The sequence below is a fragment of the Pithys albifrons genome, chromosome 1, assembly GCF_047495875.1.
Source record: "Pithys albifrons albifrons isolate INPA30051 chromosome 1, PitAlb_v1, whole genome shotgun sequence".
Classification (NCBI taxonomy): Eukaryota; Metazoa; Chordata; class Aves; order Passeriformes; family Thamnophilidae; genus Pithys; species Pithys albifrons.
The window spans coordinates 119,802,777-119,870,874 of record NC_092458.1 but is presented as its reverse complement, the minus strand read 5'-3'; the positions used below and the strand labels follow the sequence as shown (position 1 = coordinate 119,870,874).

At 41.8% G+C, this 68,098-nt stretch overlaps 1 protein-coding gene across 1 annotated transcript; it reads right to left on the bottom strand.

The window, feature by feature from the left end:
- Window positions 1-7,391: 7,391 nt before the first annotated feature.
- On the bottom strand, window positions 7,392-45,907 carry LOC139676602 (amine oxidase [flavin-containing] A-like). Its single transcript, XM_071565740.1, has 15 exons — window positions 45,774-45,907; window positions 34,324-34,418; window positions 32,184-32,321; window positions 24,571-24,675; window positions 23,252-23,343; window positions 19,585-19,726; window positions 17,638-17,787; window positions 16,243-16,402; window positions 14,935-15,031; window positions 13,376-13,429; window positions 12,388-12,445; window positions 11,863-11,960; window positions 10,575-10,686; window positions 9,214-9,276; window positions 7,392-8,736 (listed from the first exon to the last, which is right to left on the bottom strand). Exons 1-15 carry the CDS (start codon window positions 45,817-45,819, stop codon window positions 8,581-8,583), a joined length of 1,566 nt encoding a protein of 521 aa, XP_071421841.1. The 5' UTR covers window positions 45,820-45,907; the 3' UTR covers window positions 7,392-8,580.
- Window positions 45,908-68,098: the final 22,191 nt, after the last annotated feature.

The following is a 68,098-nucleotide window of genomic DNA, read 5'->3' as shown; positions in this document are numbered from 1 at the left end:
CCAAACTAGGCAGCTTCTGCCTCCCACCAACTGCTCATGGCAATTAGGTACTTTGGGGGATATTTAGCTTTGAAGAAATGCAAGCAGGGATGATGCAAGCTCTGTGTTGCAAGTTAGTAAGTTGTGTGTTAATAGATTAACATATAATATGTTAATACACAGCTGTCCCTTATGCAGGGAGACTATAGAGTGATTTTGTTTGGCATGATATTCTAGTCATAGTAGAATAGTGTTTGCTGGAAAAGCCTTAGCAGTTGAGTGCCAAGTTAAGCTGTAAAAAAATACACCTGAGTATTGTAAGTTGATTTTAGAGTGCATGACTTGTACAGTCAGTAGCAATAAGCTTTTCTGAAGCTGGGCTAGAAAATTCTAAAGTTATTTTTAAAAGGAATCACAGAATCACAGAATAGTTTTGGTTGGAGGGGATGTTTCTAGGTTATCAGTCCAATCACCCTGACATGGGCAGGGTCGTCTTCAACTCAATCAGGTTTCTGAGAGACCCATCCAACCTGAACTCGAATGTTTCTGGAGGTGGGGCATCTACAACTTTTCTGGGCAGCCTTTTCCAGTGTTCCACCATCCTCACTGTAAAAAATTTCTTCCTTATATCTACTCTAAATCTATCTTTTTTTTTAGTTTTAAACCCTTTGTTCTATTGCAACAGGCCCTGCAAAAAAGTCTTCTTGTAAGCCCCTTTTTGGTACTCGAAGGTGCTCTAAGGTCTTTCTAGAACTATCTTTTGTTCAGGCTGAACAGCCCCAGCTCTCTCAATCTGTCTTCAAAGGAGAGGTGCTCCCGTCCTGTTATCAACTTAGTGCCCTCCTCTGGACCCCTCCAACAGGCCCATGTGTCTCCTGTTAGCTGTCATAATAGTTGTGTAACACATATTCACTGGGTCTTTACCCACTGCCATGCTGGCTTATCCCAGTATTCCATTCTTCCTGGTATTGCTGAAAGAGGCAAACCAAGTTGTTCTGAGTCCAAGACAGTCTCATTCTGTGTTTTGACAGAATGTAAGATACCATTTTTAATTTACAAGCAAAGGGTATTAGCTTTCATCAAGGATTTTTTTTTCTGATGTGCACAGTGAATTTTCTATTAGCAATGTTTCTAATCCTTTCTTAGCAGAACACACCTAACAAAATAATCCACATCTCTCCAGCTCCATTTACTCTGGCATCTACAGCCTCTGTAGTCTCCCTCCCAATATCCCTGCAACTTTGAGTGGGGGAAAAAGCCTCATCCAAATCTAAGTGGTCTGTTCATCTGACCTACAGCAGGAAGGATCTGATCAAACATGGACCAGCCTCACCTGCCCAAGGGCATAACATCATTGAACATCAGTGGTAACTTTGGGGACAGGGGTGTCTCATCAAGTGCCATTTTCCTGAGGCAGCAGAGTCTTGAAGAAGCACTTGAGGAAGGGCTACCGAGCAGAAAAACCAGCCTTTGGCTGATTGGGTTTGTCAAGTGGCTCAGTTTGCTCCTGCACTGCTGTCTAATGGGATTCAACACTGCACTCAAATATGCTCTGGTGCTTGGATGGGAAGGAGGGGAGAAGAAGAAGCATATTAATAATGCACCCAGGCACCCTTGTCAGCTCTCAGGCTGTTCACTCCCCATTTGCATACTCTCCAAGTTGTAAGAAAACACTTTGCACAGCAGTGCTGCATTTAGCAGAAATTACATTATAATTTCAGATGTGGAAACTTCTACTCCAGGTCTGAGGCAGTGAGATGTCCCACTGGGCTGTGCAGTCATTAACTTAAACAATTGAAATGCATTCTTGTACTTAATCAAAATCAAGGGAAGATGTTACTCCAGCTTCCACTTGCCAATTCAGCCCAAAGTGGAACAGGAATGTTTAACTAAATTAGAAACTATATTATTTCCCAATGATTTTTTTATGAGATGGAGTTTGACCAGAGTAATTTTAGACCATGCATATTTGGTCCAACACCTCTATCTAGCTCTGTAAAGCAAACTGCCTCCAAAGAAATCCTCTTCTCAGGGGAGGGGAATGTACAGGTGCATCTAGGATCGGTGCTCACACTCTTCTTGCAGCTCCTCCATGCTGCCAAGCAGCAGAAACGATCACAGCTGCTCTTGTGGAGCTGGCAGAGGGGTGGTGCCACAGCCATTTCACTGCTCTCATTTCTGTCAGGGACTGGCAAGAGACAGGAAGGAGAGACTGCATGGATAGAGCCTGCCTTTCTCTGCTTCCTTCAGTGTGGCTTATCAGAGCTTGGAGATGGGTGAGAACTGGTGCTCGAAGCTGTGGACTTGCATCTGTTTCCACTCCAGAATTTGATATTTTGAGTATCTGACAGGAACATTAAGCCCCAGTGCAGAAATATTCACTGAGACCTTTCTACAAATCACAGTGTTAACCTTCTGCCACCTTTTTGTTTTTGAGGTGATAAAATGCTGCTATTAGATAGCCAGAGGGTGGCAGCCTTTTTTTCAGCCTTGAGCCCTGCTGTGCCACGCTGCTGAGCAGGAGGAGGGAGGCCAGCCCTGCTTCAGCAAAGCTCTCTGCAGCTGCTGTCTGCTAAAAGTAGTCCCCACTCAAACTCTGGGCTCTGCCTTTTGAAATTCAGCCACATGTCCTGGATTTTCCTGGATTTAACCAATATTTTGATGAAAATGATGGTGCTCAGGCTATAATCCAAGGAGTTTTCAAGTGAATGATCTGGCCATGGAAGTCCAGTTGCCAACACAGGCAGTAATTCCACCCTTTGCTTCATTTTAAACCTCATCTTGAGTGGCAGCTGCCTTCCTGCACTGAGAGTGGCAGCAGAGCTCACAGGTACATTTCATAAAGATGAACAGTGGCAAGAAAGAGATGGCAAAGGACATTTGACTTATATTTTCCTGTGTTTGGTAAGGTCATAGGCAATGCAGTTCATGGTTTTAGTCCAGGGCATATCACATCCCTGGGACCCTGGGAGTGGGGATGGGCAGCTTGAAGACACTGCTAACCTCTTCTTGCACCCAGCAAGGTGCCAGCACTGCTCTTCTAAAGCTCCCCTGTCCTCTCATAAGTAATGCACTCTCTCTCAGGAACCTTTTTCCCTGCTCCTTCTATGTGTCCTTAGTTATTCTGTCTTTGTTACATAAGATGAAGCAATAAAAACACAAAAGAAAAACAGCCAGAAACAGGGAACAGAAACTGGAAAGCCAAGTGCTACAAATAAAGAGCAGAATAGGAATGGCAATTGGAGCCGGATGTTCATTGCCAAGTGCAGGAGCACAGTGGGAAAAGAAGAAGTTACAGTTCACTCACAAAAAGCACATTTGATTAGCCCTCCTGGATTTTCACCAAGATGAAATTTGCTTTCTCTGTGTGTATGTGAAAGGCAACTATTGCATGGAGCATTTACAAAGCAAAATTGTTTGTTTCCAACTGCTTAGTGGAAGAGAAAAAGCCCACAGGAAAAGAAGAAAAGTCACTATGACCATGTTTCCCCAGAACAGGACTCTCTGGATTTGTCTATTTTTCTATTTCCTAATGCTGCTTTCAGGAGTTGGGCATAAATCTTTGTGCAGAGAGCATAAAACCAGTCCCCAGCTTGACCCCAGCATGTTTCTGGCCAGGCAAAGCCCTTCCTGTCAGGTGTCTCAACCTGGTCAATGGGACATGGGAAGCAACATGGGAGAAATGTGGATGTTTAGACCTGCCAGACTGCACAATGTTGGCAAATCACCCTGCGTGGTATTCAAACATATAATACTAATTCTTGCCAGTAGTTCGGGGTATGTTTGACCTTGGAAAGAAGATCAAATGTGAAAACAGAGGCTGGATCAAATGTTGATGGAAAAGGATTACTAATGAATGATCAGCAAAGAGACTAAGGGAAGACAGCAACCTCTTGCTTCCCCAGAGTGGATTTTCATAGACTCATAGAATGCTTTGGGTTGGAATTGTTCCAACCTCTTTGCTGTGGGCAGTGACACTTTTCACTAAACCATCAGAGCTCCCTCTAGCCTGGCCTTGAACACTTCCAGTGATGGAGCATGCACAAGCTTCTCTGAGCAATTTGTTCCAATGCCTCAGTTTTTTAAGGCTGGATGTTGTGTTGGTTTAAAGGTAAACTGGCAGGAGTTTACCCAACACAAAAGAGATTATAAGTCAGAGTTACAATTTAATAACAATATTACAACGGCACAAAGAAATTGGTTTTAACACACAAAACCCAGAGGTATAACTGAGCACCCTGAGACATGAACACAATGGTGTTTGTTGGCCCCTGTGCTGAGACCCGCATGGTTCCCCCAAGTCAAAAGTAAAAGGGATTGAAAAACCTGTTGGTGCAGCTGACGGTTGCCATCTGGTGAAGAATGGTGGGTGCAGGCTGGTTGGAAATGGTGGCCTTCTCCTGTCAAGGTTCTGGTCCTTCTCTCAATCCGACAAGTGGTTCCTGAGGTCTTCAAACCCCAAGATTATGCACCCTCAGGTCCAGGTGGGAGCACCCAGTCCCTCCCCCAGGGCTGAAAGTTACACAATGGGTGATCTGACTCTGTGAGTCATGGGGTATTTTGGATTTGTTACTGGCCCATTAGTAGACTCGCCCCCTCAGGCTGGGTGTGGAGGTGCTAACGACTCTCTGGAGGGGAGTTATCACAGCTCTTATCTCACAGGTGCCTTTCACACCCAGCTCACATCCTAAGGATTCAGATGTGCCCTTGGGCAGCTGCTGCAAATGGCCTATTGTTCTTGGGAAATGAATAGAGGGGGTAGAATACATAGGTTTTGGTCACCCCCACACAGTGGTAAACTGGTCTCACCTGCTGAACTAGGACAATGTACCTTTTAGAAACACAGATGAATCTTGTCAGACCTTCCTTTTGATCCACATGAGGACCATGACAACTTCCTGACCTGGGGGACATCCACCTTCAGTGCTCCAAAGCATACAATCCCTGCAACCTGGCATTTGATCCTGGTGCTGGTGGCCCCTTCCCAGACCTCTCATATGGTGGGTTTCCAGCCAGAGGTGTTTGGGTTGTAAGTTCCCATGCCAGGCATTTTGGATGTTGTGTGCCAGGCAGCTGGTGAGGGAAGGAAAGCCTTGCTGGGCTGATGGTGCTAAATAGCCAAGCAGCGGCTCTCCTCCTGCACCTTCTGCTCATCCAGCTCCTGCTGAGCCAGCAGCTCACCCTGTTTCAGGGTGTCAATCCCCATGAGGCTGGTTGGTGGCAGCCAGGGAGGAAACAGCCATGTCACCCTGCACAGGCAGGAGCTGCAGCCAAAGGGACCAGGGCAGAAAGGAGGTGGGAAGCAGGAGTGTTTTTCCATCCTTGGGGGCTGGAGAAAACTGGTATAATGTCTCTAAGTTAAACCAGCAATTTAATTAAAAAGCAGGTTTTCTCATATTTATCATCTCAGCTTGCTTATTTTTGACCACTTGATCTATCTGTTGCATGGTGCTTCTTATTCCACTGCTAGTATGGAAGATTAGTCTTTCTTTTCCTCACTTTTCTCTCTGTTGTTCCTTCCACCAGTGCTTGCTCTGTTTGTTTTACTTTCAAGCATCAAACAGCAGCCTTTTCATCTAAGGTTTTCCCATTTCCCATCTCTCATGTCAATGCAATTTATTTCCCACCCTGGTGCTGATGGTTACTTGATGTGGACCTTGGCCACTCCCTTTTCACCCTTTACATATAAAGGAGAGAGCATCTCTGACATCTGCCAAGAGAGTGCAGGGTTCTTCCTCCAAAACCTGGAGAACTGAGTACCCCTGGTTAGGGAAGGTGACCAAAAGCTTTCCCACTCCACGGCCTGAATGAGTACTCCACTTGGACCCCAGAAGAAAGAGGTGTTTCCCTTGTGCTTCATCTTCACAGCTTTAATATGAGCAGCAGCTTGCTTGGAAATTGTCAGCAGTGATAAACTCCGTCCCATTCTGTTTCAAAATTGGTTTAAGAAAGATGCCTGACTGTTTAATATTTAAGCAAAATGTTTAATGTTTAAACAGGGAAATTGGTCTGATTGTCAGAAAGGGCATTAAAGCAGGATGGGAGCTGGTCTATAATCTCTGGCAGGCTCTGCCCTTTCCCTGCAGCAGCGTGGTGCCTGGGAGCTGCAGGAGTTTCAGAAATGCCAATTTTAATCAAGCTCTTTCATTTCACTTGCCGCTTGCCAGGCCCACAGCAGTGAGATGTGCTTTCCCTTGTGTGTGGGGGAAACTGTACCTGTTCAACAGCTTCAGAGGAGTTCAGCTGAATTGAACTTGTACTTCAAACCCCAAACTAATCACAACAAAAATGTGCATGGATAAGGTGAAAAGTAAAGCTGGATGGCGTTGGCTTATGAGGGTATTCCAGATGATTTGGGGTCCTTCTGCACGTGCACAGAAGAGCCGTGAAATTCTGATGTCAAGTTTAAAGTAAGCCTGAAAATTAACGGTTGTAATTGCTACAAATACACATACAGATATTGGTTTTGAACAGATATGGGCAGTGTTTTTCAGGTGGTAGAAATATCTTCCTGGGGGAAGGGTGTAATGCTATAGAACTGTTTCACACCAGAAAAGGTTCATCAGGATGAAGCCTGTGCTCCCTCCCCAAGGAGGCACTGTGGCTGCACCAGGCTGCATGCACAGACTAGTCTTTGTTCACAGGAATCCCTGCTTGTAAATGGTTGGCTCTGGGAAGAGAATATATTCAGCAGGGAGCCCTCGAGTCAATCAGCAATTCATGTAAGTCCTTTTCTTCCCTTTAAAATATTCTTGAGGTGGATACTAAACCAACCTGTCAAAAATCCTTTAAACAAGCATTTAATGTTACACTTACTGTGTTCAAAATCCAACATTGCTGCTTCCTACTGAGACTGTTCTCTCTTTGCCAGTGAGAATAATTTGTAGTATGTGTGTAAGTTCGAGGTAGATGGGAAAGTCGAAGATAAAAATATAGATAGTCTTCTTATAGATAATCCATCCAGGCATTTTTTACCCTAGAGAAACCAGCAGTGACTGGCTGATCCTCACACAGAATGGTTACAACAGTGAACAAAGTAGCTCAGGAGAACTGTACTGTCTGTATAACCTTTTCTATGTGGTGCTGAATGCTGGCACTGTGAGCCCTGCTCAGATTTGACAAGGGGCCACCTGAAATAGCCCTTCCCTCTGGAAAAAGCTTCTGGTGTGGAGCCCACCAGCACCTAGACTGAGTTTGGTCTACTCTTAGGGTGTCTACAAGGGGTTTTACATAAAAGTGAGAGGACATATGAAAGTGGTTGAGGCAGAGGCCAGGAGCAAAGTCATCTTGGGCAGGTAGGTATTTCTATAGGCATTCACATATGGATTATACTGAGCAGAGCAAGGGTTTGGTGGCTTCACCCACTAAAGAAGAACCACCTTTCACAAACTTCCAAAAAACAAAGCAAGAAAGAATCTGAAGAAAAGTTTATAAGAAGATCAAGGTTTCAGGACTATTGAAAGGCACATTTTACCCATGTTGAATGACAGTTGAGTTCATGGACACATACAATGCTCAAAATTCATGGCGAAAAGACCACACAATGATGGTACATTGTGAAACGTACATTCCAGACTTCAGTTAAACACTAAAGTGATTATTTTAAGTGTATCATGTACATAATAAGAGCAGGATAGGCAGATGCATCCAATTACTGTAATTTACAAGGCAGTAATTCAAGCCTCAAATACATTTCTCCTTATTGGAAGAAGGTGGTATGGATTATGAGCAAAATGAGGGCCAGTGAGTTGACAGGGGCCAGGAAGCTGCTGCCATTTGGAAAATGACAGCCAGCACCTGCTGCAAGTCAGAGGGGATTTAACTTTGTTATTTGTTTCACTGTGCTATACCAGCACATGGCTGGGATGGATTGGATGCTCTCGGTGCAGGAACTAACCAAGAGCTGTGCCGTGGCTGTGCCACACTGGGGCAGGCACCTCACAGGACAGAGCAGTGCAATGTTTGCTTGGCAGTGGGCAGAATAAAGTCTATCCATGCTTCCTCCCTTGCCATTCAGTGATGTGCTTCATGCTCATTACCTCCTTTCATCCAGCTCAGGGTAAAGTTTCACATTGCGATGATTAATAATTAATCAAATGCATTTGGAAATTAATTTGGCAATTCTACCTCTGATTGGCATGCTAATCTCTTCTGTGCAGTGGGGATGTTATAGGAATAACCTCACATATTCTGAGTTGCTAACTGAGGTGAATGCAAAAGGGCATTTATTATCTTGTGTGGTGAAAAATAAAGCGTTGAGTGGAAACAAAAGCTTTCTCCAAGATCTCTTTGTAATTTGGAAAAGGTGTGATCTGCATTTTGCCTTGGCTGTATAAGGACTTGTTATTGTCATGTCCAACCAAAACAAATGGATAAGAAAAAGGCAGCTTTGAAAATAATCCCCACAGTTGATTTATTTCTGTTTAGCTGGTAGTAACTTCAGTAGATTAGATGCATTGATTATGGAACTAAAAAGAAAAATCACAAGAATAACTTTTGCCCTTTTCAGCTGTCCATGCCACTCTTCTCCAAAATAACACTCGTCTGGTAAAAGGGAAGAAGAGGAAGTGTGGAACTTCCACTGGGTGTGTGTGGTCCCTGCTAGTTGCGATTTAGTAGTCCCCTTTTACAGGCAAAGAGCCCTGCGGCAGCCACAGAGGTGAGACATACAGTACAGCTGAGCAGGCACAGCAGGCCTGGAGCCGAGGGCAGGTTCCTCTCCCAGAAGCTGGTGGTGAATGGTCGGGCTGGAACATCCTGGGGAGAAAAGAGACGGTAAGAATGCAGGGTCGCCCTCACCATGTGAGCAGGGAGGTGGCAAACGCCCCCGAGGCTGGGCAGATCACAGGTTTTTCACAAGGAGACAGTTGTGGGGTAAAGAAGGGTCATGGCTGTGAAAAATGTATTTTCTGTCATCCTGAACAGAAACAGGACAGTGAAGATGGAATTCCTAGTGACTGGAGGGAGATTATATTTGGCTTAAAACCATGGTCTGGGACAGGGCAGAACTAGGATGATTTCCTGCATTTTTCAGTCCCCCAGGCTCTGAGATCATTGTCCTTGGCTCTTGACCATCTACCCCTCAGACATGGGTAATAAAATTTCTTGGACAAGTCACAAAAATTAATACCATCAGCATGTGAGGTGACCAAAACCTTGCCAGGGGACAGGGCCCATAGCATCATTGAAACAGGGATGTGCCTGACTGGGTAACAATGAGAAAGTCTAGCTTACCTTTGACTCTGGCTCTGGCATCCAAATTTCACTCTTTGAGATCTTCCCCATACTGTACAATATCTAGAAGAAAAAATTATTTGTACCACATGAGAAAAAGTTATAACCCATGCTACTTCCAGTTTTGGAAAAGCGGAGGAAGTCAGAGCAAGGTGACACGGATAAAAGGCATTAACTGCAACTGGCTGAAAGTGTTTTGAACCAGAAGATGTACAGTGATTTCTATTACAGATTCTCTATATTTTTTTTTTGTTTGGGGTTTTTCCTGTTTGGTTGGTTTGGGGGGTTTTTTGCCTTTTTTTTCTGAGTACAAGTGAAAATGTTTTTTCTCAAGACAGTTTGAGAAGTAGCCAGGTGAGGTTCCTGTCATATGCTGAGGCCACAAAGCCTGTTAGAAGTGATGGTGCAAATTAGAAAAAGGTGAGATGCAACCCTGAGGCTCTCACAGCATAGAATTATGAAGCCATTTCTTGGTTATTCAGGCAGTAGAAACCTCACCAAGGATTTTTCTTGAGAACAAACTGATGTTAACAATCACGGACGTTCCTGGGAGCAAATCAATGTTTCCAGAAGAGACAGCTCACCATCTTTGTAACTACTGCTCACAGGCATGAAGAAAAGAAAAGAGAAATTAGGTGCCTTGAAACAGAACAAGTAATGAGGATTATAAGGTGAATATGACAGTCTGTCAAACAAAAGCAAAGGGCCAATCTTCCCTTAAATAACAGCTCCGTGGCTTTGCCATGCAGCAGGTGTGACTGTAATGCACACCCTTTAATTCTTTTTTCCCTTCCCTCCAGATTGTTGTAAAGGGATTTCACTGTGACAGGGAACCCAGCCCAATGTGTGTCATTCTGAGGACATTTAGACATTATCAGAGCTGCACATTACGAATTCATAAAGCAGAGTTAACAGTACTCTTTTGTAAAAGGAGAGTCAAGAGGCATAGATCAAAAATGAGAACAATGTTCAGATTTTCAGATTCCCACATAGGAAATATCTGTGAGTATTTGTAATGACTTAGATTACTTTTAAAACATGCAGTGTTTAATTTGTTAGAAACTGAGGGCAACATCAGGTTGGAGGATTTTTTCCTCTAGACATGCATGAGCTTCATTTTGAGTCTCCAGTGCAGTAACATTCTGATTTGGGTGAGACTCTTGGCTTCACTTTTTTCAGTAACTAAGTTAAAAAAAAAACCCCAAAAAACAAAGAAAAAACTACCTTTGGTTCACACTGTTTTCTGGGATCCCTCCCTGTCAATTCTAGGAGCCTTTGCATGAAATTAGACCCTCCAAGCTGTACTTAATCCTTTTTTAGCCTTTTAATAGAGATGTTGAAAGCAAAGCAATGGTCTGTACCTCTCTGGCTGCTCTCTCTCCCGCCTGCACAGCTCCCTCCATGTATCCACTCCATTGGGTAGCTGTCTCTGTGCCAGCAAAGTAGAGTCTGTCAACAGGCTGGCGAATGATCCTTCAAAGCAAATGGAGAATGTCAGATGACAAGCAACAGGAAGGCGATGATCTTTCCCAAAGCAATTTATGGCTTTGGTGGAGCGCTTGACTTCAGTTCTCCAGAATCCCTGCAGACCTGGGCTGGGGAGCACAGTGCAATGAACTGGGCCTGCAGGACCACCTACTTGCTTCCGTACACAAAACTCTAGATGTGAGACAAAGAAAATCTAAGGCATAAATCAGCATGTCCCACTTCCAAGCTAAGTAATACGGGCCTTATTTTAGTGCTGGGATAAGGGATAATCCTAATAGCCTCCAGAAATTCAGTGCAGCTGATAGATTTATGTCTTCTGCATGGCAGCTTTGTTGTTCTCCTGCCATTACAGTGGAACATGAATGACGTTTTTGCAGAGACAGGTCACTAATATCAGCTTCTATTTGGAGGCTGGATTTGCCTGGCTGTAAGTTCTGCCAAAAGGGAATGGCAGCTGAAGGCCTTGGTATTCAGGGAAGTACATTCACCCTGTAGGGTCATATAAGCCAGTTCCTCAGCCATGTGAAGCTGCACAAGCATCCTGCCCGACTGAGCTGCAGGTAATGAGCTCCCTTTCTCATTGAGGATGTGCTTGCTATAAGGGCTCCCATCTAACCCCCAGTTAGGTTTTCCTTGTTTTCCAGACACCTGCTTCCCCAGGCCAAAGGGCATCACTACCAGGTGTTCAGAGAAATGACAACAGTAGAGTCTGTGCAGGAAATTACTTCTTCCCACACCCATCTTGGGCTCAGAGACAAGGAGTAACCCCATGCTGGACAGGTTAAGGAGCTCCTGGACTTCACCTGACTGTGATGTTCCACCTACACAGTCAGTGGACACTCCTCACATGTTCCCTCAAGGTCTTAGGGCGTTTTAAAGGGATCCATTGCAAATACTGCATAGGACAAAATACTGTAAGTTATCCAGTGGGGAATGGCTTGGTGTCTCTAGGAGGTCCCTTTGTGATTATGTTTTGTTTCCTTGAAAGCCACACAAGAAACTCTGCTCTCATTAAAGTGAATAACAAGATCCTCGTTAGCTGAGGCTTAGGGGAGCCAAAAGAGGCATATTCTACATATGCCATAATTGCATTGCATAAGGTATTTCACTGCATATGAGCTAAGAAATGTGAATTAGAAAGCAAAGCAATCTCTGTTTTACCTTCCATAGGAATGCATTATGCCTGGTGGGAAGTAGGCTGTGTAGCAACCCCCTGAATATTGCTCCATGGTCCAGTTCTTTTCTTCATAATGCACAGGCTGTAAGTATCAGCAGACATTACAGAGTGAAACACTGGTAGAGAAATTGGAAATAAAAAACAGATTTCTTTTGAAGAGGGATAAAAACAGCCTAAGAATACCTGTGAAAGGAGTGACTTGTCATCTGGCTAATGCTATCCATCTGCACAATTTTTTTTGCTTTTACAGAAACAGTAGCCTCCCAGGGGGAAGTGACAGGACAAATTAAAACATGCCCTGCCTTCTCTTTTCTTGTACAGAGTGAGACTGGCAGTTCTTTTCTTCCTGTACTAGATGCTGCTGCCCTCCCTCTGGGAGTACAGATTGCATGCTACAACATGCAATTTTAGGTACACATTTTAGGTGCCAGGAACTTTGGCTTCATCATCCAGAACAAAGGAGCAACATTATTGTACAACAGAAGTGAAAACAAGCATTCATTTCTTACTTGTAAAGCCTCTTTCATTCCCAATGCCTTGGCATATGCCTCACAGATCTTCTTTTTCCTATATGAAAATGAAATCAGAGTCAGAAAAAAAAAAAAGGGGGGGGGGGACCTCTCAGCTCTTGCTCTCCTTATAAAAAAACTAAATTAATTTATTGCAACACATTGGAAAGAGAGTCATATTTGGCTTTGTTTTTAAGTCTGATTTCAAGTTCTAATCTCAGCATACATATTTCAAATGCTGATGCCTAAAACTTACATCCAAAATGGATCCAGGGAATGGGAAACGAAGGTTGATTTTGGCAATGAGCTCTAAAAAAATAAATCTTTGTACAGTTATTTTGGGTTGCAGAGCCAATTCATTCTCATGTTCACTGGTGTAAAACCAGAAGAAAAACACTATAAATCAATGAAATCCCTACAGATTTACTATAGCTTAGAATAAAATACAAGCTGGGGAATGCTACTCACATTCCTAAACAGAACTCCTGTTTCACTTGCACAGGCCGAAAAAATCACATTTAAAAAGTACTGTTTGTTCATTTCACTGGCTAATGGAGAAACTATACTTTTGTAAACACAGAAGTTTAAAAATTTTATCACTCAGTCTGAATGTGAAGAAGACTGAAAACTAGACATGTCAGCACTCCCTATATAGCTGGGGTGAAGCATCATTCAGTGGGAATGCAGTCTGGGAACATCTTTGGAAAAATCTCACTTCCCACAGAGACCTAGAACTGAGAAGTCATAGCATGGAAGAGTGGATAGGGCTTGGAAATTTAGAAATATCCACAATTAGATGGATATTGGCATTAGTGTCTTGGCCTGTTTATGCTAAAAGCTCAATTTTTGCACCAATTTCCACTATTGATAGTTGCACTGAGCATGTGTGTATATGCCTATGCACACACAAATTCACACACATTCCTGTGGGGAAGCATCCCAGAGAACTGATTTGCTTCTGAAATATTTACAGCTTCTGAAGTCTTACCTCTCTTCCTTACTGAGAAGGGCCAGTTTAAAAGCCTTTCTGCTAAGAATGAAACTGAAAAAGAAAATACACCATATAAATATCAAAAAGTGTCAGCTCCCCTGCTGATTTGCAAGCTCTTTAAATGACTCTTAAAAAAAACAATGGGCTTGACATTTTGTCATCATACCTCAACACTTAGTAATTACAGGTCACATAGGTGAAAAGGCCTGTGCAGGGTACCCTGGGGAGTTAATTGAAAGGGAGAGTATGAATTCCCAGAGGGCAGATGTACAGGGCTGCCTGGCAGCTACCAGATGAGAAAGCTGCAGACTGCAAGTGTTCTCAAAGCTGCCAGCACCAGCCTCATTTTGCACTGTGGGAATGAACTCTCCATCCCCACTGACTCAGGGCAGCAAAGTTGAGTCCAAAGTGGGCAGAGACATGGCAGCAACCAGAAATCTAGACTGCATTGTCCACCCTCTTATATCTAGGTCTTATCCAAAAGAACTCCAAGTTTTCTTGAATTCCGGAAGTCTGGCAGGCAGCTGAACATCCCACTGCCCGTGTCCCTTGGTGTTAATCAGTGATGAAAGCTGCTCGGACAAGCACTGCACAGTGCCATGGGCAAGGCCTGGAAGAACTGAGATTAGTATTTACTCATCTTGAAGGAAACAGATTTGGCAATTAGTTCATCTGACCTTAGTCAAGATACCCAGGGAATGACGTTCCTGCACTCTTTTAGAAATCATAGAAAACCACAAGGAGAAAGAAAGCAGGAAACTGTTTGCCATATGGGGTTTAGGGAAGGCTTACTGCTCTCAGGTCATGGAAGTATTTAAGCCTTGAACATGCCCATAAACATGTACAGTTCAGTAGAAGTGGTAAGCTTTCATTGCCAGACACTTAAGGAGTAGTTGCCTGACATTTATATTGGCCTTTTTTTGGCAGTCTCACCTCAGATTACAGTGGAAACATTCGTAAAGATTGTTCATTTGGTTTCACCTATTTTAAAAGCCAGTCACTGTCACATTTCTTCCCATCTGTTTGTCCAACTACAACTTTTCTACTTGTCACTTTTTTTCAGAATCCTGATTTCTTCACTGCTCAGCTGCTGCTCTGCTTAGCCACCACCTGGTAATGGTTGTCCTGGCTCAGTTTAACAGGGAGAGGAGGCAATTGAGGATTTCCTGGACAACTGCATTGTGATTTTGGCCAGGCACTAAACAAAGCCCAAAATAAACCAAACACAGGCTCCCAAAGCTAGGTGAGAAAGGGGTTATTTCTAAATCTATTCCTCAGCAAAAAACCATGAAATGAATGTTTAAAATGGACTGGATTCAGCAACTCCTTCCCAACCATATCCTTTGTATTAGGCTGTTTGTAGCAGAACCTTCACCAAAAAGCTAATATGGCCTAGAGAGGCACAAGAGGGTTGTCAGAAGTGGTCTTCTTCATCTATGCAGGCTGTGGGAGTGGGCAACACTGATGCAGCCTGGTCATTTCACCTCTTCCTCTTTCTCCCACTCACTCATACAACAAGAAATACACATCTGTAAGTATGGGAGAGAAGTTTTTACCCCATAATGGCAGGGTAGGATCCATCAGGTTTTGTGTCATCTATGGTTATTCCAATTGGAGACTCTTCATCCTCAATAATGAAGGAACCACAGTAACCTAAGAGGGAAAAAAACCCAGGATGATTGTCAGAGTAAGTTGTTGATGATTACTGTTTCTGGTAGTAATGAGCAAAGAAATGATCCATTAAAGGAATTGTACACTCATTATTTTGTCACCAATAGTACCTACATGTCAGAAGTGTTTCTGTAACAGTCTCTCTACTCTCTTCTCTCTGGCTCTGGGAAATTTTGTACACACAGTTATAAAAATCTTTTAAAGTCCATTATTACTTAGCAAGGAATTTCCAAGGATTGCTGAAAGTCAGGGCAACATATGTTAAAAATAAATTGATCTAGCAAGAACGATGGTGATTCATTGCAGGAGTAACTTTGACCAAAACAAAACCTGGTATAATCACATCTAGTCACTGCAGACTCAAATTTACACTGTCTTGATTTTGCTGATTAGGAATGGAATTCCATAATAACAGCAGAAATATGGGCCACCTAATCCAGCATCACATTAGGACATGTTTCAGACGAACATGCAAAAAAATCTCATGTAGAAAACAATGTATAAACCTGGGTGTATTCCTGTCTAATCCTAATGGCCAGTTTATGCCCTGAAACATGCAGGAATTATATTACTTTAAGAAATATTCTCTCCCCTTTCAATATCATTACAAAGGACATGAAACTAATTTGTTCATACAAATAGTTCTGCAAATAGTATTAGTCAATGCTGAGAAAAACACAATATCGTAGCGTGGAAGAAACATCTTGAGTCAAACAAAAAGCTAACCTACTTTTCCCAGTCCTCTGAGATATCAAGTCTGCAGAACAGAGGATTAAAACCAGGGAAAGGTCTTGCTTACACCTTAAGCTCTCCTTATCATCTGCTGTAAATTCCCTTTGGCTGACCTAACTCTATCCCTGGCAGGGAGAAGCAGGGAGCTGCTGCTGCAGGGCCACTGAGTCTGTGCACTGCAGGTTTCAGCAATGTTTCCCAGGGAAACCTTGGCTCTTCTCTTGGTCATCCCACCTCAGCAGCAATGAGATTCAGGATCCTATTTGAGTCTGTACTCATCTTTGGGACAAGGCAGACACTCAAACTCAGAGAAAGAGTTATAAGGAGCTTTACTTCTTGCCTTTCTGTATGTTTTGGTTTTGGGGTTTTGCACATTTAACCCTCACTTGGATTTATTCTCTGATTGATAGACAGCAGAGCTTCAAAATTTGTGTAGCAAGTCCTTCCCTTTCCCCACCTACCCTTCCTCATCCAGAAGGCTTCCTTGTAGTACACCATGCATTTTATGACAGACCCCATTGGCAAACGCTGAATTAACTGGTTTCTCTTTTGTGGCAGCTCTGGTTTGTAGTGAATCTTTGTTGTCAGGATTGGAGGGATGGCACTGATCACATACTTGCCCTGAAATATAGAACATAGTCAGCACAGACAAGGTGCTGCCTCTCACCAAGCTCACCCTGCAGGACACATTTGAAAGACACTCTTAATACTTGTTAATACCTTTCCCACACCTGACTCTGTTATGTGGCTTTTCCACAGATATTTCCAGGTGACCAAAAGAATTCTACTATTTCAGGGGAAAAAAACCACCAAAAAACTGGGAAAAAAAAGACCAGAGTTGAAACTTACCTAGAGACAGGTGGGGAAATGGGGCAAGAGAGAGCTTATGGCACAGGTAAAACTGTCTTTTATCATCCCCAGGAAAATATTACCCATAGTTGTCCAAATAATAAGATGCTAAAAAACCATCATGCTTGTGCTTGTTCACAGGATACTGCTTCAGGACATGCTATAGTGATAGTGATTTCAGGTTTCCTGACCATGCTCCATCTCTTTTGCAGGTCCTGTGTCTGACTGGAGCAATGAAGGGCACTCTGCTTCAGGGCTCAGGGTGACACCATATCACAACACTGCTGCCCTCAGGTGCCCTCAGCCTGGTGGAGCTGCTGTGTGCAGGGAGCCTGTCTGCTCTGACCTGTCAGTATGTCAGCACTGACAGTAAACACTGTAGTTTAACTCCTGGGTTTAAAAATCCCTAGGAAAAGAGGAGTCTCTCCCCAGGAGATCTTCAGACCAGCTTCCCTGTCCAACAGCCCTTTCCTTTCTGCTAGCTTTCTCTAAATATCTTCCCAACACTGTTATCACTGAGATCCTGACCTGCCCAAACTGCCATGGCATGCTGGGCTTTGCGTGCGGAGCAACTGCTGCCCCACGGGTGCCACTGTAGGTCATCATGAGCATTTCACAGCACCACTGCATAGATGCAAAGTCATATTCAAAGTGTTTGAAAAGCCCTTTTTTTGTTGTTGTTGTACTGCAAACTACAAACTTAGATAGAAATAAGAAGCTTATTTTTCCTTGCTTTGAACTGGTCTCCATGCAGAACTAAAATGTAAAATATATGAACACATAAAAAGTTAAGGCAGAAAAGTCAGAGTTATGACAGGAATTAAGTTGCAGAACACCAAGAAGAGACCCAGGCATAAATAAATCTATAAAGCAGGTTTCACAGAGTGTCAGTATAGTCCAAGAAATAGACACACAAATGGGTATTTCCTGATTACATCTGGCTAAGAGCTACAGCAGATGTATTCTCCTACTAAATGCATACTCTACTTTTATTCTGATTGAATTACCTCATACATCTCATGGTTTAGAGTCTCCACAACGACATTATCACCTGTCTGATCAATACTGATCACAGGTCTCTCCAGTTTAACTCTGCCTTTGAGGCGTTCCATTATTTTCTCCGATATCTGACCAGAACCCCCTTTAAACTTCCTCTCCTAAAAAAAACAAACAGAAAACAAACAGAAACAGAAAATCAACAGCATTAATCACAACAATGTTGAATATGACTGCACACCATCATGAAACTCCAGGCCAAATCTGCAAGTACTAAGGGTACATAAAGAGACACAGACTTTAATCCCCACTGAGGTGGGGATTGCAGACTAAACCACTTTTGCAATGGCTTCCCTAATGAGCTGGCCTAAAGACTCTTGAAGCCTAGAGAACAAGCAGATATAATGCAGGAATTCTAGCTAGCACAAACATCTCACTTCATTCAAAACAGGTTCTTAGTATTTTACCCATCATGGTGCTACCAAAACCCTCATATGTGACAAAGAGACCAACTTGCATCTGTACAGTGAAAAGACTGCACCAGCCCTGAAGCAAGACAGGTATTTCATTGGGTCTGGTCTCAAGTGCAAGAGGCAATGAGATTTATCTGTCCCTGGTAAGACACAAAGACAGTGCTGTCTGGAAAAAAGCACAATCTGTGACACACATTTCCCATTTCCCTGTGAAGTCTGTCCAGAGGCTCAGGGGAAGCACTAACCCTCTTTTTTATCTATGAGCCACCAGTGCTGTATCAAGCAGCTCACTTTCACATATAAGATACTGGGAGGGAGGAAAGGGTCTTGTGCTGAAAGACAGATATGGATGCCTGAGGAAGCTTTATAAAACTTGTCATGACCACTAAGTCAGAAACCCTTAGTGTTTTTGCTCAACTGATATTGATTGGGGTGAGGGAAGAAGGAAACATAAGAGAAAAAAAGACAACTTTACCAATCCAATCACAAAGAAAAGGAAGTGCTCTTCCCAGGCTAGCTTTCTCCTCTCCCCGTATCTTGATTAGCTATGAGTATCTTGGGATTAATTTTATTTTTCATTCTTGCTGCCATGTCAGCTATTGCTGACATGGGACAGCAAACTGAGGTGCTCCTGAGGAGGCTCTTAGGTGTAGCTCCTCCTCAGGACAGCATTAGCACTACTTATACCCTTCCTGACACATGGTTGTCTATTCTTGTCTATTCTTACCCTGACAGACAGATGTTGGCAGAGGCTGCATCTCTTCAGGCAACTTCTCTTAATATCTCCCTATCCCAGGACACTTGGAAGAGTATGGTGCTGTCTCCACTCCTCCAGCTGGCAACTTAAGTCTGAAATGCTGCACATGCTTTCTGAGGCTGTGTTAACTGAGACAGGAGGCTAACAAAGGGTGCCAGCACACCACAGCCAAATTACTTCAACTTCTCCCTTTTCTGACATTTTATCCAGAATAATCACATGAAAACCATGTTCACCAGGCAGCCAGGCATCTGCCATGACCAAGGCAAGGAACAGCCTGGAGTAGCTCATAAAACATGTTTCCATGTGAGCTGACACCTTTTGCTATCTACTTCCAACTCTTGTTATTAGAGGCTTCAAAACCAAAAAAAACCCCCATACTTCACTCTGAAGTAGATTTGCTTTAAACTCTTGAAAACATTCAAATGTGCCAAGTAACCTACAGAAAAAAAATTGGCAAAAAAGCACCACAACAGTAACAAGAGTACTGTGTTAAGTGAGTGCAGAAACGCTTCCCAACTGTTTAAAAAATCCAAATTTATCCCAAAGCATAACTAATAAAATTATTCAGGGTTACTCAAGAGGGCTGTATCACCCCATGAGAACATAATTGTCTCTGGTGTCACATGCTCTTGTCCTTTCATTAATGGCAGGGCTTTGATGGGTACAATACTCCACTTGCTCCCTATGGCTTCAAGAAAGGAGAAAGAATATGAGGCATCTTGTACCTGGCCTCCATTGGTGATGGAGAAAATCCTGGATGTGCCCCCACACTGCCTCACATACCACAGGAACCAGAGCGCGGACACTTCATGAGGCTCAGACGTGACGTTGACGTTCACAAAGACTGTGGCAAAGTCTCTAACAGCTCTACATGAGACACAGGAGCAGAAAAAGACAGTGAGAAAACCGACTTCCTGACTGTTTTCAGGATTTTCTTGGTTACTATCAAAAATGGCCACTTTTCCAAAGTCAGAAGAGTCAAGATGATTTATATGTGTTTGATTTTTCAGTCTATAGTGAGCCTTTATAAACAGGTTCCTACAAGTACCTCCTTCCCAAAGTATTTACCCATTCAGTTTCAAATCCCACTGATTGCATCTTAGTTATGCCCCTAAATACTTTCTGAGCTGCTTTTCCTTTCATCAGAACAAATATTTTTCTCAACAGAAGAAAGTGGCAATCAGTGAAACTTTTCTGCATTTCTTTTCCATGGGGGCTCAATGGGCACAACAATTTCCAAGTCTGATGGGTCCTGAGGGACTGAACCAGCTCCATGGCCCAGACATTCTCCATCTCCCATATAATACTGCTGCAGAGATCTCTTGTGAAACCAAGAATCAGACATTGTAAACAAGCCAGACAGAGAAACCAAACTGGCAAACATTGCCATAAATGCAAGGAAAGGGTCACAACAGCAAGTTCTTTGAACATAAACTGAGATACAACAGCAGAACCTGAAGATCTGGCTGCTCACATTTCTTTCATTTCTGGCTACAGATTGCTAAGGGAATTATGATCATTTGCAAAGATGGTAAAAACACCTTGACTTGGATGAAATTTCATAGAACAACAAGAATTTATTATCATCTGCTAAACGAAGAAACTCAAGTTATCTGGGCTAAAATATGTAACTTATAAACTTTTATAACCTCATTTCCCCTCAGTATGAAGTCCAGTCACCCCAATTTCATTAGCCAGAACATGAAAACATGCTGCATGCAAGAACCCTCTGACACAATCATGAAAGCACCAAGACACTAAACAGTTGTAGAAGGTTCAGGCTTAAGAAATGTGTAGAGAGTCTCCAGGATCTGTGACACATGGCAAAAAAATCCTCTTTTACAATCTTGGCTCAAGTCATACAGAAAATGCTGTGGGAGAGCTTTTCTGTTTACGCACTATGTTTTTTTAACTATGTGTAGAAAAATGTCACTTGGCTTGAAGACCTAAAATGGGTTTTTACTGAGGTTTTTAAATGTGTTTGAGCTGAGCACATGCATTAAAATTGGAGCACCACAAACCTTTGGCAGTAGAAGCTGCCTTGCAGAGAAACCTGTTGCAGGAGGGATCACTATAAACTCACTTTTGCTTATACTCCACCAGCTCCCTGACTGACAAGAACAGCAAAAACCAGAAGAGGAAGAGCCAGTGCACTTGCAACAGTAAAGGTACTTCAAAGTAACTGAGTTTGCAGGCAAAAGGTTCATAAAACTAATTGTAAAGAAAACTACAATGCCACAGAGAGCAAGAGCAAGTCCAAGTGGCTGTACCACATATCACATGGACCTGGAATGATTTAAACGATCAAAATTAATTTAAAATGGAAAGTTTTGGTCAGGACGCTGCTGGCACAGCACTAAACCACAGTCAGAATAAAAAGGTGAATACAGCACAGCCACACAAACAAAAGATGCTGAATATGAGGGAGGAGAATGTTACAGAAAAGCACAGGGGCCTGCACATCAAGCAGGGACACAAGGACTCATATGAGCACACTTCTCCATGCCTTACAAAGAGAATTAAGAAAAAAAAGGAAAGGAAGTGTCCTAGTTCAGCAGGAGGGACCAGCTAACCCTGTGTGGAGGTGATCAAAGCTGTGTGTTCTACCCCCTCTTATCATTCCCCAAGGACAATGGGCCATTAGCAGCAGCTGCCCAGGGAGCCATTATCACCTTCACACCCAGCCTGAGGGGGGCGGAGCTGCTAATGGGCCATCAACAGCTCAACACCCCCTGGCTCCCAGAGTTAATCACCCATTGTGTGAGTCCCCGCCCAGGGGGAGGGACTGAGTGCTCCCTGAGGGTACATAAGTGGTGGGTAAGAAGACCTTGGGAGCTTCTCGTTGGATCTAGAGCAGCAGCAGGATCTTGACAGGAGATCACTGCTCTCGCCCAGACCACAGCCCTCGCCTGCACCAACAGGTTTTTCTTTTCCTTTTGCTCTGGACTTGGGGGAACCACAGGGGTCTCAGCACAAGGGCAAACAAACCCCCTTGGGTTTGTGCCCCAGGACACTGGGTTATACTGCTGGGGTTTTGTGAGTTGAAAGCAATTTCCCTTGTGTGTCAGTGTTGTTATTGTAATATTATTATTAAATTTTAGGTCTGACTTATAATCTCTCTCATGGTGAGTTCATTTCCCCTGCTGGTTCACCTTTAAACCAGCACAGGAAGAAAAGAGAATTTTCAGTTGTTGTCACCTCAACGTATTCAACATTGCTCATTCTTTTATTTATACAGTGTGGTCCCTTATAGACACACAAAACACACTGGCTATTTTACAGGTGATACAACACCCTAAGCCCTCTTCCTACCAGCTGGGGTTGATCCTCTACTGGACCTGCTGTTCACAAACAAGGAGGATCTGTGAGATAATGACTTGGCTGCAGTGGCCATGAGACTGTGGAGTTTAAGATCCTGAGAGGAGTAACACAAACATCAGAATAGCAGCCCTGGAATTTGGAAGAGCAGATTTCGTCCTCCTTCAGCACCTGTTTGGCAGTGTCCCATGTGGGAGAGTATCCTGTAGGGCAAAGAGCCCCAGGAGAGTTGGCTGGCATTCAAGGACAGCTTCCAGAGCACAGGGGGAGAGGGCACTGCCACAGGCTGAGCTGAGCAAACACAGTCACAGGCTTCTGGGACAAACACAGAGCACTGGACTTGATTCAGGCACAAACCTACCAGGGAGGTGCAAGGCAACAACAAAGGCTGCTTCTTGTTTCCCTGCAAGGGTCTCAGGGGCCCAGCAGGCACTACTGCTGAAACAAGGAGTAGTGTTTGGACTAAGCCAGGGTTTCCAGCACCAACAGCTACTCATTCCCCACTCTCTGGGTCTCACACTGCCCCATCCATTGAGCAACCACTGGAAAGGCATGTGGCTCTCTGGTGCAGCAGGGGCACTTGCCTGCTCTGTGGCATACACCACGGGGCTCACACAGTACAAGCAGACACACATGATAACTGTGCATGAGAGGGCATAGCCAAGACTCAGAGGACACCATTCCTCAGCTCCTGGCCTGCCATGGGACTAGGGAAATCCTCTCACCTGTCTCCATTTCTCTGCCTGCAGGTGACCTTTATTCGTAACTACAAAGCAGAGTTTTGTTTACATGTTGATTTTCCTGAAGGCAAAGGCACACACCCTCCAATGGTTTGAAGTGAAAGCACTATGGGAAGAGCCTACACTGTCACTCCTCTATCCATGGGCTTGGTGAAGCAAACCCCAGGCTTCCCCAGCACCTTTAATGCTACCTGCCAGCCAACCCAGACCTCATCTCAAACACCTTCTGATCTCTCACTGCCTGTACCCCTGCTGAACAAAGTTGTACCCCAGAACTTGCCAGAAAGCCACTATCATTCTGCAGCTGGGTTTCAAAGTGGATAGAGTTACATACTTGGTCCAGCAAATCTTATTTATCAGCTCTTTCATGGTCATTTTGTCCCATTCTTCAGCGTGAGGAGCATCCCATGGTGCATCAACAGGAATCTGGAGACAGAGGTGGAATATTCATGAAATTATTCAGTATTTTTTTGTTGCTTTGCCATAGTTAGAAGCACAAACTTGGTTGGTAGGTTGCCCAGGAGTTAATTTTGAACCCTGCGCATGGATATCGATCTGGAATAAATTCAACAAATGGAATAGTTTCCATTCATGCCTTTGGGCATGAATTGGACCATAACCAGCAAATCTGTCTTTGTCTGACCAATGAACTATATCCTTATGATGGGACTCATCTGGCCTTTAGTTCTCCAGAAGTGAGGTGTCTACTCCAATTTAGTTGTCCTGAGTTGAGGGGAAAAATTCATTCTCCAGTCAGAGATTCAGTCAGTTCCAGGACAGGTATCCAAAGGCCCCTATGTCTCTCTGTCAACTGAAGAGCAAGAAACAAATGTCTAGATACTATTGAATTATTTTTAGACAGTTAGATTCTTAATAATAGTTCTTTGCATGTAAGCACCATGACATGAGAGGACAGTACCATGTATCTGAATCTTTTAAAAAATGTATTTGTCAAAAAAGCATGTAGCATCATATACAAACTTGATTCTGCAAAACCACATAAACCCAATGAACTTTGCAGGAATACAGTTAGTTAAGTCTGAAGGTTCTGGCAACATAAGGCCCTTGGTTTGTAGATAAAATATAAGGCAACTGATGAATACTGGAAAGACAGTATAATGCTCCACGGGCTGCAGTTGTTCTGCTTAAATTTTGAATTTGAAAAATAAAATTACTGTGAAGTCAAACTGGAGCCCAGCTTAGACAGCTACAAAAAAGAATCATCTTTACTCAAAACGGCTGTCACAAGGGAAGGGAAAAAATCCCCTTCTTATTTCCCAGCTCATGGAATGGTCTTCTCTGTCATGAGAAAGTACATACACTGAGTTGAACCTTGTTTTTTTCAGATATCTTAGACACCTCTAGAACTTTTCTGTCCCCTCTCATAAAATCAAACAATAGTTTGTACTGGAAGAGACCTTTAAAAGTCATGTAGTCCAACTGCCACTCAGTGAGGAAGACCTATTATTTGTGACAGTTCCTGGAAAATGTAGATATCTTCACTCACTGATGTTTCTTTTACATTTTGTTTTGTTGTTGAGGGTTTTTTTAAATATTAAAGAAGCAACAAGAAAACCTGCTGGATACCAAATCAAACCTATTTATTCATGGTGACCTGAGCATTGTAAGAAACATGCAATTCCCACAGCCTACCTCTTTTCCCATCTTGTCCATGGTTCTCCAGAAGTTATTGTAATCCAGATAAACTAAGGGATTCCATGTTGAAGGGCAAATACCCGTGAAATTGCGTGACTTTCCCTAAAAAACACATAAAAACATATGCAAATGAAATAGAACAGAGCACATCTTCATTACTCAAGAACACAAAATTCTCAGACTTGTGATATGGTTGATCTTTTGCCTCAAAAGACCCATTTGGGATTTTTTTTTCTCCTCTGTATATGCATGCAAGCAATGGAATGCATGTGGCTAAGGATGAGGGGAAAAAACAGCTGGAATGACAGTAAAAAGGACAAAAGGAGAATAACACCTTTTTTATTACTCAGAAGGAATGGAGAGGGGTACATTTGTTCTAAGCAAGTTGTTAAATTCTGGGCAAAGAACACTCAAGCAATGGCCAAAGAGATAATATTCCTTGTTCCTAAGCATTCTTCATTATTACATTTGAATGAATCTAATATTTGCCTGCCTGCTGAAATGTGCATCCTAAAATTTGCAAGTACCTAAGCACCTTTATGGTACACTCCACGTATAAAAACCAAATGTACCTCTTTATTATGCCATGTCCCTTGGGAGAAGCCTAGCCTAAAAAAAAATTGCCCAAAAGAAAGTTTTTGGCTGCAGGAAGAAAAATATCATACACTTGGAAAAATGGTGTCAGTTCCTGCAATGTGCAGGACACAGAGCTCCAGCAGTGACTGAAACTGTTATAAGGTGAAAATTACTGTTTTAGATAATCCTGTGATGTAATGATAAGTGAACTAATCTAACAGCAGCTGCTTCTTTGTGATAACTTTAATCTGAAGTGGATGAGCAAGCAGCATTTTCTCTTATTAAATTGCTTTGCACCTTCTCCCATACAAGTCAGTGGCAAATTTCTCATCGGATCTCTCTATTGTTTGCTCTTCCAGATGTGCCAGAATTTGCATGAGGATGCAGTGAAGACACTGGACCATGACAGGTAGGACCTGGGGTGCTGAACAACCTGCTTTTCAGTGCCATGTACACCATGGAGTCCATCACACCTGGCAGGTGGGAGTCACAGACCAACCCAGAGGCTGCAGTGCTGCAAATGCATGAGGGAGTGACCCAGGGACAGGGGATGTGAAGAAGGAGCCAAATGCACCTTCTTCACATTTGGTGAGAGAGAATTTTTCAGTCTTCCCCTCTGATAATGGTGTGTGTAAATACATATGCAATTCTGATATTCTTCAGAACATTTTACTGCAAAGGTCATAACAAAGATAAAAGGTGCAGGATGAAACTCAAGAGACCATAGTGAGCTTTCACACTTGGCAAAAGCAGTAAAATATCCAAATTCTTACATTTTGGTCAACTTTTGTCAGCCCCAGGAAAGGTACAATAGAAGACACAAGTGTATGTGGGCAAGGGGCCATAACAAGACTTGGGCAGCACTGCTTGATCCTTCTGTCCTCAGAGGAGGGCTCCAGTGGTGCCCCAGCTCTAGAGTCTGTCAGGGCCACTCTGTGCTGTTCCTCCTCACCATCTTCAGTGAGGGCAGCAGCAAAGCCACTCCCCTGTTCCACCTAGACACAATAATCTCTGGTCTGGGCCAAGAAAAGCACCAGGTTGTGATCTCAGCACTCAGTTCAGCTTGAGATCCAAGCATTTAAGGGTTGTTTTGTTTTTCAAATTTCCAACAAACACTGAGCTTTTAAGTTACCAGGATGACTCTGGAGATGGCGGGTTACCTCTGGATTTCTGGGTATGTAATCTTAATCTTATGTCCCATATATGTTTTTGTCACTTTCACCCCCATTTCATTCTGTTTTGGAGATTTACACTGGAGGAAGGTGGAGAGGGGGATGCTGCTCCAGCCTTCTCCAGGTGCACATGAGCATCCAGAAACTTCTGCCAGGGCAAGAGCAGACAAAATTCTTCTGTGAACCACCAGGAGGGGAACCCTTCATATGACACTGCCTGTTCCTTCTTGAGGAAAATTTCTCACTGACAGTTTGGAGCACTGCCCTTTCAGCCACAGAAAAAGGACCAAAAACTGTATACAAAGGAATATGCTGCATGTTACAGCTTTTGCTGTCATAAACTAATGCTGTATCAAACAAGGAAATCCTGATACAAAGCAGTAATATATTGCTAATCATAGAAGTAATATCCTGCTAATCATTTCCTTCTTACTGCAAACAAAAATATTTTATTTTTTAAAAAGATCATCAAATACTGCTCCTTCAAAGTTCATTTATTGCTAGACTTTTTATTCTGATGAGGAACACAGGTGCCATCCGTGTGTCTTTCTTAACATGTTTTAACACTAATAATCCTGCCCTTAAGCAATGCTGTCAGCTCTCAAATCCAGGTGAAGAGAAGTTATTACTGCAGTTTGGTCATGTCAATACTGCAAGGGAGCAAAGGAAAAGATTGGCCTGCCAATCAGCAGTAGCAGTGAAAACTTCCCAGTTTTTCACTGTTCAGTGACATCTCCTTTCAACAGGCTTTTTGATAAGTGACTTTTTTTGTACAAGAGTGGTGTAACTTGCAAACCCCTCTCTTATCCTTATCTTGCTTTACTTAAAACATGAAGCACTTCTTTAAAAAGAAAGCAAAAATTTAACTTCTTCTAAGGCTCCTCTTCTTCTCTTGCTTTCAGGCAAACCAATTCTGTAATTGCTAGAAAAAACAGCCCAAGGAAAGTCTCTGTCTGAAACTCCACGATGGGATTTGCAGCAAATCAGCTTTTCCAACCCCCAGCATGAACTCTACTCAACAGCTACAGGCTGAGAAAATTCCAAACTGTCCTGATTGCTGCAGATGGAGCAACTGGTGAGAGAACTTGCCCACCATCTGGCTAGCTAATATTTTTCTCCAACTTTTCCACCTCTATACTGGCATTAGACTACCATAACCACAAACTGATGAGGACTTGTCAGGAAATCTTACCATGACGGCCACTGGTATGACACACACCACATGTGATGTTCACTCATCTGTTACTTGAAAAAAGAACAATACTTTCATTTCTGATCTGAAAATAGTATTATTCCAAAATCTTTGGTCAATGGCATAGCCCAGGGAGATCAATGGGAAAACATATTTTATCCCCTGAGAACTATTAAATGCCAACCGATAATTAACCGTCTAAAGTTTTATTACTTCTTGATTTCTTCTGCATGCAAAGAAACCATACCTTTAGTAAGACTGGAGGGTAATGGCAGGAAAAGCTGGAAAAATACAACAGTGCTAACAGGCCTGGAAGAGGCCAAGACTGAATTCAGAGCCTCAAATAGTTCACAGACATAGTAACCCTTGTGAGGTGGGGCTGTACTTATCAGACATGGGAGCTGTTCAAAGGAAAGCCCAATTCTAACAAATTCCAGGAAAGAAATTCCCATTGCCCATCAGACAGCACAAACCAAACAGACTTAGACACATTAGTTTTTCAACTTTCTCTCTTGCAAAAGTACAGTCACAGTAGGGAATAAGCCCAACCCAAGTGACCTGGGGCTGGTAAGTTATTAATTTGTTTTTAATATTGTTGCCCTAATAGTCAGAGGAGCTCTGGCTGCATGTTTCACTGAGGAGCTCACTGCAAACAGGTCTTGCAATATTCCATTTTTAAACAAGTTTACAGTATTCTGCATATACTATTTTGAGAACAACTGTTTTCTTAACTGAAAGGCAAATAACCTACTGGCTTTGTTCCCATGCTAACACATGGCTGCTTGAGTGACCCATAAAGTTTGTCTAACTTCTTTTTTCATTTCCTGGTATGTCAAATTCTTTCCTGCAGAGCTCAGATTTGAGTCCTGCTGCCTGCTTGGATTAGTTACCTCACACCAATCCAATGGAAATGAGGTCCTCAAGCACCATACTTCAGTGGTGAGAAAGAAGGCAGCAGACAGGGATGAGCTTTGCAAGACTGGTCTTTTCCCTGCTCAGCTATAACTACAGGAATTAATCCCAAGCCACTCCAGCTGTGACATCACTCCAAGTTTCAGTTTGTGCCAGAGGAGCTGACAATTTTTCCAGTCTTGAGAAAGGCAAGTCTGGCTCCTGCTTGCTGTGCTGGGGACAGGGTACACATCAGGAAGCACAGGAGGAGCATTCCTTGTGCCCCAGAGCAGGGGTTGGTGTTGCCTTGGGCCATGCACAGCACACACAGTCAGAGCAGTAGCTGTGGGCAGCGTGAGACCTCAGCTCCTTCCCTGCTCAGCATCTCCAGCAGGTCCAGCCCTGAAAGCACTACAATACCTGGAACTGTCTGTGATTTCTTGTGTCTGAAGTGCAGATTTGTAGTGGTCAGCACAGACTTACCTGCTGCACCCTAAGCTTAAGGTGAGATGAAAGAAAGACTAGATGGCCAGTGTGAAGCATTGCATAGAAATGCTCATCTTTTATCAAGTGTTACCTTGCTCTGAAAACCATAAGCAAAAAAATAAGCAGAATCAGTCCTTATTTACTAATGTTATATATACTGGAGCTGGGTGCTGCTGCCAGATATTAGAGGAGTGCAGTTATATGACAAGCTTAATACCACAGCAAGGCCCTAATGCTTTTACTTTCTAAGGTTTTCTGCTGAAAAGAAGGTGAAAACAGCACAGCAAGACTTTCAAGGACCTCTGTAAAAACAAGAAGTTTTCTGCCTCTTTAGGGAAAGGAGAGCTCCAGCACATCTGCTTTTCCTCAGTCCTAAAGCACTCTTATTGAATTATGGGACAGTATCCACAAAGAAATTCTGATGGAAAGAAAGTCTAGGGCTCATAACAAACACTGGAGTTTTAAGTTCCAGATTTACAACAGGAGGATACAAAAATATTCCTGATTGACACCAAAGCAGTCCATGTTACCATGCTAACTGATGGGAAAGAATGAACAAGTAAAAAACAAAAAAAAGATAAACAGTTACATATTTAGATTTTCAAATACACTGCAGCTACAAAGGAAACCTGCACAAACTAAGCAATGTGGTTTTAAAGCTTGCAGTACATGCAGTTTTTTTACACACATCTGGGAAAAATTTCTTTCAGAGAAAAAAAGCTCATTAAATCCCTCTGGGGATTTCCACTTTCCCTTGTCTGCTTCTGTTGCTAGGATAAACCACTTCCCCACTTTCCCCTAACTCAAAACAAACAGTACACTGGAAATCTTCAGAAAAAGCCAAGCGGAACTGATTACTATGGTAAACAAGAGGTCAAAAATCTCTTAATCTGAAGATGCTGGATGACTGTCACAACAAACTCTAAATCCGTGCTTAGTCACTGCTCAGAACACTCTCTCTCGCCTCTGACAAAGCCACACCACATTGCAGACTTTGGAGAAAGTCCTTCCTGTCTGGCCTGGCAACACACGCCTGGCTACCAGCTGACAGAAATAACAGATGAGACACAAGCAGAAAAGTTTGCAAGGTCTGACTAAGACCTAAAAGGCAGCAGCCAGCCCACAGTTGATGGTGTCTTAGCCCAAGAAGCTGAACGCATTTGCCTTTCAGATTAATGTTTAATTTCTGGGGCAATGGTTCTTTAACATTAAATCATGTCTTTGCTAGTATTTTCTATCATCTAGGAATTACCACAGGTGTTCGTATTCCTGGAGCATCTTTAAGGAGTATGAGGTGCACATTTACAGCTGGGAGAGCACAAATCCCTACCTGGCCAGCTCACCATACAGGCACATTAACAGTGGGCAGCAGGTAAAATGTACAGGCCCTGAGAGCCCCTGGCACTGACCAACCCAGCCAACAGCCAGGACTGCACAGATGGTGTTCAACAGGCTTCTTGTAGAAGTGGGATGTAAGAGAGAGTTCAACAACACATCTCTAAATCAAAGGGCCATGGTGATCACATAATGTCTCAAGGAAAGAGTAAGGAGAAGCAGCTGTGGAAAACCTTAGGGAAAAAAAAAAGACAAACTCTACAATTCATGGGAAGAGAATGTGGGAGAAATGAGACCTACTGGAGGAAAAGCACTATTATTAGTTATCCTGTGCTTAAGTCTGTCCATGCTGGTTGACATCTCTTAAAGCCCCTTTGCTGTCCAACAACTACAGCTCCCTTGGGACCCTGATTAGCTCAGTGGGACCAAAATACCAAATCCAGAATTGATCCAGAGCCTGTGATCCAGCTGAATAGCTCATAATGCTGCCTCTTGCTTAGAAACATGGTTTCACTTCAAAGAAATCTTACAAAATTACATGTTCATTAGCAAGGATGTGCATAATGCAGTGTGGGACAATCAAAAGCTGCAGCCTCAGTGACAAAACGGATTAAGAGCTCAAATTCATGTAACTCATTAGAGCCTTTTATTTAACATAAAGAAGATAAGTGCCTTTTAGGATGCTAAGAGATCCATGCCTGAGCTTAAATTAAATAGACTACGACAAACATTCAGCTGGTACAAAACAGCCCAGCCCTCTTGCTGTGGAATTACTCTGATTTTCCATGAGGAGGTGAAAAAATAACTTTTTTAGTTTTATGGAGTGGCTATGGAAATATTTAAGATGGTACTATTTTATAAGTATGGCATCAATCCGCTCAATAAGGACTGCTTGCAGAACCAGAAGATAAAACTTTGCAGCATGTACACATTGCTGTAATTCTTGGAAGAAAAAGCAGAAAGGTAACAGAAATGAGACCAATTAAGGATCCATCACATAGCCTTGAGTCTATCAAGTATGTTAACTCTGACTTATATACACTTCAAGTCTTGTTCTGCCAGAGTCTGTGAAGTACCAAAACTAAAGAATATTTAAAAAAAATTGAAAGTAATGGTCTGTGGAAACCAAAATAATTTGTGATTCATGGAGACAGGCAGTCATATCTCATCCCTATGAATCTTAGGCCTTTTTTTATCCCTCTTCCTACTGCTATAGCTCTGCACTAGGTTTGGCAGTAGGTTCTGACTAGGATCTGAGCAAAAATTCAGTGGGCTAGAGATCTAAGACAAGAGCTGGAAATCTGCTCTGAAGACAGGCCTTATTCCAGTTTTCTTTAGCCACACCAGTACCTACTGAAGACCAGCCTCCTGAAATCAACTCTCAGACATGAAGCTTATGGTGAGCCTCAGGAGGGGCTTGTTTCTCACCATTAGCTAGAGAGGGAATCTCAGTGAGCCTCAAACTAGATGTCCAGCTTCCAGACATACATCTGTAAGATGAATCCCACTCTACTGACTGGGAGAGATTTCATGTGAATGTAGTTATGTGGGGCATATATATTTATACTACTCCCAGTCCCATAATTCTGGTGTCATCATTTGATACCATTCAACAATGCTACTATTTTTTTAATTTATATTTGGCTTTTGTTTCAGAATAAGCATTTTCTGAATTTCAGGCACAGCTGCTTTAGACGATATGTCCAGCGATAATGTGCCAAATGTATACCAAATTTTTTAACTCCTCTCAGTTACACTTTCTGAACACTTTTAAAAATAATATAAGAATCATTGATCCAAATAAGTTGAAACAGAATGCTTAAAACACAACACTTAAAACAGGTGGTTTCTGGATTATTAAATATGAGCTTTAAATGAAAGCCTCTTAATGACTGTCAGTAACTTCCAAAGCTCAGTGATACCTTCAGTTATCTCGGCATGGAAGATGCAATACTTACCCCCTTATGATGGAACATATGGCCCTCAACATTCACTTTATAGGTCTCCACACCCAGCTCTTTTGCCAGTCGGAGAATCCGGTTTTGGGTAGGTCCCACATATGCTCCACCAACATCTACGTAACCAACATGTTCATTCTGTCAAAAGAATAAAGGAATCAGAAGCTGTGCAGGAAGATCCTCAATACAGATATCTAGAAGGAGAAGAAATTGTTCCATATTGTGCATACATGTGCATGGAATGTATGTGTGAGACATCCAGGAAGAATGTCTTCATGGAAAGGAAGCACTGGAATCTGTCAAAGGTTGAACTTGAAGATATTAGAGGTCTATTCCAACCTAAATGATTCTGTGACTGTGATTCTGTGTATTGACTGACCTAAAATTTGGAAGTGTTGAGCTCTGTAGTGACAGACACACAGAATTCACAGCCTTCACTCTGTCACACACATGTGTGCAATTGGTTTTAACTCCTGCTTAAATTTCCTTACAGTTTTCAGTATTGGCTTTTTAGTCTCACAAAAGACTTGAGAATATGAAGAAATATACAACCCCATCAATACTTCTGTTAAATCTAACTGAAATTTTTCAGAATTCATGATACTTTTCTTGTCACTGCAAAACATTTCACAAATTGAAATCATCTCCAGCACTTAGGCTTGTTTTCTCTCTGTAGATACCTGCTTAGACTTAATGCTACAGGTGCTGAGCACTGCACTGCAGTTTGCAAGGAGATTTATCGCCTTTCCAGCACTGCACACCTTGGCTCCAGCCTGGTTCCATCAGGCCAGCAGCCCCTAGCCAAACCTGCACCTGAGTGAAAGGTGCTCAGTGCACCTCTCAGACCACCATCACCCTCACTTGGGAAGCAGGAAAAAAGTAGAAGGTGTTAGGGATGCATACTATTACAGCAGGCTGATTTCCTAAGACAGTAACTCTTTTTAACAATTTATAGTGAGTATTTTAAGATAGGCACTCTACTGTCACAGAAGGATGGTGTTTATACTTCATGTTTCATGCACTATGATTTCTGCTGGAACACCACTGTTTATCTCTGGTTTCCCAGCAGTGGCACTGACATGATTTAAACCTCCCTCACCTGGGAAACAGGAGTAATGTCTGTACTACACTGAATTATTTTTTTTTAATGGCAATCAAAATGCAGTTTGTTTTTAGAAGCAGGAGTGTTATTTCAGATAATTTTAAGATGCCTTAAAATGTGTCTCTGAGCTGTAATATTGTCTGGCCCTGCTCAGCCTGCTTCTTATAGGGCTCTAAGTTATCATGCCTGTTACAGTATGAAAGTGAGATGGGAATGAGAGGAGAAATGCTTTGACACTCACATTCTCAGATGATGGTTTGTTTCCCTGTGTAAACTGAAAGGCAAAGGAGATCCTGCCATGGACAAAGGCTGTGGACTATATATATGAGTGGGATTCAATTACCTTAATACAAATGTTTAACACCATTTTAGACAACCCAAGGTATGGAATATTTCTGTGCAAGGCTGACAGGTTAGAGTCATGATCCATGGAAGACCTGCAGGTGGATGGCAGGTAAAGTATCCTAGGGCAGCTAAAATGACACTACACAGTTTGGTTAGGCACCCAAATCCCATTGAGGGCTCTGAGAGTGGTTTCCACACCAATTTTAAAGGACTCCAACAAAGAAAAGCCCACTGGCATATATGGCAATGTAACCTGTCCAAACAGAGCTCTGTTACGTGGCAAAAGTGGTGGTACCACTGATCACAATCCTCTGGATTAAGCTGTTCAGCCAGTTTTCAGTCCATTTCATTGGCTGCTGTATCAATCCACACCACATCAGTTTATCTGAGAGATTATGGAAGACAGTGTTGAAATATGGAAGTCTAGGCAGACAATATGCAGTGTTCTTCTCTCATCTGCCAAGCCAGTCACTGCATCTCAGAAGGCTGTCAGGTTGGTCAAGCATGGATTCCCCTTGGTGAACTCATGCTGACTGATGACTTTTGGATTAGCTGCTCTGCCACCTTCTGAGGGAATGAGTTGAGATCCTACTTTCCTGGCTCAAAATAATTGATCTTCTCGAAGATAGGAGTGATGTTTGCCACATCATAGACCAGCACAAGTGAGAGTCCAGCATCTTGGGAAGAACTTACCCTGATAGTGAATGTCCTTCCTCCAACTCTGTTCCGGGCCTCAAGGACCACCACGCTGACCCCAGACTCAGACAGCAATTTGGCAGCTGACAAACCTACCAGGAAAAGAGAAAGAGCATTAAAGCAAGTGGCAGCAATCGGCCACATCAATGGTCAAAAACTGAAACAAAGCTTCAGGGCCAGAGATTTCAGTCAACTGCTCTCAAAAATTCTTGAGATAAGTGGAAACTTTTGGTGGTGTCTCACCACAGAAATCATGTGGCTGCTTGCTTAGTTGCATGTTATAACCATCTCCACAGGCAGTGTTCACCAAATGAAGTTTCCCCCTTTGGGTTATTATTTTGGCATTTTAAAAGCAGTAAAATTTCAATTATTAAGGGACACACATCTTACTCTTCATTTGTACAATGCATAGAAAGGCAGCACCCAGCTTGTGGGATTTGCAGAAATAATAATGTTGCAGAAATAATAATGCTGCAGAAAGGAGGGTTTCCAACATCTTCTATCTCTACTCCATTGCTGTCCACCCTCATTTACATGCATAAGGAAATTCTCCTTCACTGTCAGGTTTCATTTTCAGCAATGGAGTTTGACCATGACAATCAAAGAGGCTGCATGTAGATACTTTATAAAAGGAAATATGGTCTCAACAAAAATCATCTAATTATGGGACTTTGTGATGGAGCCACTAGAGACAGCTGAAAATTCAATAGGACAGGAGACCTCTTTGCTTTTGACAAATGGGAACTGAAATTGTAAAAAGCAATCATGAGCTGGTGAAATCAGATTATCCCTTTGCCCTGCAGGCCAGTTTGGCACTGAAGCATTGTTTCTTTGGAGTCGCTTCCCCTCCTTAAGCACACAAAAGCCAGCCTTATTGATCAGAACTTCCAAGATATCCTGCAGGAAGCAATAATGATATTATACTCATGTTTATTACATTAACTTGAAATGTGATTAAAATCAACTGTTTGTGAGCCTACAAAGTGTGCATGTCTGAAAGGACCAGAGGAGAGGAACCATTTTGGGCAGTGTTAAGTTATTCATTTATTCTCAGGACAGTACAGAAGAGACCATAAACTTCTGTGCACATAAGCTTTTCATGGGGAAGTGGAACACCATTCACTAGAAACCAGAACTGAGGAAGTTGAAATGTCTTACACTGGCAGAAATGATCCTTACAACTTCCATACTCATCTAAAAATAACTTTACATCCTGGCACCATATTCTTTAGATTGCTGCTAGAGCAGGACTATACTGACTTCTTCTGTTTGATATTCTCATTTTTTTTCAATGCAAGCAATTTGTCAGTGGAGTGGACATCTTATAAATTTATTTATTTCAGTAGTTTGGATAACTCTTTTTTTCCCCTCCAGGAAAGTCTATAGAAACATATTTCACATTTTTTAAGTTAATTCTTTAATCCTTTCAGTGATTCATATCTTCCTCAACATAGAAGCCATGAGTCCATGACATTGGCAACACAAATGGCAGTATTTTCTTACAAATATTAATATTTTTTATATGAGGAAAAATAATTTTTCAAAATACACGTCAAGTTTTGTCACAAAATAGTGGATTTCCTACATGCACAAAATAAAAGGTTGAATTCTCTATTCTGTGTCAATACCACTGGACACTCAGGTACAAGTGGGTAATTTTTTTGTAAGAAAGTTTACGTAGATATACATGCTTTGAGAAAATGCACAGTGCATCCATGTGTAATCCTATGGAACATGAAGTAATAAAAAATCTGGCCTAGGTATGAGAAAAGGTTGTATGAAAATCCTCACTGCTTAAGATCATCATTTCTTGGTGTATTTAGTAGCTATATTCCTGCCACAGTTGTTCAGGAAGAATAATGGTTGCACTGGACTGAGGTGGAAGTTAAGCTTATTACTGGATTATGGCTTAATTATGTGATATATCCAGATAAAGAAGGGCTGCTAAAGGATGAAGAATGTGTCGTAATGGCTGAGGTTCTCTAACATGTTTGCCTATTAAACTGCACTTCTTGCACTCCAAAGTTACAGGTTGTTAGTTTCATTATTGTTAACCCAAGTGTCACCTTAGACATTTGTCCAAAAAAGTAAAAAAAGTACAGTTACAAAAACTAGGAAAGAGCAAGAAATATGTTTGGACAGTGACAGCTTACTGGGAACTGCCAAAGGGTGTGACTCAGAAATAAAAACAACACAAAATATGTTGATTAGAGATTGTTACTACACATTCATTTGTTTAAAGCATGGAAACTATTTTCTGTAGAGGAGAACTAGGATGACTAGAAACAACACCCCACCCAGGGCATCTCTATGTAGCTTTCTATTGGACCTACTTCATTAGATGTCCTTTTGATACACAATTAGCCTCTAAATAGGTGGCATATTTTTCCTTCATCTTCTTCATAACTTGATTTTTTTAAGACTCTTCTTGCTGTTTCAATATCTTCAACAGGACTGGACACTAGAGAGTGACTGATAAATGGGGAGAGAATGAGAGAGGAAGGAATGGGACCTCCTTCTTTCCAGATCCTTGATCCATGTTCTCCTGCTCAGCTTCTCTCATGCCACATGGAGCTGGCCTCTCACTTCCTCTCCACTATGTCCACTGCTTCCCCAGAGTTCATTGTGCACCTTCAGCAACTGCCAAGGGGGAGGGCAGGAGTTGTGGATGTCCATCCCTGGAAGCACTGAAGGCCAGGTTGGACAGGGCTCTGAGCAACCTGGGCCAGTGGAAGGTGTCCCTGTCCATGGCAGGGGGTTAGTATGGGATGGTCTTCAAAGTCCCTTCCAACGCAAACCATTCTACATGAACCCACCATATGGAGCTGAACCCAGCAGTGGGTTGAGACCTCTCAGGTCACTGCCAAAACTCAGGTGAGGTAAATAAAACACCGTGGTGTATGTTGGTGTGACTGCAGCACAGACGTGCCTGTCACAGCCAAGGCCATGTCTGTGTCCCAGTGGCATCTCTACCTCCTCTAAATGTAGCCTTGAGATAAAGCTGCAAACCTCCCCAAAGCACTGACTCCACTCCTTCCAGATATCACTCTAATTCTATGAATTACAAATATACTACTTGCCTCAGCAAGATGGAAGGAGCCTGCCAAAACCATGCCTCATTTGCAGTATCTGGCTGTAGAAATTCACTTACTGTTAAATGAGAATAAACAAGGCAAGACATCCTCCAAAGTGTTTCTATGGCAATTCCACCAGCATCTCCCCCATCTGAAGATGCCATGTAGGGAAGCTCTGTTCCTACTGATTTTGCAGCACTATTAAGGGGCTCAGAATTACTGCTGCTACAGATCACACTGCTGCTGCTTTCATTTCAGAAAATTGTCATAATCCTACCAAGCAAAGCACTTTCCAGTGCATCAAAACACTGGATATAGTTTAGAAAAAATTAAAAAGAAACTAAGGTGAACTGGTGCCAATCGACAGACTACAAAACACACCCCATGGCTAAATCACAGACATGCTGAACAACACTGAATTTTGTACGTAGCCTGATGAAAAATACAACAAAGCCTATCTCTACCTCAGAGGAGAGAAAGGTTCAACTCTACAGGTACTGCACCACACTGGGACTTAAGAGACTCAACCTTGATTCTCAGACAAGTCTTGTAATATGGGAAATGGTTCCCTATTTTGTAGGGCAGCATTTATAAAGGTAGACTTATGACAATAGTTCCAAGCTTCCTCAATACTTGAGTTGATACAGGGCATATGAGAAGATTCGAGTTCTGTAGCACAAACAATGCAAGTTTTTTTAAAAGATGCTTTATTGGACATGTGATAGTAATTTTATACTAATATACAGTAATTCTACTTTTCAAAATCTGGCCTCTGTAAACCCACAGCAATAAACAGATTCACTGATATACCACATTCAGAAGGAAAAATCACCAGCATCTTTCTCTTGTAAGAAATAGCACTTCTCACAAGGTGTATCTTGAAAACACTCAAGGGCTGTCAAGGGAGTGATGACAGGCTGATACCATTAAACTTTAAACCTTTCAAACTGAGGACATTCTGTGTGTGCCCTACGGAGCACATCAAAACAAAGGCACAGAAAGTTACCTGTTATATGGAAAAGCAAACTGTTGTTTTCCTAGATGTGTTGTTTGCCTACTTGCTAGCTTCTTTAACAAAGTGCATTTGCCTTTTATGGAGCCACTATCAAGATGAAAGTGTACCAAACTCAACCTATTAAAGCATTCCTTCATAAAATCCTTGTTAATCCACCCTACTGTACATGGTGTGGGATAATTACACTGTGTGAAAGATGACTAACTCATTACTGTAGTATTCTAGCAAGTTTTAATTGAGTAGCATGGGGGGAAAAAGTCTTCCTGGAAAATCCCTACATTTTTGTGATCTTAAGCAGGGAAATAATTTTAAGACTTTTTTGCTCATTATTCCAATACACATCAGTAAAGTAAGAGAATTGTCAATATATCCTTATTGAAGTTCCAAAGTAATGGTATCCTAATGCTGTGATTATTTTTATTGATTCACTGATGGAAAACCTAACTTTTCCTAAACACAACTGAGTCATTAAATCTGGCAATGGCCACCTTAGAATCAGCTTTCATTTTTTTTTTTTAGCTAGAAGTCTCTTTGCCAAGTAAACATGAACCTGTCATGAGAGATGCAAAATAATTCAGCCATGACTGTCTCTTCCTCACCTTTCTTCTCCTTCTCCCCCATCCTTGATTTCACTTGCACTGGAATTTTTGTGCACATCATAGTATTGAAATAAATTTCAAAATACAGTTAAATTGTGCTCAGTTACAGCAGATTGATCAGAGAAGTCACTAACGGGCAACAAGATATAGGAGGATGAGAAAGAATTGTTTCCTTTCACAGACTAAGGATTTGAAGATTTTAAATTGTCACTAAAAATATACAAAAACCCTCAGATCCAACAATGCTATTAATTAAGTTACAGCCCCTTAAATTCATATAACAACAAGAACACACAGTGTGGATCACAAGTCTACATTTATTTCTTCAATGTTGCCTAATGCCATAACATGACTAAGTTTCCAAATGTCAGCAACTGTATTTTAGCTTTTCATACTTTCTTTAACATCCTTTCTTAGGGGATGCTTGATACTGGGGTGAGACTGGGTACATGTATTTTGACATTTTCGGGTAAATGTTTTTAATTTCTTTTACATCAATTCTTTTTTGCCCTTCTAGCAAAAACAAACCCCAAAGCCAAACAACAACAACCACCAAAACAAAAATCACCAACCCACTCCCCCCCACACATGATTCAGTAAAGATTTTAACCAAAAGAGAATAAATATTTTCTATTACACAGTACATTGTCCAACTGAGATCAAGCCTTTCACTGGTTTCAATGGCACTACTGTTTAAATGCTTTCTAAAGATGCAAGCCTTGTTCTGAAGAGCACAAAGAGAGTTTCTCATGGACAATTTTAACAGAAACACAGTGGGCAGAAAGGGGGAATTGTACCCTGAGAATGAATCCACTCCTCCATACACTCCCACTGGGATTTTCACATCCAAAGCCCCTTGAACTAAACATCTCTTGCCCAAAGTAATGCCCTCCTCCCAAAACAAAGGCAGAAAAAGTTAGCAGAGGGTTAGACATGCAGCATCCTCCTTCCCTTTACATATTAAAATGGGTAGAACCAGTTAAGACAACGGTTTGATGCCACCTAATTAATGGACACATCTAAGGTAATTATGCACATTGGATAATTATTGACCATTTTTTTAGTCTATGCAGAATAAATGTTTGTTAGCTAAGTGATGATCAACTGTGTGAAAAAATGTTGCTGCTACATGATGATCAATGTCATTGCCACAAATACCAAGCACATTGGCACTGGTATTCCCAGGAAAGACATAATGCCTGTCCCATGCCCGTTTTTGTTACGCTGGGATATTTTGGGATCTATCTTAACTACTTGGCTATTTCTTTTGTTCCTTGAGGTAAATAAGTATTTTAAGAATTCAGATCTACCTAGCTAACAGGAATACTCTTTCCTAACTTCCAGTGCCTTTGACCTAAGCCCGAGGCATGGTGCAAAACCAGCTCCTCAAGGACAAGGCATAGGCTAACAGCACAATCTTGGGAGCTCTAAATTTGCTAACCTACAAATCATGCTTGTGTACAACCTGTTTTTGCCAAAACCAAACCTGACACATTCTACACCCAGGGGCAGAACCAGCTGTCACTACTCAGGTTATCTCCTGGGTTAGGGAATGCTTATAAACTATGGAATTAACATTGAAATCTGTGTGAAGAATATGATAAAAAATTAGCATTTGAATTATATTATATATCAGTATGATATATAATACATGTGAAATTATATACATATACATACAGACATATATGCATATATATACTATATATGTATATGTGTATGTGTATAGACATACATATGTATATATACACATATACATATACACACACACATGAATGATTTACATAATGAACACATCACAACCATATTTTAGACAAAACCAAACACCTAGAACTGGGCACAATAGAAAGGAGTTTATTCATTAAAACCCACGCCCATCATCATAAGGTCTTGCACCTTCAGTAGCAAAACATTAGAACACATTATGAAGAAGGAGGAAAATAGAAAGTAGTACTTCTGCTTATTTGCAAGTATTGAATAAAACATCCATTACACTGTATGTGGGGTTCCTGCTGTAATAATTTGTGATAATGACAGCTTGCTAGCAGTACATTGCAAACTGAGAGCTCTGTGAAACCTTCCTATTTATTCCTGCATCCCAAAAATGGTCTTTAGGAATCTCTGGTTCTAAATGACAATATATCACCAATTATCAGCTTTCCAGTTGGATTCAGAAAGAAAGCGGGAATGAACTGGGTAGATAGAGCCCAGCACAGGGCAAATGTACAGAGATAAACGGAGGATGACACATTTTAGGAACCAGCTGTCCTACAGGTCAAATCTCAGGTAAATTCAGAAATACCAGTAGAAAAAAACCCTACTGAGAACTACTCCAGATTTACACAAGTGGAACTGATTCTAACTTATACCAGCAACTGTGTGCTTGACAGTTTATCTGACACCACCACCCACCAGCAGCTTGGCATGCTGTCAAAACAAACAGAGCAGTATACAACATAAGTTGTGCTGCCATGATAGCAAGCAAGGAGAATCTGCATTTCCTCATTATTGTCTTTCACTCAGAGCCTGCTGCCAAGGCGTAGGTAGCTCAGTGGTAAAGTTGTCCATCACACACTGTGGAGATGGAGATGCCAACACAGGGTGCTTTTCCATGGAGAGGGGGAAAAAAGCCTTAATAACATATCATATGTTTTATTTCAATATAAAGTCTAATCACTACTGTTTTTACATCCCAGCTTTTTCTACAATTTGTGGCCCTTGGACTCCCTGTAAGTGCAGTAGAAAACTGCTGTTTCCAGCACATGGCTGGCAAATCTCAGCATTCATTTTGTAGAACCCTGCAATCTCCTTGTTTCTAGATAAGAACAAACATCCTTTTATGCAGAAATAATGACAATCCATGTGATAGAATTATAATCCTAAGTGTAAGTTTCAGTTATGCCTGTTTTTCCCTTGTGCTTTGTACTTGTAACATGATGTGCTGGAATTTCTTCCAAAAGACATTAGCATACAAGTTTTCTTGGACTTGCTTGCTTCTGGACATACTTCCCCGTATCTGCTACCTCTCTGGTTTGCATTATGTAGACAAATATAATTAACTCTCCATGACATCTTTTGGTAAACTTGGATTCCATGCAAGGTGAGGCTGGCACATGAACACAGTCCAAACTTCACACAGTGTCTTGCTTACACTCTTTTTTTTTGTTGTTGTTCCTTCCCACTTTTGACAATTCTGGAATTATTTCAGCTTGATTTTTCAGGGTGGTTTTTTTCAAACTGACTCTTTTCTGCTGGAAAATCTTGGTCACAACTGACTGGCTATTTCAAAACATCTAGGGAAAGAAAATATTCTTTGATTCTGAAAACTCATAGCTTTTCTTTTTTTATTCCTGTTTTGGAAGTTCTAGCAGCAAGTTGAAATTTGGCAAGGAGGTAGTCTTTGAGTCAACAGAACACTTTGTTATTCATGTGAAAATATGCTCTCATAAGGTCAGTTAGAAAGTTTTGAGAAATTACGTGTCACAAGTAGGCAGCAACCATTTTCCAGACTTGCCCAGCTGAAATATTTGAGGTTTCTGTCATTCTCCGAGTACTTAATTCTGTCCAGTTGTTAATGAGAAGTCTCCAAGCAGTGACTGAGCACCCAGGACCTCCTTGCAACCCATCTTCCATCTCGAGAGTACCTGAGCATGCTGCATTCAAGGGCTATGGACCCAAAATCTGAAACTCCTTGCAACTGTGGTCTCACCTTGTAGGAGAGGTGATGGAGCTGGGATGAGGACAAAGTGTAAGGAGGGGTATGACAGTGACATGCTGCATAAAAGGGACTACTTCTGGAACTGTCAATACAGTAGTTAGTTCAAAATAACTCCAACAAGTATTGCCCTCACCTAGTATAGCCCAACCCCAGCAGGAGAGGACTCTCTAATGGAATGTCACAGTTATGAACCTGCTGATTAATCACACACATCCCTGGCTATTCATGGGTCATCAGCTTCCTGTGTTTCAACAAATGAGGGAATTACATAGCTTAAACCAATATAAAAGTAAAATAAAAGGTCAAAATCAATCCAAACCAGCACACACACTTCACTGCAGTAGAAAACCCCATAAAGAGAAAATGTGAGATATATTCAAGGCATATAAATAACTGTCTATAGGTATGGGGAAGGTCTTTAACTTGAGGCATCAGTTTATTTACTATGCTTTGGTATAAAATGCTATAATTAATATTAACTGTATTACCAGAGACATTATCTATTAAGAGTGACACAAATATGCATCTGAGCCTTTTACTGGCTATGTTCCACACCTTTAACATCCAAGCCTGTGTGAAAAGAGGAATCTAGCCCAAGCTCTGCAGATCCCTCTCTGTAGGGGTCCAAACACACTTGCTGATGCAGTCTGGACAGTTTTAACAAGATTCCATGGGGTATAGCAAGAAAATCTCAGCAGTAGAGGCCATCAGAGCTGAGTTCTTCTTCCAAGAGCTTCCCACTGAGCAGCACTCTGCAGAAGGTCCCTCCATCCCTGGATTGCAGCCTCTGTGTCCCTGGGAATGACCACGTACAGATGTGCATACACAGGCCAGGAGCATGGATGAGAAGAGTGTGTTAGGCTGTTCAGAAATTGGCCTTCATGCTTTGCTTTCAGGAATAGATAACTCCAGAGGTGCTAGTCAGGATTTGATCTTAATTTCATAAATACTGTACAGGTATTTTTAAATGTGACAACCTCACTGCTGGGAAGCTCATACACAATATAACAAGAACCTTTCTTATATCTCATATATATTTCTATTGCTAATAAATAACTAGTTTATCCAAAAGTTTTCCATCCTTTCTTCCAATCTCCAGGTAACAAGTATGTAAAATAAGAAGGAACAAAGACAGATGAGCCAACTGCAAATTTGACTTCAGAGATACAAACTGCAAGTCAAGATTGGAGTCAGAGAGATGTTGAAGGGAAATCCTGTCCATACTGGAGCATGTGTTACCATGTATCCCATCAGGAGCAAAATTCTAGATACAGATTCCTTTTTATTTAAGACCAGAAAGCAGCACTGTCTAACCTCTTGCAGAATTGAAGTGTAGGTATATTGGTACAGGAATGGCAGTGACAGAGAAGCTCTGCAAAAAGCAAAACAGACCAGAGGCTGATCAGAGTGATAATCCCTGCCTATGAATATCATAGAATGAAGATGGATTAATTATTAAATAAGGCATAGATTGTCTATTTTTCAAAAGCTGCTTTCTTATAATGATGACCATTCTAATTCCTAATAGGCAAACACCAATTTCTATGCCACTAACAGAGGGTTTCTTCCATTGGCATTAAAAAGGCTCCTGTACCTCATGAGTGCTGTGACTTATTTGTCTTCCTCATGTCCTTACGAATTTTCAGGGACTATGAAATCGCCTTGAAATTTCCTGCCTGGCTCCATTTCAGTCCCCACACCATGTTTTGGTCCAAAGCATGTGTTCTGAAGTAGCTTACTGATTCTTGGACAAGTGAGGCAAGATACCACTTCTCCATGCATTTTCCAAAACACTGCAACAGACTGAAAAGCAGGAGGAGCAAGGCACTCTGAAGGGAACAAGAGCTTCTCAGAGCCCTAAAAAAACATATGAAGATGACATTACCACCAGCTGCACACAGAATGCGTGGCAACTCCCTGAGGACACTCTGTGCATTACAGGAACCTTAAGGATAAAGACCAAATGTTGCGTTCTAGCAGGAATATTACCAGGCATCTGGTAAAACTAAAAAGCAAGGAAAGCTAGGTCCAAACTCTTTCTTTCTTTTGGTGATACTACAGATTATTTGCACAATTACATACTCACAAATACTTATTTATACAATTACTGTTCTTTTAGTAAATGAAATAATGTGATTAAGTAAACTATGTGCTGTTTCACGCATTAATTCACTGCAGATTAACAAAAGGAAAGCCTCTGACTCCTTTTCAATACTAAAACCTAACTTTACCTACAGCAATAATGGCTGTAGTATTGCTGAACTCACACTCATAAAACGCACCTTTTCTGAATCATTAGTGAAGAAAGGATTGTCTGAAAACTGAAGTCTGGCGCTGCCAATACAGTAGTAAGCTGAGCAACAAACTAAATATGAATTTTCTCCAACACAGCAACATTCTCATCTTATGTAACACAAAAATAATTAATTATTGGGCGGGGTTTTAAGCATAAGGATGAGGGGCTACTATGCACTTGCTACTGTCAAAGTAGATCTGAAGAGTATTTTGGGAAGGTGCCTACTAAAGTATGAGGAGTCCACCGGAGTATAGTCTGGGTTGGCTGTAGTACAGCTCTTCTCACAGCAACAAACCCCAACATACAGATAATCCCAGATGTTTTTCCGCAGTATTTATCAAAAGAAAACACCTGCCAGTTCAACAAGAGCAATCTAAAAAAACCTCACACTGCCAAAACGCCATCTGTCTCGAGATGCCACAGCCCCAGCCTCTATCCCTGTGTTCTCCCGCACCTGTGGACCCTGCAAAGTGTTTTCCTACTGACTCCCTTCGGGTGAGCACGAAGTACAAACCAACGCAAGGAGCAGAAATTTCGCCCTAAACCAGCGACTTGGCTCATTTCCCCCTTTGTTTTCCCCAACCACACGTGACGCCCCTGGAGACCTGACACTCCGTTACCTATCGGCGCTATCCATCGCCATTCCCGCCGACCCCGGACTCCCACCCCCGGTGGCGCAGGACGCGCTGCGAGACCGCTCCCACGGGTCTGCCACGGGGAGAGCCGGCGGGTGATCCCCAGGACCCACCTGAGATGCCGCCCCCGATCACGACCACGTCGTATTTCTGGGCCATGGCTTTTCCCGGCGATGCCTCTCCCGTCTCCAGCAGCGGCGGCTCCGTCCGGGCTCTGGCGCCGGGACCGCCGGCGCGTCCCGCCCGCCCCGGCCACGCCCCTGAGCGGGGCCCGGCGGCACCTCCACCAATGGAAGCTCCCGGGCTGTCCTGCCCGACGGGGCGGGAGCGGGAATAGGATTGGGAATGGGAATGGAATGGGAATGGGAATGGGAACCGGGAGTGCCGCGTCCCGGTGCGCGCTGTGCCTGGGCACCACTCGGTATCGGCTCCGTGTCGCACCACTCCAGGCGTGCCTGTTGCAGGATATGAAGCAGCCAGGGCGCTCTTAACCCCATAGGGAGTGCGGGAGAGCAGGGCATCCATGGAGCCGAAGGTTACAGCTGCATTCAAGCCTCAACTCCCACCAGAATCAAGTTGCACTCCATCCACGGTGCAGGGAATTAAGGGTTAACCTCTCCACGAAAGTGGTTTCCAAAAGACAATGCCTGAAGTATAAATTGGTTGTCAAAATTCTGTTTGTGCGTAGGTACTGTTCCTGTTCTAGAATACATGATGGTTGTGATTTTTTCCTGTGAATTTTACACTTTTTTATTGACAAAATGTAAATGTCATCTCTGTGAAGTGAGTAGAAGAAATAGAAAGCCTGCCCATTCACCCTCTTCCAAGTAAACACAGAAGACCTTTACAACTCACACAATTACTGAAAATCCTAACGCTGTTTCATATTAAGTATTGGTATAAGTTCTCCAAGTTGCTCAGCTCTGCAACTATATTCCATGACAGGGTATGACCAAAGAACAAGACTTCAATACCACACAGACAGTGTCTTTGGAAACACCTTGGTTTTCTTATGGAGGGAAAATATAGAACCTTTTGTTTGTACTAATTTTGCCAAATGAGTGAGATGTAGACTTGTTGGAGTGAGTCCAGAGGAGACTTACAAAAAGAGATCAGAAGTCTGGAGTACCTCTCCTAATGAGGAATGGTTGAAAGAGTTCTGCTTGCTCAGCCTGAAGAAGAGAAGACTCCAGAGAGACCTTATTGCGGCCTTACAGTATTTAAAGGGAGACTATAAGAAAGATGAAGACAGACTTTTTAGCAGAGCCTGTTGTGACAGGTCAAGGAGTAATTGTTTTAAACTAAAGGAGAGATGATTTGGGTTACATACAAGGAAGAAATGTTTCACCATGAGCATGGTGAAACACTGTAACAGATTGCCCAGACAGGTAATGGTGCTCCATCCCTGTAAACATTCAGGGTCAGGTTGCTCTGAGCAATGTGGTCTAGTTGAAAATGTCATTGGAGGGTGGACGAACCTCAAAGATCCCTTTCAACCTAAACCATTCTATGATTTCTGACAGCAGTGACTACATGCAGAAACACCTCTAAAATCACTAAGCAACACTACACGAGACAGAATAAAGGATCTTCTAAGAATGGGTGCTTTACAAAGTAAATGTGTAGAGCTAAGTAAGTGTGTTGCAGTAGCTGCAGACACAGAAGTGCCAGACACTGTAGCAAGTAAGAACAACACGATCCTGCTGCTCTGCGAGATCATCTTCTGACAGAGAAGGTCATTATCACTAAGATTGCTGCTGCTCTCATGCCACAGCAAAGTGAGCAAAAAGGGAACAGAACAAGACTGCGAGAGTGGTCTGTGTTCTGAAGCAAAAAATGCAACGTACCAACAGATGTTTGTGCTTCTTGGGGAAAGAAAAGTCTTTGTTTCCTGAGAGTGATAAGGATACCCACTCCCACAGCTTTGCTGGCACCAGTGAGAAGGTCACAGAGAATCTGACGAATAAAAAGCTCCACCAAGGGGCACCTCCCTCAGAATGTAGAAGCCAAGTTTGGAGGAAAGCAGCAAAAACATCCTTTGTGATAATAGCAGGAAACCTGTGTGTATCTAGATTACTTGTTGATAGATAAGTCTTCCAACAGATCTCTAGTGCTAGTGCTAAAAGAAGCCATAACAGTCTTGTTAAAAAGCAACGAAAGGTGAAGTGGTTTTACCTAGAGCAGCTCTAACGATGAGAGATGACATCAAAATGTGAATTGTACACATCGTTGCTGGCTCAACACTTGTAGTAAAGAATGAAAAAAATCCTAAGAGGTTACCAAGGGTTATTGGCAGAGGTAACAATGGCTGTCAGAGACGTGTAACTGCTCAGTCCTTGGCATCTGTAAAAAAACAAGTGAGACCTCAGAATAATTCTACCTCAACTCATATAGACCCACAGACCTCTAGGATTTGGAATACGACAACAACAGCAACAACAAAACACATACACACAAAAAAAAAGAAACAAAAAACCCAAATAAACAAGCAGATGATGAAGCCTTGCTTGAAAGCTACAGGATGAACCCAATGGACTTCCTGAAAATGCAAGAAGCAGGGAAGGAAGAAGGTCATGTGTTGTATTGAGAGTGATCCTCCTTTCCAAAATGTGATGACCATGTTTTAAAGAGAAATTTGTAAGTTGTCAGAAATCAGTAGGAAATAAAGGAATGGCAAACTTTACAGTAAAGGAAATTTTATTCCAAGCAGAAAAAATTTATTTGAAAGTAAGTCAGTTGTTTCACAAACCAGAGTTGAATAATAAGGAAATGCTTGTCAATGGGCCCTTCTTGTCATGCACTATAAAAGCCAGATAACAACACTGAAGGGTGAACATAAGAAGCTTCTGTTGCCAAAACAATTTCCTACCAGTCTCTCTAGTTGATTTAAGTCTGCTTCAGTAAATCAGCTGTAGCAATAATTTGCTGAGCTTGAAGAATGTGCATGATCATTAGTCTGAAGGAATAGAAAGTCACAGGACTGACATAGATTTTCAAATTTACCAGGAAAAAACACTGAAAGTTGCTGAGAATTACAGTGGAATATCCAGAGCAAGTCTTTCACTTGAGATCACAAATTGACATCAACAACAAAAATCGTCAGGTAGCCCCAAGAATGGGCAAAAATGGATCAATGTATTGATCAAAGAACATAAAGAAAATTGTCCTAAGATAGATGACATCACCAAATACTTTATTGTACTACAAGAGTTTTGATTTAGTTTTCCAACTAGTGATGTGAAGAAGTCAAACTTCTCAGGTCATTCCATTAGGAGTCACAGTTATGTGCTATTTTTTGTCTACTCAGTGCCCCAAATGATGACTAAAATCAGTCATAATCATTGTGAAAGACACTGATGTTTTCCATTCCTTCCCGAATTCAGTGTTACTTATTTTTCTGATGCATAAAGAAATTGGAATACAGATACAGGAAAAATCCTGAGCACTAAAATAAAACACTTTTGTAAAAATAAAAAAAAATCTGTTGTACATACATATAAAGAGTACAGCATTTTTTAGTTATTTATTTGTTTTATGAATGTATTTTGAGAAGTAACTAGAACCTAATTGCTGTAAGGCAAGAATGCATTATCACTAGAGGACTGATTGTCATTATTTTAACATCCTAATTAGCACCACTTAGGCACCTCTAAAGTCACATAATTCTTGTATCTTAATGATATCAACAGAGCTTCTCTAAAATACTGTAGAACATGTTATCTTAAGTGTTCCTGTCAGCTGAAATCTTTCCCATTAACTCATCATCTGTGTTGATTAGCACAACACTCTTCATGCACAAAGATGAGCTTTCCAGGGAGTACCAGAGCCTTTTGCAAAGCTTGAATCACATCAACTTACTTTCACAGACATTTTAATTTTGGTAATTATGTGGTTAGTACTCCAGGTTACATCAAACTGAAACATGAAAAACTTTGAAAAATAGCTCAAACTCTCCCAGGTATCACAGTCAGGAGTTCTGTTGGCAGTCCATTTGTGGGGCAACAGTGCACATGGTATGGACTAACTTCAAACCTCAGCTGTAGGTGATACTGTATTTTATAAGAACAGTTTTCTATTTTGGAACAATATCTTAGACTGTCTAAGGTTAAATTTAGGGTCAATAGTTAATTTACATTCCTAATGGTGTTTACAGATGGTGGTTTTCCCTTTCTTCTCCTCCCTGCCCACTGCTTTGTCAGTAATGGAAATGATAAAATACCATGTAGCAAGTGGAAATAGACACTGTTGCACATCATAAGTAGGAAAAAGGGTAATATTCTATAAAATGTTTCAGGTTCTAGAGTGCTTTCCACTGAAATAGTCAAATCCCAAACAACGAAACTCAGATCAAAGAGTCTCCAAAGGTTTTAAGAAAGAGGAAAGAGAGAAAACATTTATTTCCAAGCAGCAAGGAAAGGGTAGTCCAGGCTCCTGCCCAAAGCATATCCAGGACTTGATTAGTTTGAATGCATTGAAGGATGGAAATTCCATAAGCTTTGTGAGCTTCAGAGTCTGAGCTCACTCTGAGAGAACCTTTTTTCCCTCATATTGAGTTAGGATTTTCCATGTCCTCAGGTTGTGCTTGTTGCCCCTGTTCCATCAGAGGACACTCTGGGTTCTTTCTGTTTTGGAACCTATTCTGCTGGAGGTATTCCCAGAAGCATTAAAAATATGACACTATACAGTAGGTCTTGACTGTAAAACATCATGATCCAATGTCCTCAGTGAGTCTCTTAGGGAATATTCCTACAATCCCTCCACCTCTCTCTGGTCCACTGAATAGGGAGTTATGTAGATCAACTGGAATGGTCCCAGGTGGGGATTCACAAAGAGATTGTGCAACACATTGGTAAAACTTGGTAAGAATCAAATTGGAAAGCTGTGGATGGCATTGTAGAGTATTAATATTTATAGACTAGGATGTATATTTTTAACTTTTCAAGATTCCTTTCTTCCTTACATGTGTATTCAAATCCATCAGAAAACAATCACCAGTCTGATGTAAAAAAGTCTTCACTGGTATGAAAAATTGGTGCACAAAGATGGCTGTGGGATATTTATTCATCACTCTTCATTTTTCCTGGTGTGTTTTCAACAGCTATAGTGACTTCATGCTTCCTGACTGGCTCTATTTCAGGCACTGTGCTAAACTCTAATCAATGAATAAGCACCTTGAAGCAAATTATCATCTCTCATGGCTATAAGCATTTGATTAGTTCGTTTTACTATATAATCATGACCAGAAATCTTCTGAAATATAAACACAAGCAATAAAAATTCACTGCTCACCCTCGTCTTGACTCATGTTTCCCACTCTCTCAATTACTGAGCATCAAACAAACCTTCTGGTGCAGTGCCTGCCCTGAGTGTGAGGAGGTGGCTGTGGGACATGGAAGGCCTTGTGGGGAGTGGATGCTCTGAGCCAGCCCCCATCACTGGCAGAGCTTCTGCTCTTCAGCAGTTGGTTGATACCAGACCTTCTTATTCACTTTCCATCACCTGTGTCACTCCAGAGACCTTGGTCCCCTCCACCAGTGCAGGTGCAGATGCATCATTCATGCACCATTCTGCATTTGGGGGCATGGAAACATTAAGTGGGTGTGGGAAGAACAGGCATCTGCATGTAAGGCATTTTCTTAAAGCCATGCAGAAAAGGCCAAGTATTATGACTTAAATGTCCCTGGGTAAATCTATTAGAATATATTTGAAACATTCACCCAAATTTCAAAGTTCCCCTCCACACCTGTGAATGGAAAATCAAAAAACAAGCTGATATTTATTCCCTAAAGGAAAATTCTCTCAGTTACACACAGTGAAGTTTTCTGTTCCTCCAGAGAAACCTGTTAAGTACTCACTGGATAAAGTCTCAATACCTTAAAACACCAAAAGATATTTTGACTCTACAGAAATGAGGAAGAAAATTTTGTATTTTTAGACACCAGTGAGTGAGGTAAATCTTCTCTTTCTTTACTAGGATACCATCAGTGATTTGCTTTTGTAAAATATTTCCAGCTCTTTACTCTGTTTTGTAATACAACATACTTAGGCATGTGGGGTACAATAATTCAGAAGACAGCTTGAGAATATGGCTGAATTACCTCATTAAAATTTTTAAAGTAACTTCTCTGCATAATTGTGCACTCTTACTAAAAGAATTATTGATCTTCAAACAGCATCAAATGCTTCTCTCTGTATAAGTCTCAGAATTGTCAAATATTTTAAATTAAGATAATTTTTCAGTTATCTTGAAAACGTGAGCATTATACTGATGAACATTAGGCAAGCTTCATCAGTGGCTGAAATAAAGCACAAAACTTCAGGTACCAGATGCCTGATATGTTCAGGCAGAGTGAGGAGACTTTGTTTCCTGATAGCAGAATACATATCCACAGTACTTCTGGAAGAAGTAGGTGAACTGCTATAAACCTACTTTTTCTCCATATTTATCTTTCTCCCACACACATAGTTTCTGAAGGAAAACAAGGGAGTTTAGATATCTATATAATTTCATAGCAGGTTAAGTTCCATTACAATGGCACCAACAGATTCCAGACCACCTCTTGATAAACATCTTCTGGGGTTGTAGTAGGTGGTCACAAAATTATTGCCTTTAAAAATGTACAAACCCTATGTGTGGGATTGGGGTTTTCTTTACAGAAGACGTGAAAGAAACATAACTTCAGATAAGACTCCTGCTAATAAAATAAATAGAAGTAATTCAAGTTCATGCATGACTAAAAAGATTATTCTGGTAACTCGTTTTTAATCTCTTTAGGTCACGATTTTTTGTCTTTAATTATGTGTGTTAGTTCAAATGCCAGTGTTAAGACAGACATGGAGTCTTTCTCTCTAATTTATCTTCATGACTCACTTGCCTATAAAGGGATTTTATTGTACTAACTGTGAGATAAAATATATTCACTGAATACAGTAATATGGATTTAAAAATTATGTACATGTCTTTATTTGCTTTTCAATGAAAGAAGCTCTGACATTTTTTCAACAAACTTGAATTAAATTAATCCTTTGGAAACCTTAGATTGACTAATATTTTCAGCTCCAATAGAAGAACCAGTGTGAAAACAGTAGGGAAGAGACTGCAAGGAAGGTCTAGAAGGAGGTCCCCAGGTACTCCTCAAGACTCTGGAGCACCATCTTGGTGGGGGAAGACCTTGCTGGCAGCACATGTGGTGCTTTCATTGTGCAGCAGGAGCAGGTTGGAGGCAAAGCAGCCATGGAATCAGTTCAGAACATGGGCTCCCTTTCGAAAGCAGCTGCCCAAAGAGCTGCCAGCAGATGTCTGCAAGATTTTTGGCCAAAAGTAATGCAAAACCCCCGAGCAGATGTAGAGATAACAGCAAGGAGTAACTATGGCAGAGCAGCCTCAGCCTCTGGAAATGGGGAGAAATTTCTGTGTCTTCCATCCTGGACTCAGCCCCTCAGCAGGCATGGGTTTAACATTCAGCCTGTGCATTTGAGATCTCTGACTCTGTCCCTGTGGACCAGACTGATTCTGTGGCATTTCTGGGAGCATATTAAATTGACTTAATTCCTCTCCTTGTTTAGTAGCTCCTGTTGATTTGCCCAGACTGGCTTTTCAGTCTCTAGAGACCACATGAGGACTAGTGCCTTCTGACCTTTGGAGGGAAAAGGGTTGGGATTACACAACATGTGGCCCAGAGAATAGAACTTTATGTGAAAATCTGAACTTTGCTCATGTCCTTTAAAGCACACAAAACAGATTTATACTGTGTGGTGGCATTGCTGCTATCAAGTTTTCTCTGTGCCCTTCACCACTATCTCACTATCAGATAATTTTTATGCACCAGGTTTTAAAATGCACTTTCATTGTATTTACTAAATGCCCCTTTAATTACCAGCTCCATAAAAAGGTGGTTTGTATGTAGCTCATGGGTTGCTGGTATCATTTGAGGTTAGATCAGAGCTTATATAAGAGATAAGAACAACTGAAGATAAAAGTACATTCAGAGAACAAGTATTGGTTATAGATCACAAACCTGGCTGCAGATTGAACAGGCTTTTAGAAGTAGAGCTGCCATTATAGAAATATGGAGAGATCAGTGGAGATCATTAGTGAAGACATCTAAATACCAAAGAAGTACATTCAGATTTGATCTAAGAGTAAGAAAAGGCCTAGTGGAAACAGCAGCAGGAATAAATAATCCACTTAGAGCCATCAAACTTCAGCCTTTGATACAATAAGAAAAAACATCAAAGAGCTTTCTTATAACTAGATCAGAGAAATTTGTCATGCCCTCTCACTGTCTACCAGGTGAAACAGCGCTGGGAACCTATAGAAAGCATCCAGAGAAATAACGGTTTTTCTCCTCTGCAAACCCTGCACAGGATGCAGTGGACTGAAGTGCAGCTTCATCTCTCTTCACCAAACAACTAAAACCCTCAGCACTTCTCCTGAGAAACAAATTTACTGCGGGGAATTGGGAGGTCACCAACCCTTTCTGCCAGCCCTCCTGAGGTCCCTGTGCAGCAACCCCAGCACTTTGCAATCAGATCCAGCCCCAAGTTCCACCAGGCAGAAATCAGACACATATCCCCATCCCTTTTGAACAGATGAACTTAGAAGGACAGCAGAGCTCATTTCCAAGATGCATTTCTGCTTTTCCTTAAAGTTCTTCACTGGAAGCTGCTGTGTGTCTAGTATGACCCAAGGAATCACATTCGTGTAGTAAAAAATAATGTTAATTGCATGTTTTTCTATTTGCAAACCCAAATAAAGCATCTGAGATCCTAACACACCATGCTCCTTCCTAAGACTGTCTTAGAGAGAAGCACAAGTTTCTTCATCTCACAGTGACTCAAATTTGGACAACCAATTATTAGAAACTGTCTGTGACAATGAATTAGCAGAGTTTGTAACTAAGTACTGTAAATAAATTGGTTAAAGTTAAAATCATGAAAATTGTTAGCAATTTCACTGGCCTCTGGTGTAACTATACTGTCTCAGCAGTATTTATGATAGTCACTGTTGCTTATCTGGTGATATCAAGCACTCTCTAGAATACTATTGATTACTTCTGCTTCATGCAACTTAGTAACATATTAAACTTTTTGACTGCTTTAGAGAAAAAATATCTTAATCTGGATCTAGATTTAAAAAATCCCCTCAAACTGATCAAGGTAAATCTGTCAATGTGCTTCCTGTACAAGAAAAAACAGCTGAGTGCACTCTGAGATGAAATCCGTCATCACCACCTCATGCCGTTTCTCAGAGCTCTGTTTAGCAATAGTCACTACCAGCTTCAAAAAGATTGTTCCAGATAGTCCCAGAAGGAAAATGGAAATCCCTGTCTACACACACCTTGATTAATAAATATGCAAGCAGCCCTGCTGTATGCACAGTGTGAACAAGCAGTGAGAGTCTACAGGGCCTCGCAGGGTTATACACTGTAGGGGCAGAGGAAAGCAATCAAAGTTCAATTTGTACTGTCAAGAGCAAAAGAGAGGAAGGACAGAAAAGCTGTTCTCAAAAGTGAGCTGCTTGCTGTTTGCCTCAGTGGCACTGATTTACCTCCAGCCAAAATGCCGAAGACAGATGTAAGTGTGATTTGCAGCAGCAGGAGGCAGCTGTATTTATATTCTGCTTACACCTTTGGCACACACTCACGTACAGTGCTGTACTTCTACTGCCAACACAAGTGCCCAAACAGGGTGGCAAAGTCCTTTCTGTCACTAGAGCATGAAGCTGCTTATTCCTCCACAGAGCTGGAAATGAGGGGAGCGGGAGCAGGAGCAGGCAGGTTTGCAGATACCTTGTGCTCCTGAGTCATTAGAAAAATGCATTGCCTGTTGTCTCTTAATGAGCCATTTAAGAGATAGGGTGATTGATACAATTTTCTAAACATTTTGGGGTATTTCTTGAGGAACTCAAGTGGTTTTCAGTCCTGTGAGCCGTGTTATGAGTTACAGGCATCATTATGAGTTCAATCTTCATCTTACACCTGTGAGAAGAAGAGGACTGAGGGAAAAACACACATGGGAGTATATCTTTACTTTGTGTTCATGATGGGAAAGAAGAAGTCACCCGATACTAGTCTGGACAGGCATGGGCATGGCTCCATCAGCAGTGTCCACCAGGGCTACTTCTCACCATGAAACCCCTCTGCCCACCATTCTGGGTATTGGTCTAACACTCCATCAGCACCAGGGGAGGCAGCAGGGGCAGGGGAAAGCATCATCAGCCCAGGGTGACATGATGCCTACTTCAGGATTTGGGAGTGGAGGCATTTGGCTGAGAGAAGTCATTCACAACACCTTCTCTTGTGTGTTTTCAATGCATTAAAAGGGGACTGGAAGAAAGACAGTGTCTCCAAAAGCTGATTTCTGACCCTTCTGAGGAAGCTTGCAACTTCTCCACCAGTTACAGAGTCGGAGGAGGACAGCACAGGTTGAAGTGCCCAGACAAGCCACAAGGTGCAAGCGCCATCTACCAGAACTCTGTGGATCTCACTTCACTTATATTTTTCTGTACCTTAATTTCCCTTTCTGGGCTTTTTCTCTTGCCTAAATGACAGAATTATCTGGAACAAATTCCTGCAGCTTTCCCAGCCTCTAGTGATTTTGGGTGCTTGCCTTACCTAATGCAATGCTACAGTGTAAAGACCATTTCTGTATATCAGTGCGCAATGCTTAAGTAAGCAAATATCCTATTTGGTGCTCTTTGGATTTTGACTTCTGGCAGATCTGAGTTTTACTATCTTGAATGCCATATAGCTATCAAAAGCAGCCTAGAGCAATAAAGCATTCATTGTGTTTGCTCTCTAGTGTGAAAGTACACTTTCTGAACAGTGAGGTTTTATATCTGCCTGAACTTTTTACCTGCAGGACATTTTGTGTTTGTAGGCATTGAAGATCACAGTGGTGAATCATAGAGTCTTTTGAAAGGAGAGTTCTACCTTCTCTGCAGTTTGACTGGTTTTCAAATAGATTTCTAAAGAAATAATGCCCAATTATAATTTATTTTTTCTAAGAAATCATTTATGTGATGCGGGAACAACTACTGATAGGAGATTCCTGGGAAGGGAATAAATAAACAAATTTATAATAAAGTATTAGGTTTGCAATTCCTGCATATTTGTGGGCTAGGACATAGGTATTAGTGTGAACCCCTTCCAGAACACTGTTATATGTTTTTCTGTGCCTATTTAAACCACCAGCTTGTGAAAGAGCTGTGTCTGTTTTAATTTAATAGCAACTGTTTTCTAGTTTATGCTTTCCATCTCCTCAGAATTCTTGTTTGACTGAGGTGTACTTATCACATTTAGATCCCTTAGTGACTAATCTGATGGGAAATGACCCCCATTTATTCAATACTCTTCTTAGACTATGCTAGCTAGATTTTTTTTTTTACGTGTCATTCTGTTCTATGCAATACAGTAGAAAATCCTTGTTACAAAAGGTTTGGCTATCCTGCCTGCTGCAGTCAGTGGCCAGTGCACATGTGCAGCTGACAGGTTAATATTGTCTGAGAACAAATGGCCATTTGGATGGAGCAGCCTCAACTTGGGATTTTGGGAAACACATTGCAGTGATCATTCCCAGCCAGGACACAGGAGGAGGGATTCTGGCCATCCAGGACAGCTACAAAGGGAGACTGGAGCAGAGTAACTTCCAGGTGCAAGGATTGATTCAGTCTTCCTCATGGCCTTGCCCTGGGCAGGGTATGGTGTTTCTGGTCCTCCTGGCTCAGTGACTGAGCAGTTGAGCCACTTGTTCCCAGTCATCTTTCTGCAGACTTGAAGCCATTAGGTGACAGATTCCATGGAGCTGCTGCAGCATGGGGACAAGAATCTGGTTGCTCATGTCTGTACCACCTCACCTCCGTTGTGTCCCCTGCCAGCACCACAGCAGCACCCCCACAGGAAGGTCCCAGGTCTTAAACCCAAACTTCAATCCATATTTAACATGAGGATTTCCCTCTGTTGGAAAAAGCACCATAGCCTAATGACAAATAAAACAGGTTGCAGGCAAGTGTGACAGAATTGTTCCTGACTAACAGAGCAGCTGCCACCCTGCAGGATGTGGTGGCTCCCTGGCTCTTTCTTTCCAAGCCTGGAGAAGAAGTTGGATCTCCTTCTTTCATGGGTTCTGCTTAAGCATCCAGGTGGAGTGAACAGTTTCAAGCCTCCTGTACATGAAAAGGAACTACTGATTTATTTCTGTGACACCCATAACCAAAATCATCTCTTATTGTCAGGCCAAATAAGGAGGGAGTACTTCTGAGTACAATGTATTTCTCCTGATTCATCTCATGAGAAGGCATCTAGTTTGTAGTTCAAAAAGAATGGGATATATTTCAAAGGCACAATTTATTCTGCCTAAATTATACTTACAGGTAAGTGTGTGAGAGTGGTAGGCAATATAAATACATAAAACCTCCTAGAAAAATAGAATTTTCCTTTGTTGATAACTAGAACTGGAAAGGAAATTACATGGACCAGAGAAGTTCCTGCACAGCACGTAGGGATGCTGCCTCCAGGTTCACTGTCAATTTGGACATGTAGGATGATGAGATGCAGGAGCACAAGAGACAGGATCAGGGCTCCCACTTACATTTTTGCCCATTTCAGTTCTTCTTTGGCAAGGCTGAGACTGGAAAGGGAATTGCTGAGATCCCAAGAGAAAAATTTCCCATTCTATCATCCCCAAGACAGATGTGCTGACTCTGTTTGTTCCCTCTGGGAAATTTCTTATTGAGACTATCCCCAAGTTTGTCTAAATAAAAAAAGACCATCTGGATTTCAGTTTAAGATATGTGGACAGCTCAGGTAACTATCCAGCTTTCAAGCTTCTGGTTTGACCTGCATTTTGACAGTTGCCAGCCACCACCCTGCTGATATTGCAGCACAAAATCTGTCAGATGAGTATGTATATCAAGCTCTTGACAGTGATGACTGTAGCCAAAATCTCATTCTTGTTCCCAGACCCTTTAACAGAGGAATTGTGTATGTATAATTTTTGTTATTCATACATATATGTGTACACACATGAGCACACAAAATCCTGAAAGTTCAAGCAACATTAGCCTCTGCTCATCAGGAATTTAGAAGAAACAAATCCACATGCTAAGATTATTTCCACAGTGCATGACACAAGAAGTTGACAAAGCCTTTAAAAGCGAAAATGCTAATTCAGAAAAGGAAAAGCTTATTAAAAGTAAACCATTGCATTAACAAACAGAATATTTAGGAAGTTAACAAAAGTGTTTTCTGGCTATCTAGCAGAAATCCATTCTAGAAAGCAGCAGATATTTTTAAGCATCTGTGAAAGAAAAGAAGAAAAGTATTGAGGATGCTTTAGTCTTGTCTAAGATTGTAGCTGTGAATGTAGGAAACAGCAAAATCTTGGAGCACCTGTTAAATATTAACTGATGATTTAATTTCCTAAAAGTAATTTCTGAATTTTCTGACTTTTTTTAGCAGCTGTCATTTTTTTTTTTTTTTTGCTACAGATAATGTAGCAGTTATTGAAACCTTTTTTTCTTTCCATGAATAGCAGGTAGGTGCCTGCAACACCCACACCAAAAGAAGGGAAGCAAGACAGAAATACTTCTCTTAAACATTTCTGCTTTCCAAAGATTTCACGGGATAGGCAGAACTAAAGTTCTGGAATTGGTGACAGAAAATTGTAATTCAAATGATCCAGTGCCATAAGGCAGCTCTTTCTCTTGTACAGGTTGGCATGCACAGCTCATGGCACAGGGTTTTAGCCAGTGAGAAGGACAGGCCTGGCTCGGAGGCAGCCCATGGCCAGAATGTGCCCGCAGTGCTGCCACTTCAGAGCCTCTTGCAGCAGCAGCTCTGATGTACTTGTGGGTGAAACACTGCTGATGAACCCATCCAAACTCACACAAAGCCAGACTTTATGATAATTTCGGCCTTCAAGGTTGATAAAGACCATAGTTCTCCCTTTGCACTTCCATGCATCTCTGGTCATGGTCCCTCTGATTAGGATGGTGCCTCAGGTTGGCCTAGTTTTTTTACCAACACTAGACTGCCTCCTCCCTCCTGCCAGAGTCTTCCTGGCAAAGGGAAAAAAAAAACAACTGAAAAGAAAAGAACATTACAGATGGAATATAAAAGTTGAGGTAATACAAAGATGGCTCTTCTCACAAGAGTCAGCGCCTACTTTTCCTCCCAGAAGCTTAGCAGCTCCAAGCAGTGGGTTTAGTCCCACTGTGTGCTGGGGAGCAGGAGGGGGCTGACCATCAGAGTGACTTCACTCCACAGAGACTCTGCATCCTCTCGTACCTCCTTCTCATCATGCTCTGGAAGTGTTGCCAGGAGATCTTTTGAAGCCCAGCAGTCTGTGTATGTGGCATCCCTCTTGTGCAATTGCTCCAGTCCATCTGACAGTTTGCAACCTCTGACAAGTGACCTCTCCACAGCTAAGCAGTGCCTCCCCAACTATCCACAAAGGCAAGACTGAAGCCACCTGCTGATGTGTAATTCCTGATGACCAGAGGTGTAGGCAGGTGACCAAAGAAAACAACCTGGGCAATAGTTACCTCCAAATCACTGGGTGTACTTGGTTTCATTCTCACAGTTTCCAGGATTGTGGGTGACAGATATCCAAGCACCACCAGACAGGCCCTGTTAAAAAGAAAAATAGTTCTTTGGAACAAAGGAAAACCCCAGAAACAGGTATTCCTACTATTTCTTCTGCATTGTTAGCTCATACTTAAATTGCAGGTGCAGCTTCTTCTCTGCAGTTATGAACAGCAGAAACTTGTTTCTTTAAAAACAACACAGTCCAAGATTTCCATATAATCTTAAGAACCTGGAATACAAAGTTTTAAAGACAAAGTCTCATAACCACGAGATTTTTGGTGAAGGAAGAAGAATTGACTCTACTTGCTTTGCATCTCAGTTGTATGGAAAATCCAGCAGTTATAGTACCTTTAAGAAAAGCCTGGAAATTTTTGGTATGGCTCTAAGGAAGAGAAATCCTGAGCTTTCAGTGGTTGTTTTTTTTTTTCTGTACAGTCAGGCCTGAGGCAGCAGGTACAAAAATACAGCATTTTCAGTAATGTAATCATGATTTCTGTCCAAGCATAATGATTTATATAAAAACGTATTGCACCCTCAGGAACAAGCTTCTGGAGACAAGATGTTTTATGGCAATTAGAAATACAGATCTCCTTCCACACTTACACAGTGCTTGTGCTAGTACTCTCCTTTAATAAATACTTTCCTTTTGACTTTCCACATCAATACACAGGCTGGATGACCTATGAAATATTTGTACAATATTTGTAAATACTTTATGCAAAATCCAATTAATGAACAGTGTTGGCACTGTGAGATGTAATATAAACCAGGTGTTGCTTCTCTGACAGGGACAGACACAGCTGGCATAACAAATGGCAGGTTATCTCCCAGGGGCTGCAGCAAGAGCAGGCTCCCGGGCTGCCTGGACACTGAATATGGCACTTTTTCGGGGTGCTCGAGCATTCAGGACAGGTGGTGGCCCAGGCATAGGAGATGAGCTGCCAGGGAAAGTGAGCCAGAGGTGGAATTCCACATATATTTCTATTTGAATTCATTGAATGCTAAGAGCCACAAAAGTGAAAAAAAGCTTTCAGGCTGATGATCTCACCATCAGCACAGCACATTGTTGGTCTTTTCCAGAACTTGATAATTGAAATAGTGATGTTCAACTCCTTTGCTTCAGTGGCGTTTAGCAGAGACTTTTGCAAACATGGCAATGAGCAGAAATGTTGCAGACTTCATATTCTTAGACCAGAAAGGGTTGTCTTTAATAAAATTTAGCCCAGGTCATGATGCTTCTCAAGGGAGTTTGAAAGCTCAGTTGTAGCTGGAGGGAGAAGGAAACAGGGTATGTGTTCCTGTGACTGCCACCATTCCAGCTGAGACACCAGTGGCTTATACATAGATATTGGGAGATAAAACCATAAGCTGGCTAAGCTTAACCTAAAAGAATTAATATCAGGGGCTGTAGGTACTCCTTGTAACAGACCTGGAATAGTGAACTACAGGTATTTCACAGGCTAAGAAACTAACATTCCTGTGGTCCAACATAGCTGGTTTGAATTAATTCTCCTACTTCCAGAGCATTAATAAAAATCTCAATGGTAAACTCTTGCCATCAATTAAAAGTAAGTAAGATATTTAAGCCTAAATTGTGACCATGAAGAGACTCAGAAACAGTCACTCTACTGATACTTGACTCCCAGATTTGGAGACAGAATTTTTAGCAGGACCTGTTGTGACAGGACAAGGATTAATGGTTTTAAACTAAAGGAGAGTAAAATCAGGTCAGATATAAGGAATATGAGGGTGGTGAAACACTGGAATGGGTTGCCTAGAGAGGTCAGGTTGGACAGGGATCTGAGCAACCTGATCTAATTAAAGATGTCTCTTCTTGCAAGGGGTTGGACTAGATGGCCTGCAACAATCCCTTCCAATCCAAACCATTCTATAATCAGGCTGGACTGTGTGATTTGTCAGCTTGGTGGGTACTCAAGTCATGTCCTGGGATTGCCCTGCTTGCCCCAGTGTAAACATGCAAAGTAGATACCACTCTATTAAAACTGGATACCTCTGAAGAAGTAAAAAAATACCACTTATTTTTCAGTCAGGTGATTTCCTTTCAAAAGCATAAAAATGAAAGGGAAAAAAAGGTGGTGTGGGAAAGCAAACAATAAAGTTTTTCTTGAAATTTTATTTTGGTTGAGCCTTTCTCTCTCTGTGAGAGGCCTCTGAGGTACAAAATGGAATGACAGTATTTTAGATGATTTCTCTGGCCTTGGAGCTTGTCTGACCCTGTCTTCCTATTTACCAGAACTTCCTTCTAACTTAGGTAGCCTGTCTGCCATTTGTAATGGACTGACACCCTTTCAGCAGGGGTAGGTGCTGTACCTGCACCTCAGAGCATCTCCTTCCTGCCCTCACAGTTGCTCTTCCTTTCCAGAGACACTGCCTCATGCTCACAGGGACTCCTCTGGTAACAGCAGTTTTGGACACCTCCCTTTCCCATTTCGTCTCCCCTCTTCACATGCCTTTTGTCATAATGATTGTTTTTTTGGATAAGGGATCTGTTTCTAATTAGTTTTTGGCAGTGTGCATCTTCAAAAACGGGATCAGGGATGGATTAGATCATTACCAGTCCTTCTGAGTAGACTCCTTGTGGTGTATGCACATTAGGGTTGCAATTTTTTGAGGGGTGAGTAAGCTGTGAGCAAGGAGAGCACTGTCCCAAATAAAAGGACAGTTCTTGGGATGCCCTGGGCACTCTTCCTCCAAGCCATGTGGGAAAGCCTCTCCAAGGAAAGCAGCTGAGTTGGGTCTGGAGGAGCCACTTCCTGCAGCACCCAGGTGCTGAGCAGGCTGTCACCTGGCTCCATGCCACCTCTGACAGGCTGATGGAAAAGTCAAGGCATTTTCTTTTCTAGTGGGTCACTTCTCAACTGTGAAAGCTCCAGCACAGGAGCACATGGCCCGTTGGCTGTTGGATAAGGAATGGGCCTTCAAAACGAGGCTTTTGAAAAGCCTTGTAATACTCTGCTGCTCCAAAACCTTTTGCTACCCAAAAACTTGTGTTTCAAGTTTTTAAGAGATAAAATATGGTTCTGAAAGCTTCAGAAATAGTTCAGTAAAGACACTAGCATCTACCTTCATGCTTCAGTGCCTGCCAGAAAAGCAAAACTCCAGAGATGTACTGGATCATTAATAACACTCCTGGACTTTAGGCTCACATTAAGATTTAAGACATTCACAGACATGATGTTCTTTTCTTTCTTTTTTCTTCCTTCAGTTATACTATTAATGCATTCAAATTCCTCAACTGAGCTCTTGCTCAAAGCCAAATCATATAAAAATTACTGAAAATCAAAATGACATCATCTATTTTAAAAGATGTCACCACTTCTAATGCCACAAGAAATTTGGAAGTGCTTGTGTCTTTTGAAAGACCTTTTCTCTCTTGGACAGCTTCTTGGAACTTGTGTTTTCAAGGCTCCTACTGGATAACTCTCTATAGAGGAAGCAAAAACCACTCTGGGTTCAATTCTTAGTCCTGAATCCCACATATCCATGACCTGCAGCACCCTAAAGCAGAATATTCCCTAAAAGGCTGGGCCTGACTAGCCTCCAATATCATTGACTCAGCCCCATTCAAAATTAATTCTGTGGTAAATTCCTGTATATTAACAAAAAAAAAAAGGTGATTTCTGCATTGGATATTGTTTTATCATATTGGTGTGCTCTAAGATAAACCCCATGCAGTGCATTTAATACTGATAGAGATTGTCTGAGGATATTTTAGGCCAATGCTGTGAGATTTGTACACCCCCAATAATTGATATGCCAGGACCATGGAAGCTGCAGACAAGAAGCAATCAACCGGGTTTGGCTGGCCTGGGGCTCTGGCCCTGACCCTCAGCACTTCCACTTGCCAGGGAAAACATGTGGATCCAGACAGGGGCACCTGGCATGGCCAAGCTCTGGCTGCTGCAGTGCCTAGGGCAGGGTGTGAGGAGAGAGAAAGAAGGAGAAGGATGTGGAGAAAGAGTTGAGGGCAGGCACAGGAAGCTGCCTGGTCAATTCTGACTGCTTATCTTTCAGTGCTGAGAGAAATTAGTGGTTTCTCTGGGGAGGGAACAAAGAATTCATTTGTCATGCAGCTTTCTGTATTTCATGCATGGTCAATTAAAATGGTCTAATCTCATATTTTGAGGTTCTTCATAATATTTGCTTTGTAGGAAGAGCTCTATTTCTTATTACCAGCTGTAATTATTACAAATGGGCATTTTTCTAACATACATGGTCTGATCTGTGTACCTGCTGCAGTGTTCAGCTAAGTGCACCAGGCTATGCTGAATCAAGCTACTTTATAACTAAAAATATGGTTTGAAACAAAACTAAGGTCCAGATTTCCAACAGAGCAACCTGTCCATTCGAGTGGACACCAAGATGCACAGAGATCAAAGATGCATCCTTGGTGAAAGTACAGGAAAGGGAAGAGACTAGAAAAAGCACATTGTCTGGTGTGCTCAGCTCAAATGCTTCAGCACTGTTGTAACATTTTGGGAAACAGTCACTCATATATGTGAGTTGACAAAAATATGAGTCCTTGCATCTTCTTAGCTTTGGCACTGGCCATGAAAATTAGGTTGTGCTGACCTGTGAGTCTGGGGGGACACATCTCCTGAAGATCAAAGCACAGTCAGGCATCTGCACCAGGTCCCCTACACGACAAATGTTAGGGTGAATGGGATTACTCACCAGCTCAGGAGAGCCCAAGGAAAAAAAAAACAGAACAAGGAAAGACATGTCCAGGATGCCCTGGATTAGAGGTAGTTCTCATCAATGAGTAAAGTGATGTCTGCATAGCAATTTCTCATTAATGCAGGATCAGGTTCTTGTGCATGCCCTCACCTCCTCAGGTCCTCTGGTTTGTGCTCCCACAGACCAGTCCCCACCTGTGCTGTCAGGGTTGTTTGACGAGTTGTTTGTCAGGCTGCACAGAAAGTTCACTGATTGCTGTAGTGAAGAACACCTGATGTCCCACATGCTGTATGCTAATTGTTGCTAATGAATTGCTGCACAAAAAGGGCTTAAACTTCATGATTTGGATCAGTGTTCACTGTTCATTCATCAGTGGACACCACCAATAATTTCAAGCTTCATTAAACAACCAATTACACTGAAGCCCCTGTTTCTCATGCGTGACTTGGATTACCAATGACAGGGAGTAATGTAGGAAAAACCAAAGCCTCTGATTGACTTTGCCCAAAGCCAAAATGTCTATGTGGCAAATGAATGCAGGGGTCAATAAAATATTCAGCTTGTAATAGCTTTCACTTTGGTGCAGTCCTGACAGGACTGTTGGGAAGGAAAATCCAATGGATACCAAAAGGAGTCTGAAGAACATCTGAAGCAATCTCCACTGCCCCTTCTCAATTACTGCTAAAAAGAAAGTTGTATGGGGGTTTAGAGAGAATGAGAGAGTTAGTGTAGAAAAATTAAGCACTCATCTGAGAAGAGGCACTGGGCCAGATCTGGGTGACACTGGCTGGGCCTGGCTACAGGGAAGTGATGCTCACTGAGGCTACAGCCTGAACTGAGAATGCAGCTGAGAATAAGGCCCCAAACCTGCAGCTTCCTGACAGAGAAGAATGTGAATCTGCTCCCAGGGTTGGAAACTATGCCTTTGAAGAAGTCATTTTAGGGTTAGATCCTTACAAAGAAGAGGCAGGTTTATCACCCAGCCTTTATTTTCAGAGATTCACAAAATCGTTAAGGTTGGAAAAGACCTTTAATTCATCAAGTCCAAATGTCAACCCAGCATTACCTCCATGTTCACCATTAAACCAACAGCTCAAGTGCCATATCCACATGACTTTTGAACACTTCCAGGGATGGTGACTACACCACTTCCTTGGACAGTTTGTTCCAATACTTTACAATCTTTTCCACGTAAATTATTTTCCTAATATTTAATCTAAACCTTGCCTGGTGGAACTTGAGCCTATTTACTCTTGTCCTGTCAAACAGTGGCAAATTGATAAATATGGTATGGACTTTCTATTGTTTTATGGTTTTTTCTTCTCATTTATCACAAATGCTCTCTTTCAGTGGGGGATGTCTCGTGGATGTGTCCAATCAACAAGTGTAGCCAAGCTGGGGCTTAAGACACCAGCAAAAGTGCTAACAATCAGGACTACTTGTTTAATTGATTGAGCATTGTAATGACCAGAAACCCCAACAAAAATTGCATGTAATAATAGTACCTTGACCAGAGCTCTCCAGTAAAAGTGTTCAAGAGAGGTTATTTAGGCTATCTTAGCAATAACAATTTAAAAAGTGTTTTTCCTTCTGAAATTTCCTTCAATATATCCAAGGCTTAAGACTCAAACCTGTCTTTAACATGGGTCAGGCAATACCAGAGTCCCCTTCACTCACTTCCTTAATACTGGATTTGGAGGTCTTCAGGAATTTTGTGACTGGTGACTCCTGGCATTGGAGCAGCTGGAACAACAGGCACAGATCAGAGGGCTGGACAGTCTGAAAAGCCCTTTTTGAAACTAGGAAGGCAAATTGAATATTTTTGAGGCCATACGGTGTCCACAGAAACAGAATAACAAATTAGATTATTTTTAAATATCACATTTTGTTATTTCAGATGAGTGTTTAGTAATTTATGTTTAGTGTTGCCAACAGTATGAAAAAATAAACCACCTGTGTAGTATGCACACAAATACCTGAACATAATAAATAATAATAATAAATAATAATAAAAAAATCAGGTTTACTGAATCCTTCATCTCTTTGCCATATTATCTTTCTTGTGGTGACCTCCCAAGCCTTCCTTTCTCTCTGTTGTTTTGTATTTTCACTTAAAGTGCAGATCCTGACACCGACTGTGGGGAAAACAGGCATGTTCCTCACTCTCTGTAAATACAAATTGTGGCATGGGACTATTTTTTAAGGTGAAGAAATGATTACAGGCTTACATTAAATGCTAGTAAATGACCTCTTATAAGGATTTGGAACAAAATTGTAAGGGCTGAGTCACAAACAGCCACTAGTGCAAATGCCCCTAACTTTTCCTTCCCTGAAATCAAAACAAACATGTGTAAGCTGAAACCACTTGGCTATACTGATCCTTTAAAGGAATCACAAAATGTCTAGTTTTGCTTCACCATATCAAGCATTAGAAAGGGAAACCAATAATGAACACCAAAGAGACTGAGAGAAAGAAAATATAATGTAAAGGTTCATATAGATGTAATCAGTATCCTCCTGCTACCTGTGTTCATCCAGAAAATATGAAATCTGTGGATAATCACTGAATTCTGCATGCATTTGCTGTGTTTTTTCCCCTAAGATGCCAGAGTGTGCTACAGATGAGAACATAGCAATAATTGCTTCCACAGTGGGCTGGAAATCAGGAACTTTTTAAACTCACATGACAGTAAAGCTGCAGGAGAAATTTCAGTTCAGAGGCAGCATGGGGCAGGGCACAGAACAGTGTAGTGAGCCTTCCTACCTTTGTAAAGGAGAAAAATTGATTATTTCATGGCCACAGATGATCAGGACATCTCCTCTATTTTTTTGACCACAATCTTTCCCCTTCTGTACAGTTTGTATCCCTTTCTCTACAATATGTTCACCCCAAATGCACCCAAATGTTTTCCGGAACAGACAAAAGAAGATATTGGTGCTTTTCAAGTTTGTAGAAAACTGATAATCCTGCTGGTTTTGAAGATTTGGGAGGTTGAGAAGCAACATTCAGAAGCCCCCAAAAGGGTCATAGAGAAATCACATTACACAATGGGAAACCTGTCTGCACAGGATTACCTGTTTATTTATTTATGCAGATACACAATTTATAGCCACACTGGTGATTTGTTGTTCAGCTGTGATTGGTTATACAA

What these genes read in the sequence shown, in the direction of transcription:
- LOC139676602 (XM_071565740.1), bottom strand. Translation starts at nt 45,819, where the DNA reads ATGGCCCAGAAATACGACGTGGTCGTGATCGGGGGCGGCATCTCAG. An exon ending in GAATGAAAGAGGCTTTACAA is followed by an intron (nt 11,961 to 12,387) that starts GTAAGAAATGAA and finishes TGATACTTACAG; the next exon opens with CCTGTGCATTATGAAGAAAA. An exon ending in ATAATGCATTCCTATGGAAG is followed by an intron (nt 10,687 to 11,862) that starts GTAAAACAGAGA and finishes TTTGCTTTGAAG; the next exon opens with GATCATTCGCCAGCCTGTTG.